Source organism: Phyllobates terribilis, unplaced genomic scaffold (assembly GCF_046119375.1).
Source record: "Phyllobates terribilis strain yellow unplaced genomic scaffold, ASM4611937v1 Scaffold_2__4_contigs__length_985480577, whole genome shotgun sequence".
Lineage (NCBI taxonomy): Eukaryota > Metazoa > Chordata > Amphibia > Anura > Dendrobatidae > Phyllobates > Phyllobates terribilis.
This window is the reverse complement of record NW_027362762.1, coordinates 339,064,834-339,136,922: the sequence shown is the minus strand read 5'-3', so window position 1 is coordinate 339,136,922 and position 72,089 is coordinate 339,064,834.

The window sequence follows — 72,089 nt, the reverse complement described above, 5'->3', positions numbered from 1 at the left end:
AAACTTATCAGCAAACAAACTATTGCATACCTAAAAATAAAGTTAAAAAACCTAGGCCTCCTCCATATCCCCTCAAAGCCTCCTTTCCATCGCCAATACAGGTGTGTTTTCTACCATTTTGTTAGAAAAAAAACAGCGATTTGGTAGTAATTTAGGAAAAGTAGAAGAATATTGTACACAGCTCTGCAATGTCTACTTCAGACATCTGTCTAGCATATGTATCTTTAAAAGTAATCTTTTAAACCACTTATATGTAAAAGGTCGGAGAAATACATAATGCAAATTACAGTGTAGTCGGATCTTATCCACATTTACAGAATTGGCAAAGTTTCTTCTATTGTGTGTAAAGCATATTACAGACAAAAAAAAACATATTATCACACATTCCACATCTTTAAAATAAACAATTGTGATAGTTTCATTGATTTTTAGCCACTTTTCCAAAACTATTGCACACCTAAAAATAAAGTTAAAAAATATAGGCCTCCTCCATTTCCCTCAAAGCCTCCTTTCCATCGCCAATATAGGTGTGTTTTCTACCATTTTGGTAGAAAAAAAACAGTGATTTGGTAGTAATTTAGGAAAAGCAGAAGAATGTTGTACACAGCTCTGCAATGTCTACTTCAGACATCTGTCTAGCATATGTATCTTTGAAAGTAATCTTTTAAATGACTTAGACCTAAAAGGTCGGAGAAATACAGTACACACCAAAAGTTTGGACACACATTCTCATTTAAAGATTTTTCTGTATTTTCATGACTATGAAAATTGTACATTCACACTGAAGGCATCAAAACTATGAATTAACACATGTGGAATTATATACTTAACAAAAAAGTGTGAAACAACTGAAAATATGTCTTATATTCTAGGTTCTTCAAAGTAGCCACCTTTTGCTTTGATGACTGCTTTGCACACTCTTGGCATTCTCTTCATGAGCTTCAAGAGGTAGTCACTGAAAATGGTATTCCAACAATCTTGAAGGAGTTCCCAGAGATGCTTAGCACTTGTTGGCCCTTTTGTCTTCACTCTGCGATCCAGCTCACACCAACCATCTCGATTGGGTTCAGGTCTGGTGACTGTGGAGACCAGGTCATCTGGCGTAGCACCCCATCACTCTCCCTCTTGATCAAATAGCCCTTATACAGCCTGGAGATGTGTTTGGGGTCATTGTCCTGTTGAAAAAGAAATGATGGTCCAACTAAACGCAAACCGGATGGAATAGCATGCCGCTGCAAGATGCTGTGGAAGCCATGCTGGTTCAGTATGCCTTCAATTTTGAATAAATCCCCAACAGTGTCACCAGCAAAGCACCCCCACACCATCACACCTCCTCTTCCATGTTTGACGGTGGGAACCAGGCATGTAGAGTCCATCCGTTCACCTTTTCTGCGTCGCACAAAGACACGGTTGTTGGAACCAAAGATCTCAATTTTGGACTCATCAGACCAAAGCACAGATTTCCACTGGTCAAATGTCCATTACTTGTGTTCTTTAGCCCAAATTTGTCTCTTCTGCTTGTTGCCTGTCCTTAGCAGTGGTTTCCTATCAGCTATTTTACCATGAAGGCCTGCTGCACAATGTTTCCTCTTAACAGTTGTTGTAGAGATGTGTCTGCTGCTAGAACTCTGTGTGGCATTGACCTGGTCTCTAATCTGAGATGCTGTTAACCTGCGATTTCTGAGGCTGGTGGCTCGGATAAACTTATCCTCAGAAGCAGAGGTGATTCTTTGTCTTCCTTTCCTGTGCCGGTCCTCATGTGAGCCAGATTCTTTGTAGCGCTTGTTGGTTTTTGCAACTGCACTTGGGGACACTTTCAAAGTTTGCCCAATTTTTTGGACTGACTGACCTTCATTTCTTAAAGTAATGATGGCCACTCGTTTTTCTTTACTTAGCTGCTTTTTCTTGCCATAATACAAATTCTAACAGTCTATTCAGTAGGACTATCACTTGTGTATCCACCTGACTTCCGCACAACACAACTGATGGTCCCAACCCCTTTTATAAGGCAAGAAATCCCACTTATTAAACCTGACAGGGCACACCTGTCAAGTGAAAACCATATCCGGTGACTACCTCTTGAAGATCATCAAGAGAATGCCAAGAGTGTGCAAAGCAGTCATCAAAGCAAAAGGTGGCTACTTTGAAGAACCTAGAATATAAGACATATTTTCAGTTGTTTCACACTTTTTTGTTAACTATATAATTCCACATGTGTTAATTAATAGTTTTGATGCCTTCAGTGTGAATGTACAATTTTCATAGTCATGAAAATACAGAAAAATCTTTAAATGAGAAGGTGTGTCCAAACTTTTGGTCTGTACTGTACATAATGCAAATTACAGTGTAGTCGGATCTTATCCACACTTACAGAATCTGCAAAATTCCTTCTATTGTGTATAAAGCATATTACAGACAAAAAAACATATTTTCACACATTCCACATCTTTAAAATTAACAATTATGATAGTTTCATTGATTTGTAGCTACTTTTCCAAAGTTATCAGCAAACAAACTATTGCACACCAAAAAATAAGTTTAAAAAACATAGGCCTCCTCCATATCCCCTCAAAGCCTCCTTTCCATAACCAATATAGGTGTGTTTTCTACCATTTTGTTAGAAAAAAAACAGTGATTTTTTAGTAATTTAGGAAAAGTAGAAGAATGTTGTACACAGCTCTGCAATGTCTACTTCAGACATCTGTCTAGCATATGTATCTTTGAAAGTAATCTTTTAGACCACTTAAATGTAAAAGGTCGGAGAAATACATAATGCAAATTACAGCGTAGTCGGATCTTATTCACATTTACAGAATCAGCAAACTTTCTTCTATTGTGTATAAAGCATATTGCAGACAAAAAAAACATATTTTCACACATTCTACATCTTTAAAATTAACAATTATGATAGTTTCATTGATTTGTAACTACTTTTCCAAAATTGCCAGCAAACAGATTATTGCAGACCTAAAAATTAAGTTAAAAAACATAGGCCTCCTCCATATCCCCTCAAAGCCTCCTTTCCATCACAAATATAGGTGTGTTTTCTACCATTTTGGTAGAAAAAAAACTGTGATTTTATAGTAATTTAGGAACAGTAGAAAAATGTTGTACACAGCTTTGCAATGTCTACTTCAGACATCTGTCTAGCATATGTATCTTTTAAAGTAATCTTTTAAACCACTTAGACGTAAAAGGTCGGAGAAATACATAATGGAAATTTCAGTGTAGTCGGATCTTATCCACATTTACAGAAGCTGCAAAATTTCTTCTATTGTGTATAAAGCATATTACAGAGAAAAAAAACATATTTTCACACATTCCACATCTTTAAAATTAACAATTGTGATAGTTTCATTGATTTGTAGCCACTTTTCCAAAGTTAAAAGCAAACAAACTATTTCACACCTAAAAATAAAATTAAAAAACATAGGCCTTCTCCATATCCCATCAAAGCCTCCTTTCCATCGCCAATATAGGTGTGTTTTCTACCATTTTGGTAGAAAAAAAACAGTGATTTGGTAGTAATTTAGGAAAAGTAGAAAAATGTTGTACACAGCTCTGCAATGTCTACTTCAGACATCTGTCTAGCATATGTATCTTTGAAAGTAATCTTTAAAAGACTTAGACGTAAAAGGTCGGAGAAATACATAATGCAAATCACAGTGTAGTCGGATCTTATCCACATTTACAGAATTGGCAAAATTTCTTCTATTGTGTATAAAGCATATTACAGACAAAAAAACATATTTTCACACATTCCACATCTTTAAAATTAACAATTATGATAGTTTCTTTGATTAGTAGCTACTTTTCCAGAGTTATCAGCAAACAAACTATTGCACACCTAAACTAAAGTTAAAAAACATAGGCCTCCTCCATATCCCCTCAAAGCCTCATTTCCATCGCCAATATAGGTGTGTTTTCTACCATTTTGGCAGAAAAAAAACAGTGATTTGGTAGTAATTTAGGAAAAGTAGAAGAATGTTGTACACAGCTCTGCAATGTCTACTTCAGACATCTGTCTAGCATATGTATCTTTGAAAGAAATCTTTTAGACGACTTAGACGTAAAAGGTCGGAGAAATACATGATGCAAATTACAGTGTAGTCGGATCTTATCCACATTTACAGAAACGGCAAAATTTGTTATATTGTGTATAAAGCATATTACAGACAAAAAAAACATATTTTCACACATTCCACATCTTTAAAATTAACAATTATGATAGTTTCATTGATTTGTAACTACTTTTCCAAAATTGCCAGCAAACAGATTATTGCACACCTAAAAATAAACTTAAAAAACATAGGCCTCCTCCATATCCCCTCAAAGCCTCCTTTCCATCGCCAATATAGGTGTGTTTTCTTCCATTTTGATAGAAAAAAATCAGTGATTTGGTAGTAATTTAGGAAAAGTAGAAGAATGTTGTACACAGCTCTGCAACGTCTACTTCAGAAAGCTGTCTAGCATATGTATCTTTGAAAGTAATCTTTTAGACCACTTAGACTTAAAAGGTCGGAGAAATACATAATGCAAATTACAGTGTAGTCGGATCTTATCCACATTTATAGAATCGGCAAAATTTCTTCTATTGTGTATAAAGCATATTACAGACAAAAAAACATATTTTCACACATCCCACATCTTTAAAATTAACAATTATGATAGTTTCTTTGATTTGTAGCTACTTTTCCAGAGTTATCAGCAAACAAACTATTGCACACATAAAAATAAAGTTTGAAAAACATAGGCCTCCTCCATATCTCCTCAAAGCCTCCTTTCCATCTCCAATATAGGTGTGTTTTCTACCTTTTTGGCAGAAAAAAAACTGTGATTTGGTAGTAATTTAGGAAAAGTAGAAGAATGTTGTACACAGTTCTGCAATGTCTACTTCAGACATCTGTCTAGCATATGTATCTTTGAAAGTAATCTTTTAGACCACTTAGACGTAAAAGGTCGGAGAAATACATGATGCAAATTACAGTGTAGTCGGATCTTATCCACATTTACAGAATCAGCAAACTTTCTTCTATTGTGTATAAAGCATATTACAGACAAAAAAAACATATTTTCACACATTCCACATCTTTAAAATTAACAATTATGATAGTTTCATTGATTTGTAACTACTTTTCCAAAATTGCCAGCAAACAGATTATTGCACACCTAAAAATAAAGTTAAAAAACATAGGCCTCCTCCATATCCCCTCCATGCCTCCTTTCCATCGCCAATATAGGTGTGTTTTCTTCCATTTTGGTAGAAAAAAAACAGTGATTTGGTAGTAATTTAGGAAAAGTAGAAGAATTTTGTATAAAGCTCTGCAATGTCTACTTCAGACATCTGTCTAGCATATGTGGCTTTAAAAGTAATCTTTGAAACCACCTAGACGTAAAAGGTAGGAGTAATACATAATGCAAATTACAGTTTAGTCGGATCTTAACCACATTTACAAAATCGGCAAAATTTCTTCTATTGTGTATAAAGCATATTATAGACAAAAAAACATATTTTTACACATTCCACATCTTTAAAATTAACAATTATGATAGTTTCTTTGATTAGTATCTACTTTTCCAGAGTTATCAGCAAACAAACTATTGCACACCTAAAAATAAAGTTAAAAAACATAGGCCTCCTCCATATCTCCTCAAAGCCTCCTTTCCATCGCCAATATCAGTGTGTTTTCTACCATTTTGGCAGAAAAAAAACTGTGATTTTGTAGTAATTTAGGAAAAGTAGAAGAATGTTGTACACAACTCTGCAATGTCTACTTCAGACATCTGTCGAGCATATGTATCTTTGAAAGTAATCTTTTAGACCACTTAGATGTAAAAGGTTGGAGAAATACATGATGCAAATTACAGTGTAGTCGGATCTTATCAACATTTACAGCATCAGCAAAATTTCTTCTATTGTGTGTAAGGCATATAACAGACAAAAAAAAACATTTTCACACATTCCACATCTTTAAAATTAACAATTATGATAGTTTCATTGATTTGTAGCTACTTTTCCAAAGTTATCAGCAAACAAACTATTGCACACCTAAAAATAAAGTTAAAAAACATAGGCCTCCTCCATATCCCGTCAAAGCCTCCTTTCCATCGCCAATATAGGTGTGTTTTCTACTATTTTGGTAGAAAAAAAACTGTGATTTGGTAGTAATTTAGGAAAAGTAGAAGAATGTTGTACACAGCTCTGCAATGTCTACTTCAGACATCTGTCTAGAATATGTATCTTTGAAAGTAATCTTTTAAACCACTTAGACGCAAAAGGTCGGAGAAATACATAATGCAAATTACAGTGTAGTCGGATCTTATCCACATTTACAGAAACGGCAAAATTTCTTCTATTGTGTATAAAGCGTATTACACACAAAAAAAACATATTTTCATAAATTCCACATCTTTAAAATTAACAATTATGATAGTTTCATTGATTTGTAGCCACTTTTCCAAAGTTATCTGCAAACAAACTATTGCACACCTAAAAATAAAGTTAAAAAATATAGGCCTCCTCCATATCCCCTCAAAGCCCCCTTTCCATCGCCAATATAGGTGTGTTTTCTACCATTTTGGTAGAAAAAAATCAGTGATTTGGTAGTAATTTAGGAAAAGTGGAAGAATGTTGTACACAGCTCTGCAATGTCTACTTCAGAAAGCTGTCTAGCATATGTATCTTTGAAAGTAATCTTTTAGACCACTTAGACTTAAAAGGTCGGAGAAATACATAATGCAAATTACAGTGTAGTCGGATCTTATCCACATTTACAGAATCGGCAAACTTTCTTCTATTGTGTATAAAGCATATTACTGACAAAAAAGACAAATTTTCACACATTCCACATCTTTAAAATTAACAATTATGATAGTTTCATTGATTTGTAACTACTTTTCCAAAATTGCCAGCAAACAGATTATTGCACACCTAAAAATAAAGTTAAAAACATCGGTCTCCTCCATATCCCGTCAAAGCCTCCTTTCAATCGCCAATATAGGTGTGTTTTCTACCATTTTGGTAGAAAAAAAACTGTGATTTGGTAGTAATTTAGGAAAAGTAGAAGAATTTTGTATACAGCTCTGCAATGTCTACTTCAGACATCTGTCTAGCATATGTATCTTTGAAAGTAATCTTTTAAACCACTTAGACGTAAAAGGTCGGAGAATTACATAATGCAAATTACAATGTAGTCGGATCTTATCAACATTTACAGAATCAGCAAAATTTCTTCTATTGTGTATAAAGCATATTACAGACAAAAAAACATATTTTCACATATTCCACATCTTTAAAATTAACAATTATGATAGTTTCATTGATTTGTAGCTACTTTTCCAAAGTTATCAGCAAACAAACTATTGCACACTTAAAAATAAAGTTAAAAAACATAGGCCTCCTCCATATCCCCTTAAAAGCCTCTTTTCCATCGCCAATATAGGTGTGTTTTCTACCATTTTGGTAGAAAAAAAACAGTGATTTGGTAGTAATTTAAGAAAAGGAGAAGAATGTTGTGCACATCTCTGCAATGTCTACTTCAGACATCTGTCTAGCATATGTATCTTTGAAAGTAATCTTTTAGACCTCTTAAACGTAAAAGGTCGGAGAAATACATAATGCAAATTACAGTGTAGTCGGATCTTATCCACATTTACAGAATCGGCAAACTTTCTTCTATTGTGTATAAAGCATGCTACAGAGAAAAAAAACATATTTTCCCACATTCCACATCTTTAAAATTAACAATTATGACATTTTCATTGATTTGTAACTACTTTTCCAAAGTTGTCAGCAAACAAACTATTGCACACCTAAAAATAAAGTTAAAAAACATAGGCCTCCTCCATATCCCCTCAAAGCCTCCTTTCCATCGCCAATATAGGTGTGTTTTCTACCATTTTGGTAGAAAAAAAACAGAGATTTGGTAGTAATTTAGGAACAGTAGAACAATGTTGTACACAGCTCTGCAATGTCTATTTCAGACATCCGTCTAGCATATGTATCTTTGAAAGAAATCTTTTAAACGATTTAGACGTAAAAGGTCGGAGAAATACATAATGCAAATTACAGTGTAGTTGGATCTTATCCACATTTACAGAATCGGCAAAAATTCTTCTATTGTGTATAAAGCATATTACAGACAAAAAAAACATATTTTCACACATTCCACATCTTTAAAATTAACAATTATGATAGTTTCATTGATTTGTAGCTACTTTTCCAGAGTTATCAGCAAACAAACTATTGCACACCTAAAAATAAAGTTAAAAACATAGGCCTCCTCCATATCCCCTCAAAGCCTCCTTTACATCGCCAATATAGGTGTGTTTTCTACCATTTTGGTAGAAAAGAAACAGTGATTTCATAGTAATTTAGGAAAAGTAGAAGAATTTTGTATACAGCTCTGCAATGTCTACTTCAGACATCTGTCTAGCATATGTATCTTTGAAACTAATATTTTAGACCACTTAGACGTAAAAGGTCGGAGAAATACATAATGCAAATTACAGTGTAGTCGGATCTTATCCACATTTACAGAATCTGCAAAATTTCTTCTATAGTGTATAAGTCAGATTACAGACAAAAAAAACATATTTTCACACATTCCACATCTTTAAAATTAACAATTATGATAGTTTCATTGATTTGTAACTAGTTTTCCAAAATTGCCAGCAAACAGATTATTGCACACCTAAAAATAAAGTTAAAAAACATAGGCCTCCTCCATATCCCCTCAAAGCCTCCTTTCCATCGCCAATATAGATGTGTTTTCTACCATTTTGGTAGAAAAAAAACAGTGATTTGGTGAGCTGCATATCCTGCTACATGTTCACAGACTTGCCAGTGGAAAAACCAAACTTCACATGCCAGAAATGCAAGCTTGTGTCCCTGTTGGAGGAAAAGTTGCGAAATCTAGAAGAGAGGTTAACTACCTTGAAAATCATTAAGAAAGTTGCTCTTAGACAGAGCAGAATTATCTCTTCATGATACAGAAAGAGAAGAAATTCTCACTGCACCTGACGAAACAGAGGAATGGAAGCATGTGACCCAGAGAAGCAGGAGGATTGAGAGGCAGTCAGCACCTATACTGTTCAGGAACCAGTACCAGGCTCTCTCGCAGGAGAACCATGAAGAAATACAGCAAGATAAGACTGTGCCAGCAATGAATAACCTTGTAAGCCCTCAGAATCCTCCTGGATGGAGAAAGAAGAATGTTGTGAAGAAAAAACGGAGAGTGGTGGTCATGGGGGATTCCCTGTTAAGAGGAACAGAGGCCGCTATCTGCAGACCAGACATAACCTCAAGAGAAATGTGCTGTCTTCCAGGAGCAAAAATTAAAGATGTGTCTGACAGGATATCAAGACTCTTCAGACCTACAGATCACTACCCATTCCTGCTAATACATGTGGGGACAAATGACACCGCAAGAAAGGACCTGGAAACTATCTGCAGTGACTTTGAAGACTTAGGCAAGAAAGTGAAAGAATTGGGAGCGCAGGTGGTCTTCTCATCCATCCTCCCAGTGGATGGCCATGGAACAATGAGGTGGAATAAGATTCTACAGGTGAACAAGTGGCTACGTCGATGGTGCCGTCAACAAGGATTTGGATTTCTGGATCACGGAATGAATTACCTATACGATGGACTACTTGCTAGAGATGGGGTGCACCTTACGAAGACTGGAAAACATGTATTTGGAAGTCGCCTTGCTACACTCATCAGGAGAGCTTTAAACTAGAACAATGTGGGAAGGGAAGCAAAAGGCCAGAAAAAGCCATACAGCTGACAAATACTATTGAGATCTCTGCTACGGGAAGTGGAAAGGAAGAACAAAGACAAAACAATTTAAATAATAAAAATATGGGAGGAAGAGAAACCAATCACAAACTAAAATGTTTTTATACAAATGCACAAAGCATGGGCAACAAACAAGGAGAATTGGAACTACTAACGCAGGAAAAGAAATATGATGTCATTGGAATCACTGAAACTTGGTGGGACGATACACATGATTGGAAAAAAAGGCTAAAAGGATACAACTTATTTGCAAGAAACAGACTTGATAAACGAGGAGGAGGTGTCGCATTGTATGTTAGAAAAGCGTATATCTGCACAGAGATTGAAGCTTCAGAGACTGGGAGTTCTGTGGAAACTGTTTGGGTAAGAATACAAGGAGAGAACAACGGAAAGGACAACATTATAAGCATTTACTACAGGCCACCTGGGCAAGCTGAAGATATGGATGAACTCTTTATGTATCAAATGACCAAGTTCTCAAAAAAATATGACATAGTGGTCATGGGAGATTTCAACTATCCAGACATTTGTTGGGAATCTCTCTCAAGTAAAACTAACAGGTCAAGCAAATTCTTATCCTCTCTTGCTGACAACTTTATCTTCCAAAAGGTAGGGGAGAAAACAAGGGGATCTGCTACTTTGGATCTAATCCTTATAAACAGGGAGGAAATGGTTGAGGAGGTAAAGGTGGCTGGGACCCTAGGAGGCAGTGATCATGCTATTATAGAATTTTGGATAACTAGAGGAGGAAGACATGTGAAGACTCAAACTTCAAGGTTAGATTTTAGAAAGGTAGATTTTAAGAGACTCAGAAGGAGAATAGGAGGGATCCAATGGCTGGATGTGCTTAAGGACAAAAATGTCCAGGAAGGATGGGAAATTTTTAAAAATGAGATTCTCAAAGCACAATCGTTAACAATCCCGAAAAGTAGGAAGATTGGGAAGCATTTAAGGAAACCAGGATGGATGAACACAGAACTTAAACACATGCTAAAAAGAAAGAAAGAAATGTTTATTAAATGGAAAGAGGGAGGCATATCTAAAGAAGATTATAATGCAGTCTGCAGATCCTGCAGGGCACGTATCAGGTTAGCTAAAGCTGACAATGAATTAAGGCTTGCAAGAGATGTCAAAAGCTATAAAAAAGGATTTTGGGGGTATGTCAAAAGCAAAAGAAAAGTCAAAGATGCTATAGGATTTTTACAGGATGAAAATGGAGAAATGGTAAGAGAGGATGTTGAGAAGGCCGAACTTTTTAATTCCTATTTTGCATCTGTTTTCTCTCAGAAAGAAAATGTAACATCAACTGATCTTCACTGTCCTTTTAAAGGAATAGAAGAATCCAAGTTATCTGTAAACAGAAATATTGTGAGGGAATATTTAGCTAACATAAATGAGTTCAAGTCTCCAGGTCCAGATGAATTACACCCCAGAGTACTGAAGGAGATCGTAGAAGAAATTTTAGAACCACTCTCCATAATCTTTGAAAATTCTTGGAGAACAGGAGAAGTCCCAGAAGACTGGAGAAGAGCAAATGTTGTTCCTATCTTCAAAAATGGGAAGAAGGTGGACCCAGGGAACTATAGGCCGGTGAGTCTGACTTCTATACCAGGAAAGATCTTTGAACAAATTATTAAACAACATGTATGTAAGTACATGGATAGGAATGAAGTGATTAACCAGAGTCAGCATGGGTTTGTAACTAACAAGTCATGTCAGACTAACTTAATTTCCTTCTATGACAGAATCACTGACTGGGTGGATCAGGGAAATGCTGTAGATATAGTATATCTTGACTTCAGCAAAGCATTTGACAAAGTATCTCACACCATCCTTATTGAAAAAATGACCAAGTATGCAATGGACCAGGCAACTGTTAGGTGGATTCATAACTGGCTTAGTGATCGGACTCAAAGGGTGGTTGTAAATGGCTTCACATCCAGCTGGATGAATGTCTCAAGTGGGGTACCACAGGGCTCCGTCCTGGGACCTGTATTGTTCAACATCTTTATCAATGATTTAGATGAAGGAATTGAGGGTAAACTGATTAAATTTGCTGATGACTAGTGTTGAGCGATACCTTCCGATATCAGGAAATATCGTATCGGATTGGATCGGGCCGATACCCAAAAAGTATCGGATATCGCCGATTCCGATACCGGAAACCAATGCAAGTCAATGGGACACAAATATCGGAATGAAAATAAACCCTTTCTTTCCTTGTAGGTTAATTCTACATGAAGGAAAACAACTAAGAATAATGTAGAATGACATGAAAAGCCGGCAATTCATCAGCGGCATACACCGGTACCCGACAATTTACAACAGAAAGAATAGAGCTTCACACATAGATTAGATAGATAGAAACATGTCAGTCACATTTATAATAAGTACAGCGACAGTGTTGCTTACTGTACTTGTCATTTAGTGTAAAGGATTTATTAAAAAAAATATTAGTGTTTTCGTGCACCGTCTCTTTAAAAAAGCCGGCCGGCAATTCAGCAGCGGTACCCGACAATTTATAACAGACAGAATAGAGCTTCACACATAGATTAGATAGATAGAAACATGTCAGCCACATATATAGGAAGTACAGTGACAGTGTTGCTTACTGTACTTGTCATTTAGTGTAAAGGATTTATTTAAAAAAATAATAGTGTTTTCATGCACCGTCTCTTTAAGAAAGCCGGCCGGCAATTCAGCATCTGTACCCGACAATTTAGAATAGAAAGAATAGAGAATCACACATAGATTAGATAGATAGAAACATGTCAGTCACATATATATGAAGTACAGTGACAGTGTTGCTTACTGTACTTGTCATTTAGTGTAAAGGATTTATTAAAAAAAATATTAGTGTTTTCGTGCACCGTCTCTTTAAAAAAGCCGGCCGGCAATTCAGCAGCGGTACCCGACAATTTATAACAGACAGAATAGAGCTTCACACATAGATTAGATAGATAGAAACATGTCAGTCACATATATATGAAGTACAGTGACAGTGTTGCTTACTGTACTTGTCATTTAGTGTAAAGGATTTATTTAAAAAAATAATAGTGTTTTCATGCACCGTCTCTTTAAGAAAGCCGGCCGGCAATTCAGCATCTGTACCCGACAATTTAGAATAGAAAGAATAGAGAATCACACATAGATTAGATAGATAGAAACATGTCAGTCACATATATATGAAGTACAGTGACAGTGTTGATTACTGTACTTGTCATTTAGTGTTAAAATAAAGGATTTATTTAAAAAAAAATTGGCGTGGGGTTCCCCTTAATTTTAGGCTCTAGCGGAGGTTAAGCAGACAGCTGGGGCAAATGTTTGAAGCCTGGGAAGGGGGTAATACCCACGGAGCTTCCCAGCCTACTAATATCAGCCCCCAGCTGAATACCTAGCCTTTACTAGCTATTAAAATGGGGGAACCCCCCCAAAAAAATAACGTGGGGTCCCCCCTAATTTAATAGCTAGCACAGGCTAGGCAGACAGCTGGGGGCTGATATTAATAGCCCAGGAAGGGTGCCATGAATATTGGCCCCCTCCCAGGCTAGAAACACCAGCCGTCAGCCGCCCCAGAAATGGCGCATCCATAGGAGGCGCCAATTCTGGCACTTAGCCTCGCTCTTCCACGCTGCCCTGGTGCGGTGGCAGGGGGTAATAGGGTTGGGGTTGATGTCAGCTTATAATGCCAGCTGACATCAAGCCCAGGTTAGTAATGGAGAGGCGTCTATAAGACACCCCCATTACTAACCCCATAGTCAAAGTTAAAAGAAAACACAAACACCCAGAATAAAGTCCTTTAATTGAAATAAAGACACAATTCTTTATTGTTCTAAATTAAACCATACTTACCATCACGCCCATTCCAGCTGAAGCCAACGATCTCCTGCAATAAAAGTAAAATAATAAAGCAACCTCATCCTTACCTTTCCATGGTTCCCACGACAGCTTCAGCTCTGCTACATCGAGATGACAGGCTGGACCGCAGCAGAACGCTGCCATCCAGCCTGTCATCCCGCAGACACTGAGAAGCGCAGGCATGCTTGCGCTCCTCAGTGTCTCTCTGTGACGTCATCCAGATGAGCCGAGTTCATGTCCAATGAACTCAGCTCACCTCATGCACGTCACTGACAGCGTGGGAAAATTCTCCTGCACTCAGCGCTTCAGCGTGAGAATTCTCCCACGCTGTCAGTGACATACATGAGGTGAGGTCATGTCCAATGAACTCAGCTCACCTCATGCACGTCACTGACAGCGTGGGAAAATTCTCACGCTGAAGTGCTGAGTGCAGGAGAATTTTCCCACGCTGTCAGTGACGTACATGAGGTGAGCTGAGTTCATTGGACATGACCTCGGCTCATCTGGATGCCGTCACAGCCAGACACTGAGGAGTGGAAGTATGCCTGCGCTTCTCAGTGTCTGCGGGATGACAGGATGGATGGCAGCGTTCTGCTGCGGTCCAGCCTGTCATCTCGATGTAGCAGAGCTGAAGCTGTCGTGGGAGCCATGGAAAGGTAAGGATGATGTTGCTTTATTATTTTACTTCTATTGCAGGAGATCGTTGGCTTCAGCTGGAATGGGCGTGATGGTAAGTATGGTTTAATTTAGAACAATAAAGAATTGTGTGTTTATTTCAATTAAAGGACTTTTTTCTGGGTGTTGTGTTTTTTTAAATACTTTACTAGAAATTCATGGTGGTCATGTCTAATATTGGCGTGACCCCATGAATTTCGGGCTTAGGGCCAGCTGATAATGCCAAGCTGGCCTTAACCCCTTTATTACCCAGTGAGCCACCGCACCAGGGCCCTGGATGAGTTGGGTACAGCGCCAGAAGATGGCGCTTCTATGAACGCGCCATTTTCTGGGGCGGCTGCGGACTGCAATTTGCAGCGGGGGTGGCCCAGAAAGCTTGGGTCTCCCTGCGCTGCGGATTCCAGCCCCCAGCTGCCTAGTTGTATCTGGCTGGGCACAAAAATAGGGCGAAGCCCCACGCATTTTTTTTTTAAATTATTTCATGAAATTCATGGAATAATTAAGAAAAAAAGGGCTTCCCTATATTGTTGTGTCCAACCAGGTACAAATAGGCAGCTGGTGGTTGGGGGCAGCCCATTCCTGCCTGCTGTACCTGGCTGGACACAAATATAGTGCGAAGCCCCACGTCAATTTTTTTTTAATTATTTCATGAAATAATTTTTTTAAAAAAGGGCTTCCCTATATTGTTGTGTCCGGCCAGGTACAAATAGGCAGCTGGTGGTTGGGGGCAGCCTGTTCCTGCCTGCTGTACCTGGCTGGACACAAATATAGGGCGAAGCCCCACGTCAATTTTTTTTTAAATAAATCCTTTATTTTAACACTAAATGACATTTGAGGAGTTAATAAAGATGCAGTCCCTAAATTATTATTTATTTTTTAATTAATTTTTCCCAAAACTTTTGACGTGGGCTTCGCCATATTTTTGTATGCCAGCCAGGTACAGCATCCAGCTTCTATGAACGCGCCATTTTCCGGGGTGGCTGCGGACTTCAATTTTCAGCGGGGGGGGGGCAGAAAGCTTGGGCCTCCCTGCGCTGCAGATTCCATCCCCCAGCTGCCTAGTTGTACCTGGCTGGACACAAAAATAGGGAGAAGCTTCACGTATTTTTTTTTTTTTATTATTTCATGAAATTCATGAAATAATTAAGAAAAAAAGGGCTTCCCTATATTGTTGTGTCCAACCAGGTACAAATAGGCAGCTGGTGGTTGGGGGCAGCCCGTTCCTGCCTGCTGTACCTGGCTGGACACAAATATAGTGCGAAGCCCCACGTCAATTTTTTTTAAATCATTTCAGGAAATTCATGAAATAATTAAAAAAAATTGATGTGGGGCTTCGCCCTATATTTGTGTCCAGTCAGGTACAGCAGGCAGGAACGGGCTGCCCCCAACCACCAGCTGCCTATTTGTACCTAGCCGGACACAACAATATAGGGAAGCCCTTTTTTTCTTAATTATTCCATGAATTTCATGAATTTAAAAAAAAAAAATGTGGAGCTTCGCCCTATTTTTGTGTCCAGCCAGGTACAACTAGGCAGCTGGGGGCTGGAATCTGCAGCGCAGGGAGGCCCAAGCTTTCTGGGCCCCACCCGCTGCAAATTGCAGTCCGCAGCCGCCCCGGAAAATGGCGCGTTCATAGAAGCGCCATCTTCTGGCGCTGTACCCAACTCATCCAGGGCCCTGGTGCGGTGGCTCACTGGGTAATAAAGGGGTTAAGGCCAGCTTGGCATTATCAGCTGGCCCTAAGCCCGAAATTCATGGGGTCACGCCAATATTAGACATGACCACCATGAATTTCTAGTAAAGTATTTAAAAAAAACACAAACACCCAGAAAAAAGTCCTTTAATTGAAATAAACACACAATTCTTTATTGTTCTAAATTAAACCATACTTACCATCACGCCCATTCCAGCTGAAGCCAACGATCTCCTGCAATAAAAGAAAAATAATAAAGCAACCTCATCCTTACCTTTCCATGGCTCCCACGACGGCTCCAGCTCTGCTACATCGAGATGACAGGCTGGACCGCAGCAGAACGCTGCCATCCAGCCTGTCATCCCGCAGACACTGAGAAGCGCAGGCATACTTCCACTCCTCAGTGTCTGGCTGTGACGGCATCCAGATGAGCCGACAATGAACTCGGCTCACCTCATGTACGTCACTGACAGCGTGGGAGAATTCTCCTGCACTCAGCGCTTCAGCGTGAGAATTTTCCCACGCTGTCAGTGACGTGCATGAGGTGAGGTCATGTCCAATGAACTCGGCGCACCTCATGCACGTCACTGACAGCGTGGGAAAATTCTCACGCTGAAGCGCTGAGTGCAGGAGAATTTTCCCACGCTGTCAGTGACGTGCATGAGGTGAGCTGAGTTCATTGGACATGACCTCGGCTCATCTGGATGCCGTCACAGCGAGACACTGAGGAGCGCAAGCATGCCTGCGCTTCTCAGTGTCTGCGGGATGACAGGATGGATGGCAGCGTTCTGCTGCGGTCCAGCCTGTCATCTCGATGTAGCAGAGCTGAAGCTGTCCTGGGAACCATGGAAAGGTAAGGATGAGGTTGCTTTATTATTTTACTTTTATTGCAGGAGATCGTTGGCTTCAGCTGGAATGGGCGTGACTGTAAGTATGGTTTAATTTAGAACAATAAAGAATTGTGTCTTTATTTCAATTAAAGGACTTTTTTCTGGGTGTTTGTGTTTTTTTTAAATACTTTACTAGAAATTCATGGTGGTCATGTCTAATATTGGCGTGACCCCATGAATTTCGGGCTTAGGGCCAGCTGATAATGCCAAGCTGGCCTTAACCCCTTTATTACCCAGTGAGCCACCGCACCAGGGCCCTGGATGAGTTGGGTACAGCGCCAGAAGATGGCGCTTCTATGAACGCGCCATTTTCCGGGGCGGCTGCGGACTGCAATTTGCAGCGGGTGGGGCCCAGAAAGCTTGGGCCTCCCTGCGCTGCGGATTCCAGCCCCCAGCTGCCTTGTTGTACCTGGCTGGACACAAAAATAGGGCGAAGCCCCACGTATTTTTTTTTTTAATTATTTCATGAAATTCATGGAATAATTAAGAAAAAAAGGGCTTCCCTATATTGTTGTGTCCAACCAGGTACAAATAGGCAGCTGGTGGTTGGGGGCAGCCCATTCCTGCCTGCTGTACCTGGCTGGACACAAATATAGTGCGAAGCCCCACGTCAATTTTTTTTTAATTATTTCATGAAATAATTTTTTTAAAAAAGGGCTTCCCTATATTGTTGTGTCCGGCCAGGTACAAATAGGCAGCTGGTGGTTGGGGGCAGCCTGTTCCTGCCTGCTGTACCTGGCTGGACACAAATATAGGGCGAAGCCCCACGTCAATTTTTTTTTAAATAAATCCTTTATTTTAACACTAAATGACATTTGAGGAGTTAATAAAGATGCAGTCCCTAAATTATTATTTATTTTTTAATTAATTTTTCCCAAAACTTTTGACGTGGGCTTCGCCATATTTTTGTATGCCAGCCAGGTACAGCATCCAGCTTCTATGAACGCGCCATTTTCCGGGGTGGCTGCGGACTTCAATTTTCAGCGGGGGGGGGGCAGAAAGCTTGGGCCTCCCTGCGCTGCAGATTCCATCCCCCAGCTGCCTAGTTGTACCTGGCTGGACACAAAAATAGGGAGAAGCTTCACGTATTTTTTTTTTTTAATTATTTCATGAAATTCATGAAATAATTAAGAAAAAAAGGGCTTCCCTATATTGTTGTGTCCAACCAGGTACAAATAGGCAGCTGGTGGTTGGGGGCAGCCCGTTCCTGCCTGCTGTACCTGGCTGGACACAAATATAGTGCGAAGCCCCACGTCAATTTTTTTTAAATCATTTCAGGAAATTCATGAAATAATTAAAAAAAATTGATGTGGGGCTTCGCCCTATATTTGTGTCCAGTCAGGTACAGCAGGCAGGAACGGGCTGCCCCCAACCACCAGCTGCCTATTTGTACCTAGCCGGACACAACAATATAGGGAAGCCCTTTTTTTCTTAATTATTCCATGAATTTCATGAATTTAAAAAAAAAAAATGTGGAGCTTCGCCCTATTTTTGTGTCCAGCCAGGTACAACTAGGCAGCTGGGGGCTGGAATCTGCAGCGCAGGGAGGCCCAAGCTTTCTGGGCCCCACCCGCTGCAAATTGCAGTCCGCAGCCGCCCCGGAAAATGGCGCGTTCATAGAAGCGCCATCTTCTGGCGCTGTACCCAACTCATCCAGGGCCCTGGTGCGGTGGCTCACTGGGTAATAAAGGGGTTAAGGCCAGCTTGGCATTATCAGCTGGCCCTAAGCCCGAAATTCATGGGGTCACGCCAATATTAGACATGACCACCATGAATTTCTAGTAAAGTATTTAAAAAAAACACAAACACCCAGAAAAAAGTCCTTTAATTGAAATAAACACACAATTCTTTATTGTTCTAAATTAAACAATACTTACCATCACGCCCATTCCAGCTGAAGCCAACGATCTCCTGCAATAAAAGAAAAATAATAAAGCAACCTCATCCTTACCTTTCCATGGCTCCCACGACGGCTCCAGCTCTGCTACATCGAGATGACAGGCTGGACCGCAGCAGAACGCTGCCATCCAGCCTGTCATCCCGCAGACACTGAGAAGCGCAGGCATACTTCCACTCCTCAGTGTCTGGCTGTGACGGCATCCAGATGAGCCGACAATGAACTCGGCTCACCTCATGTACGTCACTGACAGCGTGGGAGAATTCTCCTGCACTCAGCGCTTCAGCGTGAGAATTTTCCCACGCTGTCAGTGACGTGCATGAGGTGAGGTCATGTCCAATGAACTCGGCGCACCTCATGCACGTCACTGACAGCGTGGGAAAATTCTCACGCTGAAGCGCTGAGTGCAGGAGAATTTTCCCACGCTGTCAGTGACGTGCATGAGGTGAGCTGAGTTCATTGGACATGACCTCGGCTCATCTGGATGCCGTCACAGCGAGACACTGAGGAGCGCAAGCATGCCTGCGCTTCTCAGTGTCTGCGGGATGACAGGATGGATGGCAGCGTTCTGCTGCGGTCCAGCCTGTCATCTCGATGTAGCAGAGCTGAAGCTGTCCTGGGAACCATGGAAAGGTAAGGATGAGGTTGCTTTATTATTTTACTTTTATTGCAGGAGATCGTTGGCTTCAGCTGGAATGGGCGTGACTGTAAGTATGGTTTAATTTAGAACAATAAAGAATTGTGTCTTTATTTCAATTAAAGGACTTTTTTCTGGGTGTTTGTGTTTTTTTTAAATACTTTACTAGAAATTCATGGTGGTCATGTCTAATATTGGCGTGACCCCATGAATTTCGGGCTTAGGGCCAGCTGATAATGCCAAGCTGGCCTTAACCCCTTTATTACCCAGTGAGCCACCGCACCAGGGCCCTGGATGAGTTGGGTACAGCGCCAGAAGATGGCGCTTCTATGAACGCGCCATTTTCCGGGGCGGCTGCGGACTGCAATTTGCAGCGGGTGGGGCCCAGAAAGCTTGGGCCTCCCTGCGCTGCGGATTCCAGCCCCCAGCTGCCTTGTTGTACCTGGCTGGACACAAAAATAGGGCGAAGCCCCACGTATTTTTTTTTTTAATTATTTCATGAAATTCATGGAATAATTAAGAAAAAAAGGGCTTCCCTATATTGTTGTGTCCGGCTAGGTACAAATAGGCAGCTGGTGGTTGGGGGCAGCCCGTTCCTGCCTGCTGTACCTGACTAGACACAAATATAGGGCGAAGCCCCACATAATTTTTTTTTAATTATTTCATGAATTTCCTGAAATAATTTAAAAAAAATTGACGTGGGGCTTTGCACTATATTTGGGTCCAGCCAGGTACAGCAGGCAGGAACGGGCTGCCCCCAACCACCAGCTGCCTATTTGTACCTGGTTGGACACAACAATATAGGGAAGCCCTTTTTTTCTTAATTATTCCATGAATTTCATGAAATAATTAAAAAAAAAAAAACGTGGAGCTTCTCCCTATTTTTGTGTCCAGCCAGGTACAACTAGGCAGCTGGGGGATGGAATCTGCAGCGCAGGGAGGCCCAAGCTTTCTGCCCCCCGCTGAAAATTGCAGTCCGCAGCCGCCCCGGAAAATGGCGCGTTCATAGAAGCTGGATGCTGTACCTGGCTGGCATACAAAAATATGGCGAAGCCCACGTCAAAAGTTTTGGGAAAAATTAATTAAAAAATAAATAATAATTTAGGGACTGCATCTTTATTAACTCCTCAAATGTCATTTAGTGTTAAAATAATGGATTTATTTTAAAAAACAATGGCGTGGGATCCCCCATAATTTTAGTCTCTAGCGGAGGTTAAGCAGACGGCTGGGGCAGATGTTTGAAGCCTGGGAAGGGGGTAAAACCCACGGAGCTTCCCAGGCTACTAATATCAGCCCCCAGCTGAATACCTAGCCTTTACTAGCTATTAAAATGGGGGACCCCCCCAAAAAAATGACGTGGGGTCCCCCCTATTTTAATAGCTAGCAAAGGCTAGGCAGACAGCTGGGGGCTGATATTAATAGCCCAGGAAGGGTGCCATGAATATTGGCCCCCTCCCAGGCTAGAAACACCAGTCGTCAGCCTCCCCAGAAATGGCGCATCCATAGGATGCGCCAACTCTGGCACTTAGCCTCGCTCTTCCACGCTGCCCTGGTGCGGTGGCAGGGGGTAATAGTGGTGGGGTTCATGTCAGCGCCAGCTGCCATGAAGCCCAGGTTAGTAATGATGGGCGTCTATAAGACACCCCCATTACTAACCTACAAAGTGTTAAAAAGAAAAAACACACTACACCCAGAAAAAAATAATTTATTTGAAATAAAACACACAATTTTATTTAATTCTTAGTTTACTAAAAATAATAGTTACCTGTCCACGTTCCTGCGCTGATCTCCCATGCACAGCTGTCACATCTGGAGATGGTGACAGCTGTGCATGGCTGCTGTAAGCTCACGCTGCCGGGAACACGTCCGCTCCCGGCAGCGGGAGCCACTGACTGAGGTCACCGGAGTGCATTCAGGCAGCGCAGCTCCGGAGACCTCCTTTACGGCACTGCTGTACCGTGGGAATTTCTCACGATACAGCAGGGCCGTAAAGGAGCTAACCGGAGCAGCGCTGCATGAACTCCGGTGAACCCTTACGGCCCCGTCATTCTAGCGGCGGCAGCGGTTCAGAGCGGTCACATTCTATGTGGCTGCTCTGAACTGGAGATCTTCGTGGGACACTCGTGGACTGCTACGGAGGGGTAAGGATAAGGTTGTGGTTTATTATTTTATATTTTATTACAGGAGATCGATGGCTTCGGGGAATTAGGTGTCTTGGTGAGTATAGGTGTAGTTTTTTATTTTTTACTTTATTTTAGGTGGCGATCGGCGGGGACAGGTAATGTATGAACTAATTTCTTTTAGGTAACCACTGGCCACCAATGACATGTATTTAACATTTATTGGGGACACAGTAGGGCAATTTAAATAGCAGGATCAGTCTGATGGGAACTACTGCTCCCATCGAGCTGATCCTGCTGGCAGGAGTGGACGGGGGACAGACATAGGCCGATGGGAGTAGTAGTGTCACATCGGCCTATGTCTGCCTGCACGCACACACCCGCACACACACCGCACACACCCGCACACATCGCACAGACACCGCACACACCCGCACACATCGCACAGACACCGCGCACACCCGCACAAACATCGCGCACACACCCCGCACACACACTAATCATGACGGTCTGATCGTCTGGGAGGTGAGGCTGACCTGTGCGGCCGTGGGAAAGTTCATGTGAGTTCATGCAGTCAAGCATGAACTCACATGAACCCTCTGAGGGCACCGCGGCTAATTCAAATGAACAGCTGATCGGCATCAGCTGATACCTCAGCTGTTCATTTGAAATAACCGGCGGGAAAGCGCAGCACAGAACGGGAAAGCCGGCGGTGAAGTCTTTTCACTGCCGGCTTCCCCGCCCGGGTCCTTCGCTCCCCGCTCCTTGGAGCTGCGCTCCCCGCCCGGTCCTAACTTACTATCGGGATGGGAGGTGGCGAGGGGAGCGGAGGATCGGGGTGGGAGGCTGCGGGGAAGCAGTATGGGGCTGTGTGATTGTTTAAAAGCCGGCGGCTTTATACCGCCCGCCGGCTTTTAAACAATCAGGAGAATTCTCCCACGCTGGGATGGCATTCTGATGACAGGCTGGATCGCGCTGCCATCCAACTTGTCATCCTTCACAGACACTGCAGAGCGCAGGCATTATGGGAACTTCCGATTCCGGTATCCGATATTGTAAAAGTATCGGAATTAAGTATCGGAATTCCGATACCGCGAATATCGGCCGATACCCGATATTACAGTATCGGAATGCTCAACACTACTGATGACACAAAGATAGGAGGGATAGCTAATACTAGAGAAGAGAGAGAGAGGATTCAAAAAGACCTAAATAAACTGGAGCAGTGGGCAGCAACCAACAGAATGGTTTTTAACAGGGAAAAATGCAAAGTACTACATCTGGGCAATAAAAATAAAAAAAGCATATACAGAATGGGAGGAATAGAGCTAAGCAACAGTACATGTGAAAAAGACTTAGGTATACTAATAGATCATAGACTGAACATGAGTCAACAGTGTGATGCAGCAGCAAAAAAGGCAAATACAATTCTGGGATGTATTAACAGAAGCATACAGTCTAGATCACGTGAAGTCATTATCGGTCTTTACTCCTCTTTGGTCAGACCTCATCTGGAATACTGTGTACAGTTTTGGGCACCACATTTTAAAAAAGACATAGAAAAACTGGAGCAAGTTCAGAGAAGAGCGACCAGAATGGTGACTGGTCTGCAAACCATATCTTATGAGGAACGGTTACAGGATTTGGGAATGTTTAGCTTGCAAAAAAGAAGACTGAGAGGAGACTTAATAGCTGTCTACAAATATGTCAAGGGCTGTCACATTGTAGAAGGATCATCTTTATTCTCATTTGCACAAGGAAAGACTAGAAGCAATGGGATGAAACTAAATGGGAGGAGACACAGATTAGATATTAGAAAAAACTTTTTGACAGTTAGGGTGATTAATGAGTGGAACAGGCTGCCCCGAGAGGTGGTGAGTTCCCCTTCAATGGACGTCTTCAAACAGAGGCTGGACAGACATCTGTCTGAGATGATTTAGTGAATCCTGCTTTGAGCAGGGGGTTGGACCAGATGACCCAGGAGGTCCCTTCCAACTTTACCATTCTATGATTCTATGATTCTAGTAATTTAGGAAAAGAAGAAGAATGTTGTACACAGCTCTGCAATGTCTACTTCAGACATCTGTCTAGCATAAGTATCTTTGAAAGTAATCTTTTAGACCACTTAGACGTAAAAGGTCGGAGAAATACATAATGCAAATTACAGTGTAGTCGGATCTTATCCACATTTACAGAATCTGCAAAATTTCTTCTATTGTGTATAAAGCATATTAGAGACAAAAAAAACATATTTTCACGCATTCCACATCTTTAAAATTAACAATTATGATAGTTTCATTGATTTGTAACTACTTTTCCAAAATTGCAAGCAAACACATTATTGCACACCTAAAAATAAAGTTAAAAAACATAGGCCTCCTCCATTTCCCCTCAAAGCCTCCTTTCCATCGCCAATATAGGTGTATTTTCTACCGTTTTGGTAGAAAATAAACTGTGATTTGGAAGAAATTTAGGAAAAGTAGAAGAATTTTATATACAGCTCTGCAATGTCTACTTCAGACATCTGTCTAGCATACACTACAGACCAAAAGTTTGGACACACCTTCTCATTTAAAGATTTTTCTGTATTTTCATGACTTTGAAAATTGTACATTCACACTGAAGGCATCAAAACTATGAATTAACACATGTGGAATTATATACTTAATAAAAAAGTGTGAAACAACTGAAAATATGTCTTATATTCTAGGTTCTTCAAAGTAGCCACCTTTTGCTTTGATGACTGCTTTGCACACTCTTGGCATTCTCTTGATGAGCTTCAAGAGGTAGTCACCGGAAACGGTTTTCACTTCACAGGTGTGCCCTTTCAGGTTTAAGAAGTGGGATTTCTTGCCTTATAAATGGGGTTGGGTCCATCAGTTGTGTTGTGCAGAAGTCAGGTGGATACACAGCTGATAGTCCTACTGAATAGACTGTTAGAATTTGTATTATGGCAAGAAAAATGAGTGGCCATAATTACTTTAAGAAATGAAGGTCAGTCAGTGCGAAAAATTGGGTAAACTTTGAAAGTGTCCCCAAGTGCAGTTGCAAAAACCTTCAAGCACTACAAAGAAACTGGCTCACATGAGGACCGCCCCAGGAAAGGAAGACCAAGAGTCACCTCTGCTTCTGAGGATAAGTTTATCCGAGTCGCCAGCCTCAGAAATCGCAGGTTAACAGCAGCTCAGATTAGAGACCAGGTCAATGCCACACAGAGTTCTAGCAGCAGACACATCTCTTCAACAACTGTTAAGAGGAGACTTTGTGCAGCAGGCCTTCATGGTAAAATAGCTGCTAGGAAACCACTGCTAAAGACAGGCAAGAAGCAGAAAAGACTTGTTTGGGCTAAAGAACACAAGGAATGGACATTAGACCAGTGGAAATCTGTGCTTTGGTCTGATGAGTCCAAATTTGAGATCTTTGGTTCCAACCAACGTGTCTTTGTGCGACGCAGAAAAGGTGAACGGATGGACTCCACATGCCTGGTTTCCACCGTGAAGCATGGAGGAGGAGATGTGATGGTGTGGGGGTGCTTTGCTGCTGACACTGTTGGGGATTTATTCAAAATTGAAGGCATACTGAACCAGCATGGCTACCACAGCATCTTGCAGCGGCATGCTATTCTATCCGGTTTGCATTTAGTTGGTCCATCATTTATTTTTCAACAGGACAGTGACCCCAAACATCACCTCCAGGCTGTGTAAGGGCTATTTGACCAAGAAGGAGAGTGATGGGGTGCTACGCCAGATGACCTGGCTTCCACAGTCACCAGATCTGAACCCAATCGAGATTGTTTGGGGTGAGCTGGACCACAGAGTAAAGGCAAAAGGGCCAACAAGTGCTAAGCATCTCTGGGAACTCCTTCAAGATTGTTGGAAGACCATTTCCGGTGGCTACCTCTTGAAGCTCATCAAGAGAATGCCAAGAGTGTGCAAAGAAGTCATCAAAGCAAAAGGTGGCTACTTAGAAGAACCTACAATATAAGACATATTTTCAGTTGTTTCACATTTTGTTTGTTAAGTTTATAATCCCACATGTGTTAATTCATAGTTTTGATGCCTTCAATGTAAATGTACAATTTTCAAAGTCATGAAAATACAGAAAAATCTTTAAATGAGAAGGTGTGTCCAAACTTTTGGTCTGAACTGTATGTATCTTTAAAAGTAATCTTTTAAACTACTTAGACGTAAAAGGTCAGAGAAATGCATAATGCAAATTACAGTGTAGTCGGATCTTATCAACATTAACAGAATCAGCAAAATTTATTCTATTGTGTATAAGGCATATTACAGACAAAAAAAAAACATATTTTCACACATTCCACATCTTTAAAATTAACAATTATGACAGTTTCATTGATTTGTAGCTACTTTTCCAAAGTTATCAGCAAACAAACTATTGCACACCTAAAAATAAAGTTAAAAAACATAGGCCTCCTCCATATCCCCTCAAAGCCTCCTTTCCATCGCCAATATAGGTGTGTTTTCTAACATTTTGGTAGAAAAAAACTGTGATTTGGTAGTAATTTAGGAAAAGTAGAAGAATGTTGAACACAGCTCTGCAATGTCTACTTCAGATATCTGTCTAGCATATGTATCTTTGAAAGTAATCTTTTAGACCACTTACACGTAAAAGGTCGGAGATATACATAATGCAAATTACAGTGTAGTCGGATCTCATCCACATTTACAGAGTCGGCAAAATTTCTTCTATTGTATATAAAGCATATTACAGACAAAAATAAAATATTTTCACACATTCCACAACTTTAAAATTAACAATTATGATAGTTTCATTGATTTGTAACTACTTTTCCAAAATTGCCAGCAAACAGATTATTGCACACCTAAAAATAAACTTAAAAAACATAGGCCTCCTCCATATCCCCTCAAAGCCTCCTTTCCATCGCCAATATAGGTGTGTTTTCTACCATTTTGGTAGAAAAAAAACAGTGATTTGGTAGTAATTTAGGAAAAGTAGAAGAATGTTGTACACAGCTCTGCAATGTCTACTTCAGACATCTGTCTAGCATATGTATCTTTGAAAGTAATCTTTTAGACCACTTAGACGTAAAAGGTCGGAGATATACATAATGCAAATTACAGTGTAGTCGGATCTTATCCACATTTACAGAGTGGGCAAAATTTCTTCTATTGTGTATAAAGCATATTACAGACAAAAATAAAATATTTTCACACATTCCACATCTTTAAAATTAACAATTATGATAGTTTCATTGATTTGTAACTACTTTTCCAAATTTGCCATTAAACAGATTATTGCAAACCTAAAAATAAAGTTAAAAAACATAGGCCTCGTCCATATCCCCTCAAAGCCTCCTTTCCATCGCCAATATAGGTGTGTTTTCTACCATTTTGGTAGAAAAAAAACAGTGATTTGGTAGTAATTTAAGAAAAGTAGAAGAATGTTGTACACAGCTCTGCAATGTCTACTTCAGACATCTGTCTAGCATATGTATCTTTGAAAGTAATCTTTTAAACCACTTAGACGTAAAAGGTCGGAGAAATACATATTGCAAATTACAGTGTAGGGCGGATCTTATCAACATTTACAGAATCAGCAAAATTTCTTCTATTGTGTATAAGGCATATTACAGACAAAAAAAACATACAGTCATATGAAAAAGTTTGGGCACCCCTATTAATCTTAAGCTTAATGTTTTATAAAAATTGGTGTTTTTGCAACAGCTATTTCAGTTTGATATATGTAATAACTGTTGGACACAGTAATGTTTCTGCCTTGAAATGAGGTTTATTGTACTAACAGAAAATGTGCAATCTGCATTCAAACAAAATTTGAAAGGTGCATAAATATGGGCACCCTTATCATTTTCTTGTTTTAAATACTCCTACCTACTTTTTACTGACTTACTAAAGCACTTTTTTGGTTTTGTAACCTCATGGAGCTTTGAACTTTATAGCCAGGTGTATGCAATCATGAGAAAAGCTACTTAAAGTGGCCACTTGCAAGTTGTTCTCCTGTTTGAATCTCCTCTGAAGAGTGGCATCATGTGCTCCTCAAAACAACTGTCAAATGATCTGAAAACAAAGATTATTCAACATAGTTGTTCAGGGGAAGCATACAAAAAGCTGTCTCAGAGATTTAACCTGTCAGTTTCCACTGTGAGGAACATAGTAAGGAAATGGAAGAACACAGGGACAGTTCTTGTTAAGGCCAGAAGTGGCAGGCCAAGAAAAACATCAGAAAGGCAGAGAAGAAGAATGGTGAGATCAGTCAAGGACAATCCTCAGACCACCTCCAGAGAGCTGCAGCATCAACTTGCTGCAGATGGTGTCACTGTGCATCGGTCAACTATACAAGGCACTTTGCACAAGGAGAAGCTGTATGGGAGAGTGATGCGAAAGAAGCAGTTTCTGCAAGCACGCCACAAACAGAGTTGGCTGAGGTATGCAAAAGCACATTTGGAGAAGCCAATTTCTTTTTGGAAGAAGGTCCTGTGGACTGATGAAATCAAGATTGAGTTATTTGGTCATACAAAAAGGCGTTATGCGTGGCGGCAAAAAAACACAGCATTCCAAGAAAAACACTTGCTACCCACAGTAAAATTTGGTGGAGGTTCCATCATGCTTTGGGGCTGTGTGGTCAATGCTGGCACTGGGAATCTTGTTAAAGTTGAGGGACGCATGGATTCCACTCAGTATCAGCAGATTCTTGACAATAGTGTTCAAGAATCAGTGATAAATATGAAGTTACAAAGTGGATGGATCTTTCAGCAAGACAATGATCCAAAACACCGCTCCAAATCTACTCAGGCATTCATGCAGAGGAACAACTACAATGTTCTGGAATGGCCATCCCAGTCCCCAGACCTGAATATCATTGAACATCTGTGGGATCATTTGAAGAGGGCTGTCCATGCTCGACGACCATCAAACTTAACTGAACTGGAATTGTTTTGTAAAGAGGAATGGTCAAAAATACCTTCATCCAGGATCCAGGAACTCATTAAAAGCTACAGGAAGCGACTAGAGGCTGTTATTTTTGCAAAAGGAGGATCTACTAACTATTAATGTCACTTTTCTGGTGAGGTGCCCATACTTATGCACCTGTCAAATTTTGTTTGAATGCAGATTGCACATTTTCTGTTAGTACAATGAACCTCATTTCAAGGCAGAAACATTACTGTATCCAACAGTTATTACATATATCAAACTGAAATAGCTGTTGCAAAAACACCAATTTTTATAGAACATTAAGCTTAAGATTAATAGGGGTGCCCAAACTTTTTCATATGACTGTATTTTCACACATTCCACATCTTTAAAATTAACAATTATGACAGTTTCATTGATTTGTAGCTACTTTTCCAAAGTTATCAGCAAACAAACTATTGCACACCTAAAAATAAAGTTAAAAAAGATAGGCCTGCTCCATATCCCCTCAAAGCCTCCTTTCCATCGCCAATATAGATGTGTTTTCTACCATTTTGGTAGAAAAAAAACAGTGATTTGGTAGTAATTTAGGAAAAGTAGAAGAATGTTGTACACAGCTCTGCAATCTCTACGTCAGACATCTGTCTAGCATATGTATCTTTGAAAGTAATCTTTCGACCACTTAGACGTAAAAGGTCGGAGAAATACATAATGCAATTTACAGTGTAGTCGGATCTTATCCACATTTACAGAATCGGCAAAATATCTTCTATTGTGTATAAAGCATAGTACAGACAAACAATACATATTTTCACACATTCCACATCTTTAAAATTAACAATTATGATAGTTTCATTGATTTGTAACTACTTTTCCAAAATTGCGAGCAAACATATTATCCCACACCTAAAAATAAAGTTAAAAAACATAGGCCTCTCCATATCCCCTCAAAGCCTCCTTTCCATCGCCAATATCGGTGTTTTCTACCATTTTGGTAAAATAAAAACAGTAATTGTGTAGGAATTTAGGAAAAGTAAAAGAATGTTGTACACAGCTCTGCAATGTCTACTTCAGACATCTGTCTAGGATATGTATCTTTGAAAGTAATCTTTTAGACCACTTAGACGTAAAAGGTCGGAGAAATACATAATGCAAATTACAGTGTAGTCGGATCTTATCCACATTTACACAATCGGCAAACTTTTTTCTATTGTGTATAAAGCATATTACAGAGAAAAAAAAGTTATTTTCACACATTCCACATCTTTAAAATTAACAATTATGACAGTTTCATTGATTTTTAGCTACTTTTCCAAATTTATCAGCAAACAAACTATTGCACAACTAAAAATAAAGTTAAAAACATAGGCCTCCTCCATCTCCCCTCAAAGCCTCCTTTCCATCGCCAATATAGGTGTGTTTTCTACCATTTTGGTAGAAAAAAAACAGTGATTTGGTAGTAATTTAGGAAAAGTAGAAGAATGTTGTACACAGCTCTGCAATGTCTACTTCAGACATCTGTCTAGCATATGTATCTTTGAAAGTAATCTTTTAGACCACTTAGACGTAAAAGGTCGGAGAAATACATAATGCAAATTACAGTGTAGTCGGATCTTATCCAAATTTACAGAGTCGGCAAAATTTCTTCAATTGTGTATATAGCATATTACAGACAAAAAAAACATATTTTCACGCATTCCACATCTTTAAAATAAACAATTATGATAATTTCATTGATTTGTAACTACTTTTCCAAAATTGCCATCAAACAGATTATTGCACACCTAAAAATAACGCTAAAAAACATAGGCCTCCTCCATGTCCCCTCAAAGCCTCCTTTCCATCGCCAATATAGGTGTGTTTTCTACTATTTTGGTAGAAAAAAAACTGTGATTTGGTAGTAATTTAGGAAAAGTAGAAGAATTTTGTATACAGCTCTGCAATGTCTACTTCAGACATGTGTCTAGCATATGTATCTTTGAAAGTAATCTTTTAAATGACTTAGACGTAAAAGGTCGGGAAATACAAAATGCAAATTACAGTGTAGACGGATCTTATCCACACTTACAGAGTCGGCAAAATTTCTTCTATTGTGTATAAAGCATATTACAGACAAAAATAAAATATTTTCACACATTCCACATCTTTAAAATTAACAATTATGATAGTTTCATTGATTTGTAACTACTTTTCCAAAATTGCCATCAAACAGATTTTTGCACACCTAAAAATAAAGTTAAAAAACATAGGCCTCCTCCATATTCCCTCAAAGCCTCCTTTCCATCGCCAATATAGGTGTGTTTTCTCACATTTTGGTAGAAAAAAAACAGTGATTTGGCTGTAATTAAGGAAAAGTAGAAAAATGTTGTATACAGTTCTGCAATGTGTACTTCAGACATCTGTCTAGCATATGTATCTTTGAAAGTAATCTTTTAAACCACTTAGACGTAAAAGGTCGGAGAAACACATAATGCAATTTACAGTGTAGTCGGATCTTATCCACATTTACAGAATCGGCAAAATTTCTTCTATTGTGTATAAAGCATATTACAGACAAAAAAACATATTTTCACACTTTTTACATCTTTAAAATTAATATTTATGATAGATTCATTGATTTGCAGCTACTTTTCCAAAGTTATCAGCAAACAAATTATTGCACACCTAAAAATAAAGTTAAAAACATAGGTCTCCTCCATATCCCCTCAAAGCCTCCTTTCTATCCCCAATATAGGTGTGTTTTCTACCATTTTGGTAGAAAAAAAACAGTTATTTGGTAGTAATTTAGGAAAAGTAGAAGAATGTTGTACACAGCTCTGCAATCTCTACTTCAGACATCTGTCTAGCATATGTATCTTTGAAAGTAATCTTTTAGACCACTTAGACGTAAAAGGTCGGAGAAATACATAATGCAATTTACAGTGTAGTCGGATTTTATCCACATTTACAGAATAGGCAAAATTTCTTCTATTGTGTATAAAGCATAGTACAGACAAACAATACTTATTTTCACACATTCCACATCTTTAAAATTAACAATTATGATAGTTTCATTGATTTGTAACTACTTTTCCAAAATTGCGAGCAAACATATTATCCCACACCTAAAAATAAAGTTAAAAAACATAGGCCTCTTCCATATCACTTCAAAGCCTCCTTTCCATCGCCAATATAGGTGTGTTTTCTACCATTTTGGCAGAAAAAAAACAGTAATTGTGTAGTAAATTAGGAAAAGTAAAAGAATGTTGTACACAGCTCTGCAATGTCTACTTCAGACATCTGTCTAGCATATGTATCTTTGAAAGTAATCTTTTAGACCACTTAGACGTAAAAGGTCGGAGAAATACATAATGCAAATTACAGTGTAGTCGGATCTTATCCACATTTACAGAATCGGCAAAATTTCTTCTATTGTGTATAAAGCATATTACAGACAAAAAAAACATATTTTCACGCATTCCACATCTTTAAAATAAACAATTATGATAATTTCATTGATTTGTAACTACTTTTCCAAAATTGCCATCAAAGATTATTGCACACCTAAAAATAAAGTTAAAAAAACATAGGCCTCCTCCATATCCCCTCAAAGCCTCCTTTCCATCGCCAATATAGGTGTGTTTTCTACCATTTTGGTAGAAAAAAAACAGTGATTTGGTAGTAATTTAGGAAAAGTAGAAGAATGTTGTACTCAGCTCTGCAATGTCTGCTTCAGACATCTGTCTAGCATATGTATCTTTGAAAGTAATCTTTTAGACCACTTAGACGTAAAAGGTCGGAGAAATACATAATGCTAATTACAGTGTAGTGGGATCATATCCAAATTTACAGAGTCGGCAAAATTTCTTCTATTGAGTATAAAGCATTTTACAGACAAGAAAAAAAGATTTTCACACATTCCACATCTTTAAAATAAACAATTATGATAATTTAATTGATTTGTAACTACTTTTCCAAAGTTGCCATCAAACAGATTATTGCACACCTAAAAATAACGCTAAAAAACATAGGCCTCCTCCATATCCCCTCAAAGCCTCCTTTCCATCGCCAATATAGGTGTGTTTTCTACTATTTTGGTAGAAAAAAAACTGTGATTTGGTAGTAATTTAGGTAAAGTAGAAGAATTTTGTATACAGCTCTGCAATGTCTTCTTCAGACATCTGTCTAGCATATGTATCTTTAAAAGTAATCTTTTCAACCACTTAGACGTAAAAGGTCAGAGAAATACATAATGCAAATTACAGTGTAGTCGGATCTTATCCACATTTACAGAATTGGTAAAATTTCTTCTATTGTGTATAAAGCATATTACAGACAAAAAAACATATTTTCACACATTCCACATCTTTAAAATTAACAATTATGATAGTTTCATTGATTTGAAGCTCCTTTTCCAAAGTTATCAGCAAACAAACTATTGCACACCTAAAAATAAAGTTAAAAATCATAGGCCTCCTTCATATCCCCTCAAAGCCTCCTTTCCATCGTCAATATAGGTGTGTTTTCTACCATTTTGGTAGAAAAAAAACAGCGATTTGGTAGTGATTTAGGAAAAGTAGAAGAATGTTGTACACAGCTCTGCAATCTCTACTTCAGACATGTGTCTAGCATATGTATCTTTGAAAGTAATCTTTTAAATGACTTAGACGTAAAAGGTCGGAAAATACATAATGCAAATTACAGTGTAGACGGATCTTATCCACATTTACAGAGTCGGCAAAATTTCTTCTATTGTGTATAAAGCATATTACAGACAAAAATAAAATATTTTCACACATTCCACATCTTTAAAATTAACAATTATGATAGTTTCATTGATTTGTAACTACTTTTCCAAAATTGCCATCAAACAGACTATTGCACACCGAAAAATAAAGTTAAAGAACATAGGCCTCCTCCATATTTCCTCAAAGCCTCCTTTCCGTCGCCAATATAGGTGTGTTTTCTAACATTTTGGTAGAAAAAAAACAGTGATTTGGCTGTAATTTAGGAAAAGTAGAAAAATGTTGTATACAGTTCTGCAATGTATACTTCAGACATCTGTCTAGCATATGTATCTTTGAAAGTAATCTTTTAAACCACTTAGACATAAAAGGTCGGAGAAATACATAATGCAATTTACAGTGTAGTCGGATCTTATCCACATTTACAGAATCGGCAAAATTTCTTCTATTGTGTATAAAAGCATATTACAGACAAAAAAAATATTTTCAAACTTTTTACATCTTTAAAATTAACATTTATGATAGATTCATTGATTTGTAGCTAATTTTCCAAAGTTATCAGCAAACAAACTATTGCACACCTAAAAATAAAGTTAAAAACATAGGCCTCCTCCATATCCCCTCAAAGTCTCCTTTCCATCCATAATATAGGTGTGTTTTCTACCATTTTGGTAGAAAAAAAACAGTGATTTGGTAGTAATTTAGGAAAAGTAGAAGAATGTTGTACACAGCTCTGCAATCTCTACTTCAGACATCTGTCTAGCATATGTATCTTTGAAAGTAATCTTTTAGACCACTTAGACGTAAAAGGTCGGAGAAATACATAATGCAAATTACAGTGTAGTCAGATCTTATCCACATTTACAGAATCTGCAAAAATTCTTCTATTGTGTATAAAGCATATTACAGACAAAAAAAAACATATTTTCACACATTGCACATCTTTAAAATTAACAATTATGATAGTTTCATTGATTTGTAGCTACTTTTCCAAAGTTATCAGCAAACAAACTATTGCACACCTAAAAATAAGGTTAAAAAACATAGGCCTCCTTCATATCTCCTAAAAGCCACCTTTCCATCGCCAATATAGGTGTGTTTTCTACCATTTTGGTACAAAAAAACAATGATTTGGTAGTAATTTAGGAAAAGTAGAAGAATGTTGTACACAGCTCTGCAATCTCTACTTCAGACATCTGTCTAGCATATGTATCTTTGAAAGTAATCTTTTAAATGACTTAGACGTAAAAGGTCGGAGAAATACATATTGCAAATTACAGTGTAGTCGGATCTTATCCACATTTACAGAGTCGGCAAAATTTCTTCTATTGTGCATAAAGCATATTACAGACAAAAATAAAATATTTTCACACATTCCACATCTTTAAAATTAACAATTATGATAGTTTCATTGATTTGTAACTACTTTTCCAAAATTGCCATCAAACAGACTATTGCACACATAAAAATAAAGTTAAAAAACATAGGCCTCCTCCATGTTCCCTCAAAGCCTCCTTTCCATCGCCAATATAGGTGTGTTTTCTACCATTTTGGTAGAAAAAAAACAGTGATTTGGTTGTAATTTAGGAAAAGTAGAAAAATGTTATATACAGTTCTGCAATGTCTACTTCAGACATCTGTCTAGCATATGTATCTTTGAAACTAATCTTTTAAACCACTTAGACGTAAAAGGTCGGAGAAATACATAATGCAAATTACAGTGTAGTCGGATCTTATCCACATTTACAGAATCTGCAAAATTTCTTCTATTGTGTATAAAGCATATTACAGACAAAAAAAATATATTTTCACACATTCCACATCTTTAAAAGTAACAATTATGATAGTTTCATTGATTTGTAGCTACTTTTCCAAAGTTATCAGCAAACAAACTATTGCACACCTAAAATTAAAGTTAAAAAATATAGGCCTCCTCCATATCCCCTCAAAGCCTCCTTTCCATGGCCAATATATTTGTGTTTTCTACCATTTTCATAGAAAAAAAACAGTGATTTGGTATTAATTTAGGAAAAGTAGAAGAATGTTGTACACAGCTCTACAATGTCTACTTCAGACATCTGTCTAGCATATGTATCTTTGAAAGTAATCTTTTAGACCACTTAGACGTAAGAGGTCGGAGAAATACATAATGCAAATTACAGTGTAGTCGGATCTTATCCACATTTACAGAATCTGCAAAATTTCTTCTATTGTGTATAAAGCATATTACAGACAAAAAAAACATATTTTCACACATTCCACGTATTTAACCCCTAAAGCCCCGAGGGTGGTTTGCACGTTAATGACCAGGCCAATTTTTACAATTCTGACCACTGTCACTTTATGAGGTAATTACTCTGGAACGCTTCAACGGATTCTAGTTTCAAAAATGGGGTCACTTGTGTTGGAGCTCCAATGTTTGGGCACACAGGGACTCTCCAAATGCAACATGGTATTCGCTAACAAATTGAATGGAAAATTGGCTCAAATTGTTAGCGGACACCATGTTACGTTTGGAGAGCCCCTGTGTGCCCAAACATTGGAGCTCCCCCACAAGTGACCCCATTTTGGAAACTAGACCCCCCAAGGCACCTATCTAGATTCATAGTGAGCACTTGGAACCCCCAAGTGCATCACAAATTGATTCGTAAAAATGAAAAAGTGAAAAAAAAAAACACTTTTTCATGTTTATGAATCAATTTGTGAAGCACCTGGGTGTTTCTAGTGCTCACTATGCATCTAGATAGGTGCATTGGGGGGCCTAGTTTCCAAAATGGGGTCACTTGTGGAGGAGCTCCAATGTTTGGGCACACAGGGACTCTCCAAATGCAACATGATATCCGCTAACAAATTGTCGGCTCACATTGTTAGCGGACACCATGTTGCGTTTGGAAAGCCCCTGTGTGCCCAAACATTGGAGCTCCCCCACAAGTGACCCCATTTTGGAAAGTAGACCCCCCAAGGCACCTATCTAGATGCATAGTGAGCACTTGGAACCCCCTAGGTGCTTCACAAATTGATTCGTAAAAATGAAAAAGTGTTTTGTTTTTTTCATTTTTACGTATCAATTTGTGAAGCTCCTGGGGTTCCAAATGCTCACTATGCATCTAGATAGGTGCCTTGGGGGTCTAGTTTCCAAAATGGGGTCACTTGTGGGGGAGCTCCAATGTTTGGGCACACAGGGACTCTCCAAATGCAACATGGTATTCGCTAACAAATTGAATGGAAAATCGGCTCAAATTGTTAGCGGACACCATGTTGCGTTTGGAGAGCCCCTGTGTGCCCAAACTTTGGAGCTCCCCCACAAGTTACCCCATTTTGGAAACTAGACCCCCCAAGGCACCTATCTAGATGCATATTGAACACTTGGAACCCCCAGGTGCTTCACAAATTGATTCGTAAAAATGAAAAAGTGAAAAAAAAAACACTTTTTCATTTTTATGAATCAATTTGTGAAGCACCTGGGGTTCCTAGTGCTCACTATGCATCTAGATAGGTGCCTTGGGGGGTCTAGTTTCCAAAATGGGGTCACTTGTGGGGGAGCTCCAATGTTTGGGCACACAGGGGCTCTCCAAAAGCAACATGGTGTCCGCTAACAATTTGAGCCGACAATTTGTTAGCGGACACCATGTTGCATTTGAAGAGTCCCTGTGTGCCCAAACATTGGAGCTCCCCCACAAGTGACCCCATGTTGGAAATTAGCCCCCCAAGGCACCTATCTAGATGCATAGTGAGCACTTGGAACCCCCAGCCTTAACCCTAGCCCAATCCTAACCCAAGAGTTTATTTTTGAAGCCGTTCCTTGTGCGGTATAAGTGATTAGACGACTTTATTCTTCGGGTTGGTGTGATTACAGCAATACCAGAATCATATGGGGCTTTTATGACTGACAGCTGTCACACACTAAAAGACGCATTTTTTGTAAAATCTAGTTTTTGCATCTCCATATTTTGAGAGCTATAATTTTTCCAGATTTTGGCAGACAGTCATGTGATGGCTCGTTTTTTGCGGGATGACTTGACGTTGTTATTGGTGCTATTTTCAGGCACGTGACATTTTTTGATCGCTTTCTATTCCGATTTTTGGGAGGCAGAATAAACAAAAACCAACAATTCAGGAATTGTTTTTTTTGTTTTTTTTATTCTGTTCCGCGTGTGGTAAAATTGATAAGGTAGCTTTATTCTTTGGGTCAGTACGTTTACAGCGGTACCACATTTATATAGTTTTTCTATGTTTTGCACTTTTACATAATAAAAGCAATTTTATAGAAAAAAATATTTTTTAGCATTGCTTTATTCTGAGAGCTATAACTTTTTGATTTTTCGGATGATGGAGCAGTATGGCAGCTTGTTTTTTGCGGGACGAGATGAAGTTTTCAGCGGTACTATTTTTATTTATATTTGTCTTTCTGATCGCGTGTTATTCCATTTTTTGTTTGGCGGTATGGTGATAAAGCATTGTTTTTTGCTTGTTTTTTTTTTTTTTTACCGTGTTCACTGAAGGGGTTAACTAGTGGGACAGTTTTATAGGTCAGGTTGTTCCGGACGCGGCGATACCAAATACGTGTACTTTTATTGTTTTTTTTTTTTTTTTATAATAATATTTATTGATGGGTACATCATATTTTTATTTTTGGTGGATTATTTTTTTTATTTTTTTTTTATATTTTTGCAATTTTTTATTTTAGTTTTTTTTTCACTTTCTGGAAGCTTGTATAGTTTATTACTTTGTCCCACTCTGGGACTTTCACTTTTTTTTCTCTGATCGCCTGCATGGCACAGGAATGCAGCACCATCCCTGTGCCATGCAGGCTGTCAGCGCCGGACAGGGAGAAGATTGTTTGGAGATGCACTGCGCATGTCCAAACAATCTTCCTGCTGTCTGGTGACCCGGATGTTGTCATGACGACATCGGGTCATCATGGCAACACCCGGGAAGCCTTTGCAGACAGCGCTGGAAGCCGAAAGAGGAGGTGAGTATCTGCGATCACTTCCCCTTGCCCCCGCAATGCTGCGATCGAATTCGATCGACTTCGATCGCAGCATCGCGGGGGTTAACGTGCTGGGAGCGGTGCAGGACCGCTCCCTGCACATAGTATCGGGTGTCAGCTGTGACAATCAGCTGACACCCGGAGGCGATCGCGCGCGCACAGCCTGTGTGCGCGCGCGATCGCCATGACGTACTAATACGGGTCTGGCTCTTAAGTCCCAGGGCTCAGACGCGTATTAGTATGTCAGATGTTGTTAAGGGGTTAAAATAAACAATTATGATAATTTCATTGATTTGTAGCTACTTTTCCAAAATTGCCAGCAAACAGATTATTGCACACCTAAAAATAAAGTTAAAAAACAAAGGCCTCCTCCATATCCCCTCAAAGCCTCCTTTCCAACGCCAATATAGGTGTGTTTTCTACCATTTTGGTAGAAAAAAAACAGTAATTTGGTAGTAATTTAGGAAAAGTAGAAGAATGTTGTACACAGCTCGGCAATGTCTACTTCAGACATCTGTCTAGCATATCTATCTTTGAAAGTAATCTTTTAGACCACTTAGACGTAAAAGGTCGGAGAAAAACATAATGCAAATTACAGTGTAGTCGGATCTAATCCACATTTACAGAATCGGCAAAATTTCTTCTATTGTGTATAAAGCATATTACAGACAAAAAACATATTTTCACACATTCCACATCTTTAAAATTAACAATTATGATTGTTTCATTGATTTGTAACTACTTTTCCAAAATTGCCATCAAATAGATTATTGCACACCTAAAAATAAAGTTAAAAAACATAGGCCTCCTCCATATCCCCTCAAATCCTCCTTTCCATCGCCAATATAGGTGTGTTTTCTACCATTTTGGTAGAAAAAAAACAGCGATTTGGTAGTAATTTAGGAAAAGTAGAAGAATGTTGTACACAGCTCGGCAATGTCTACTTCAGAAATCTGTCTAGCATATGTATCTTTGAAAGTAATCTTTTAAACCACTTAGACGTAAAAGGTCGGAGAAATACATAATGCAAATTACAGTGTAGTCGCAACTTATCAATATTTACAGAATCAGCAAAATGTCTTCTATTGTGTATAAGGCATATTACAGAGAAAAAAAACATATTTTCACACATTCCACATCTTTAAAATTAACAATTAAGACAGTTTCATTGATTTGTAGCTACTTTTCCAAAGTTATCAGCAAACAAACTATTGCACACCTAAAAATAAAATTAAAAAACATAGGCCTCCTCCATATCCCCTCAAAGCCTCCTTTCCATCGCCAATATAGGTGTGTTTTCTACCATTTTGGTAGAAAAAAACAGTGATTTGGTAGTAATATAGGAAAAGTAGAAGAATGTTGTACACAGCTCTGCAATGTCTACTTCAGACATCTGTCTAGCATATGTATCTTTGAAAGTAATCTTTTAGACCACTTAGACGTAAAAGGTCGGAGAAAAACATAATGCAAATTACAGTGTAGTCGGATCTTATTCAAATTTACAGAATCGGCAAAATTTCTTGTATTGTGTATAAAGCATATTACAGACAAAAAACATATTTTCACACATTCCACATCTTTAAAATTAACAATTATGATAATTTCATTGATTTGTAACTACTTTTCCAAAATTGCCAGCAAACAGATTATTGCACACCTAAAAATAAAGTTAAAAAACATAGGCCTCCTCCATATCCCCTCAAAGCCTCCTTTCCATCGCCAAGATAGGTGTGTTTTCTACCATTTTGGTAAAAAAAAAAACAGCGATTTGGTAGTAATTTAGGAAAAGTAGAAGAATGTTGTACACAGCTTGGCAATGTCTACTTCAGACATCTGTCTAGCATATGTATCTTTGAAAGTAATTTTTTAGACCACTTAGACGTAAAAGGTCGGAGAAAAACATAATGCAAATTAGAGTGTAGTCGGATCTTAGCCAAATTTACAGAATCGGCAAAATTTCTTCTATTGTGTATAAAGCATATCACAGACAAGAAACATATTTTCACACATTCCACATCTTTAAAATTAACAATTATGATAATTTCTTTGATTTGTAACTACTTTTCCAAAATTGCCAGCAAACAGATTATTGCACACCTAAAAATAAAGTTAAAAAACATAGGCCTCCTCGATATCCTCTCAAAACCTCCTTTCCATCGCCAATATAGGTGTGTTTTCTACCATTTTGGTAGAAAAAAAACAGCGATTTGGTAGTAATTTAGGAAAAGTAGAAGAATGTTGTACACAGCTCTGCAATGTCTACTTCAGACATCTGTCTAGCATATGTATCTTTGAAAGTAATCTTTTAGACCACTTAGACGTAAAAGGTCGGAGAAATACATAATGCAAATTACAGTGTAGTCGGGTCTTATCCACATTTACAGAATCGGCAAACTTTTTTCTATTGTGTATAAAGCATATTACAGACAAAAAAACATATTTTCACACATTTCACATCTTTAAAATTAACAATTATGATAGTTCCATTGATTTGTAACTACTTTTCCAAAATTGCCAGCAAACAGATTTTTGCACACCTAAAAAGAAAGTTAAAAAACATAGGCCTCCTCCATATCCCCTCAAAGCCTCCTTTCCATCGCCAATATAGGTGTGTTTTCTACCATTTTGGTAGAAAAAAAACAGCGATTTGGTAGTAATTTCGGAAAAGTAGAAGAATGTTGTACACAGCTCTGCAATGTCTACTTCAGACATCTGTCTAGCATATGTATCTTTGAAAGTAATCTTTTAGACCACTTAGACGTAAAAGGTCGGAGAAAAACATAATGCAAATTATAGTGTAGTCGGATCTTATCCAAATTTACAGAATCGGCAAAATTTCTTCTATTGTGTATAAAGCATATTACAGACAAAAAACATATTTTCACACATTCCACATCTTTAAAATTAACAATTATGATAATTTCTTTGATTTGTAACTACTTTTCCAAAATTGCCAGCAAACAGATTATTGCACACCTAAAAATAAAGTTAAAAAACATAGGCCTCCTCCATATCCAATCAAAGCCTCGATTCCATCGCCAATATAGGTGTGTTTTCTACCATTTTGGTAGAAAAAAAACAGCGATTTGGTAGTAATTTAGGAAAAGTAGAAGAATGTTGTACACAGCTCGGCAATGTCTACTTCAGACATTTGTCTAGCATATGTATCTTTGAAAGTAATCTTTTAGACCACTTTGACGTAAAAGGTCGGAGAAATACATAATGCAAATTACAGTGTAGTCGGATCTTATCAACATTTACAGAATCAGCAAAATTTCTTCTATTGTGTATAAGGCATATTACAGACAAAAAAAACATATTTTCACACATTCCACATCTTTAAAATTAACAATTATGACAGTTTCATTGATTTGTAGCTACTTTTACAAAGTTATCAGCAAACAAACTATTGCACACCTAAAAATAAAGTTAAAAAACATAGGCCTCCTCCATATCCCCTCAAAGCCTCCTTTCCATCGCCAATATAGGTGTGTTTTCTACCATTTTGGTAGAAAAAAAACAGTAATTGTGTAATAATTTAGGAAAAGTAAAAGAATGTTGTACACAGCTCTGCAATGTCTTCTTCAGACATCTGTCTAGCATATGTATCTTTGAAAGTAATCTTTTAGACCACTTAGACGTAAAAGGTCGGAGAAATACATAATGCAAATTACAGTGTAGTCGGATCTTATCCACATTTACAGAATCTGCAAACTTTTTTCTATTGTGTATAAAGCATATTACAGACAAAAAAACATATTTTGACACTTTTTACATCTTGAAAATTAATATTTATGATAGATTCATTGATTTGTAGCTACTTTTCCAAAGTTATCAGCAAACAAACTATTGCACACCTAAAAATAAAGTTAAAAACATAGGCCTCCTCCATATCCCCTCAAAGTCTCCTTTCCATCCATAATATAGGTGTGTTTTCTACCATTTTGGTAGAAAAAAAACAGTGATTTGGTAGTAATTTAGGAAAAGTAGAAGAATGTTGTACACAGCTCTGCAATCTCTACTTCAGACATCTGTCTAGCATATGTATCTTTGAAAGTAATCTTTTAGACCACTTAGACGTAAAAGGTCGGAGAAATACATAATGCAAATTACAGTGTAGTCAGATCTTATCCACATTTACAGAATCTGCAAAAATTCTTCTATTGTGTATAAAGCATATTACAGACAAAAAAAAACATATTTTCACACATTGCACATCTTTAAAATTAACAATTATGATAGTTTCATTGATTTGTAGCTACTTTTCCAAAGTTATCAGCAAACAAACTATTGCACACCTAAAAATAAGGTTAAAAAACATAGGCCTCCTTCATATCTCCTAAAAGCCACCTTTCCATCGCCAATATAGGTGTGTTTTCTACCATTTTGGTACAAAAAAACAATGATTTGGTAGTAATTTAGGAAAAGTAGAAGAATGTTGTACACAGCTCTGCAATCTCTACTTCAGACATCTGTCTAGCATATGTATCTTTGAAAGTAATCTTTTAAATGACTTAGACGTAAAAGGTCGGAGAAATACATATTGCAAATTACAGTGTAGTCGGATCTTATCCACATTTACAGAGTCGGCAAAATTTCTTCTATTGTGCATAAAGCATATTACAGACAAAAATAAAATATTTTCACACATTCCACATCTTTAAAATTAACAATTATGATAGTTTCATTGATTTGTAACTACTTTTCCAAAATTGCCATCAAACAGACTATTGCACACATAAAAATAAAGTTAAAAAACATAGGCCTCCTCCATGTTCCCTCAAAGCCTCCTTTCCATCGCCAATATAGGTGTGTTTTCTACCATTTTGGTAGAAAAAAAACAGTGATTTGGTTGTAATTTAGGAAAAGTAGAAAAATGTTATATACAGTTCTGCAATGTCTACTTCAGACATCTGTCTAGCATATGTATCTTTGAAACTAATCTTTTAAACCACTTAGACGTAAAAGGTCGGAGAAATACATAATGCAAATTACAGTGTAGTCGGATCTTATCCACATTTACAGAATCTGCAAAATTTCTTCTATTGTGTATAAAGCATATTACAGACAAAAAAAATATATTTTCACACATTCCACATCTTTAAAAGTAACAATTATGATAGTTTCATTGATTTGTAGCTACTTTTCCAAAGTTATCAGCAAACAAACTATTGCACACCTAAAATTAAAGTTAAAAAATATAGGCCTCCTCCATATCCCCTCAAAGCCTCCTTTCCATGGCCAATATATTTGTGTTTTCTACCATTTTCATAGAAAAAAAACAGTGATTTGGTATTAATTTAGGAAAAGTAGAAGAATGTTGTACACAGCTCTACAATGTCTACTTCAGACATCTGTCTAGCATATGTATCTTTGAAAGTAATCTTTTAGACCACTTAGACGTAAGAGGTCGGAGAAATACATAATGCAAATTACAGTGTAGTCGGATCTTATCCACATTTACAGAATCTGCAAAATTTCTTCTATTGTGTATAAAGCATATTACAGACAAAAAAAACATATTTTCACACATTCCACGTATTTAACCCCTAAAGCCCCGAGGGTGGTTTGCACGTTAATGACCAGGCCAATTTTTACAATTCTGACCACTGTCACTTTATGAGGTAATTACTCTGGAACGCTTCAACGGATTCTAGTTTCAAAAATGGGGTCACTTGTGTTGGAGCTCCAATGTTTGGGCACACAGGGACTCTCCAAATGCAACATGGTATTCGCTAACAAATTGAATGGAAAATTGGCTCAAATTGTTAGCGGACACCATGTTACGTTTGGAGAGCCCCTGTGTGCCCAAACATTGGAGCTCCCCCACAAGTGACCCCATTTTGGAAACTAGACCCCCCAAGGCACCTATCTAGATTCATAGTGAGCACTTGGAACCCCCAAGTGCATCACAAATTGATTCGTAAAAATGAAAAAGTGAAAAAAAAAAACACTTTTTCATGTTTATGAATCAATTTGTGAAGCACCTGGGTGTTTCTAGTGCTCACTATGCATCTAGATAGGTGCATTGGGGGGCCTAGTTTCCAAAATGGGGTCACTTGTGGAGGAGCTCCAATGTTTGGGCACACAGGGACTCTCCAAATGCAACATGATATCCGCTAACAAATTGTCGGCTCACATTGTTAGCGGACACCATGTTGCGTTTGGAAAGCCCCTGTGTGCCCAAACATTGGAGCTCCCCCACAAGTGACCCCATTTTGGAAAGTAGACCCCCCAAGGCACCTATCTAGATGCATAGTGAGCACTTGGAACCCCCTAGGTGCTTCACAAATTGATTCGTAAAAATGAAAAAGTGTTTTGTTTTTTTCATTTTTACGTATCAATTTGTGAAGCTCCTGGGGTTCCAAATGCTCACTATGCATCTAGATAGGTGCCTTGGGGGTCTAGTTTCCAAAATGGGGTCACTTGTGGGGGAGCTCCAATGTTTGGGCACACAGGGACTCTCCAAATGCAACATGGTATTCGCTAACAAATTGAATGGAAAATCGGCTCAAATTGTTAGCGGACACCATGTTGCGTTTGGAGAGCCCCTGTGTGCCCAAACTTTGGAGCTCCCCCACAAGTTACCCCATTTTGGAAACTAGACCCCCCAAGGCACCTATCTAGATGCATATTGAACACTTGGAACCCCCAGGTGCTTCACAAATTGATTCGTAAAAATGAAAAAGTGAAAAAAAAAACACTTTTTCATTTTTATGAATCAATTTGTGAAGCACCTGGGGTTCCTAGTGCTCACTATGCATCTAGATAGGTGCCTTGGGGGGTCTAGTTTCCAAAATGGGGTCACTTGTGGGGGAGCTCCAATGTTTGGGCACACAGGGGCTCTCCAAAAGCAACATGGTGTCCGCTAACAATTTGAGCCGACAATTTGTTAGCGGACACCATGTTGCATTTGAAGAGTCCCTGTGTGCCCAAACATTGGAGCTCCCCCACAAGTGACCCCATGTTGGAAATTAGCCCCCCAAGGCACCTATCTAGATGCATAGTGAGCACTTGGAACCCCCAGCCTTAACCCTAGCCCAATCCTAACCCAAGAGTTTATTTTTGAAGCCGTTCCTTGTGCGGTATAAGTGATTAGACGACTTTATTCTTCGGGTTGGTGTGATTACAGCAATACCAGAATCATATGGGGCTTTTATGACTGACAGCTGTCACACACTAAAAGACGCATTTTTTGTAAAATCTAGTTTTTGCATCTCCATATTTTGAGAGCTATAATTTTTCCAGATTTTGGCAGACAGTCATGTGATGGCTCGTTTTTTGCGGGATGACTTGACGTTGTTATTGGTGCTATTTTCAGGCACGTGACATTTTTTGATCGCTTTCTATTCCGATTTTTGGGAGGCAGAATAAACAAAAACCAACAATTCAGGAATTGTTTTTTTTGTTTTTTTTATTCTGTTCCGCGTGTGGTAAAATTGATAAGGTAGCTTTATTCTTTGGGTCAGTACGTTTACAGCGGTACCACATTTATATAGTTTTTCTATGTTTTGCACTTTTACATAATAAAAGCAATTTTATAGAAAAAAATATTTTTTAGCATTGCTTTATTCTGAGAGCTATAACTTTTTGATTTTTCGGATGATGGAGCAGTATGGCAGCTTGTTTTTTGCGGGACGAGATGAAGTTTTCAGCGGTACTATTTTTATTTATATTTGTCTTTCTGATCGCGTGTTATTCCATTTTTTGTTTGGCGGTATGGTGATAAAGCATTGTTTTTTGCTTGTTTTTTTTTTTTTTTACCGTGTTCACTGAAGGGGTTAACTAGTGGGACAGTTTTATAGGTCAGGTTGTTCCGGACGCGGCGATACCAAATACGTGTACTTTTATTGTTTTTTTTTTTTTTTTATAATAATATTTATTGATGGGTACATCATATTTTTATTTTTGGTGGATTATTTTTTTTATTTTTTTTTTATATTTTTGCAATTTTTTATTTTAGTTTTTTTTTCACTTTCTGGAAGCTTGTATAGTTTATTACTTTGTCCCACTCTGGGACTTTCACTTTTTTTTCTCTGATCGCCTGCATGGCACAGGAATGCAGCACCATCCCTGTGCCATGCAGGCTGTCAGCGCCGGACAGGGAGAAGATTGTTTGGAGATGCACTGCGCATGTCCAAACAATCTTCCTGCTGTCTGGTGACCCGGATGTTGTCATGACGACATCGGGTCATCATGGCAACACCCGGGAAGCCTTTGCAGACAGCGCTGGAAGCCGAAAGAGGAGGTGAGTATCTGCGATCACTTCCCCTTGCCCCCGCAATGCTGCGATCGAATTCGATCGACTTCGATCGCAGCATCGCGGGGGTTAACGTGCTGGGAGCGGTGCAGGACCGCTCCCTGCACATAGTATCGGGTGTCAGCTGTGACAATCAGCTGACACCCGGAGGCGATCGCGCGCGCACAGCCTGTGTGCGCGCGCGATCGCCATGACGTACTAATACGGGTCTGGCTCTTAAGTCCCAGGGCTCAGACGCGTATTAGTATGTCAGATGTTGTTAAGGGGTTAAAATAAACAATTATGATAATTTCATTGATTTGTAGCTACTTTTCCAAAATTGCCAGCAAACAGATTATTGCACACCTAAAAATAAAGTTAAAAAACAAAGGCCTCCTCCATATCCCCTCAAAGCCTCCTTTCCAACGCCAATATAGGTGTGTTTTCTACCATTTTGGTAGAAAAAAAACAGTAATTTGGTAGTAATTTAGGAAAAGTAGAAGAATGTTGTACACAGCTCGGCAATGTCTACTTCAGACATCTGTCTAGCATATCTATCTTTGAAAGTAATCTTTTAGACCACTTAGACGTAAAAGGTCGGAGAAAAACATAATGCAAATTACAGTGTAGTCGGATCTAATCCACATTTACAGAATCGGCAAAATTTCTTCTATTGTGTATAAAGCATATTACAGACAAAAAACATATTTTCACACATTCCACATCTTTAAAATTAACAATTATGATTGTTTCATTGATTTGTAACTACTTTTCCAAAATTGCCATCAAATAGATTATTGCACACCTAAAAATAAAGTTAAAAAACATAGGCCTCCTCCATATCCCCTCAAATCCTCCTTTCCATCGCCAATATAGGTGTGTTTTCTACCATTTTGGTAGAAAAAAAACAGCGATTTGGTAGTAATTTAGGAAAAGTAGAAGAATGTTGTACACAGCTCGGCAATGTCTACTTCAGAAATCTGTCTAGCATATGTATCTTTGAAAGTAATCTTTTAAACCACTTAGACGTAAAAGGTCGGAGAAATACATAATGCAAATTACAGTGTAGTCGCAACTTATCAATATTTACAGAATCAGCAAAATGTCTTCTATTGTGTATAAGGCATATTACAGAGAAAAAAAACATATTTTCACACATTCCACATCTTTAAAATTAACAATTAAGACAGTTTCATTGATTTGTAGCTACTTTTCCAAAGTTATCAGCAAACAAACTATTGCACACCTAAAAATAAAATTAAAAAACATAGGCCTCCTCCATATCCCCTCAAAGCCTCCTTTCCATCGCCAATATAGGTGTGTTTTCTACCATTTTGGTAGAAAAAAACAGTGATTTGGTAGTAATATAGGAAAAGTAGAAGAATGTTGTACACAGCTCTGCAATGTCTACTTCAGACATCTGTCTAGCATATGTATCTTTGAAAGTAATCTTTTAGACCACTTAGACGTAAAAGGTCGGAGAAAAACATAATGCAAATTACAGTGTAGTCGGATCTTATTCAAATTTACAGAATCGGCAAAATTTCTTGTATTGTGTATAAAGCATATTACAGACAAAAAACATATTTTCACACATTCCACATCTTTAAAATTAACAATTATGATAATTTCATTGATTTGTAACTACTTTTCCAAAATTGCCAGCAAACAGATTATTGCACACCTAAAAATAAAGTTAAAAAACATAGGCCTCCTCCATATCCCCTCAAAGCCTCCTTTCCATCGCCAAGATAGGTGTGTTTTCTACCATTTTGGTAAAAAAAAAAACAGCGATTTGGTAGTAATTTAGGAAAAGTAGAAGAATGTTGTACACAGCTTGGCAATGTCTACTTCAGACATCTGTCTAGCATATGTATCTTTGAAAGTAATTTTTTAGACCACTTAGACGTAAAAGGTCGGAGAAAAACATAATGCAAATTAGAGTGTAGTCGGATCTTAGCCAAATTTACAGAATCGGCAAAATTTCTTCTATTGTGTATAAAGCATATCACAGACAAGAAACATATTTTCACACATTCCACATCTTTAAAATTAACAATTATGATAATTTCTTTGATTTGTAACTACTTTTCCAAAATTGCCAGCAAACAGATTATTGCACACCTAAAAATAAAGTTAAAAAACATAGGCCTCCTCGATATCCTCTCAAAACCTCCTTTCCATCGCCAATATAGGTGTGTTTTCTACCATTTTGGTAGAAAAAAAACAGCGATTTGGTAGTAATTTAGGAAAAGTAGAAGAATGTTGTACACAGCTCTGCAATGTCTACTTCAGACATCTGTCTAGCATATGTATCTTTGAAAGTAATCTTTTAGACCACTTAGACGTAAAAGGTCGGAGAAATACATAATGCAAATTACAGTGTAGTCGGGTCTTATCCACATTTACAGAATCGGCAAACTTTTTTCTATTGTGTATAAAGCATATTACAGACAAAAAAACATATTTTCACACATTTCACATCTTTAAAATTAACAATTATGATAGTTCCATTGATTTGTAACTACTTTTCCAAAATTGCCAGCAAACAGATTTTTGCACACCTAAAAAGAAAGTTAAAAAACATAGGCCTCCTCCATATCCCCTCAAAGCCTCCTTTCCATCGCCAATATAGGTGTGTTTTCTACCATTTTGGTAGAAAAAAAACAGCGATTTGGTAGTAATTTAGGAAAAGTAGAAGAATGTTGTACACAGCTCTGCAATGTCTACTTCAGACATCTGTCTAGCATATGTATCTTTGAAAGTAATCTTTTAGACCACTTAGACGTAAAAGGTCGGAGAAAAACATAATGCAAATTATAGTGTAGTCGGATCTTATCCAAATTTACAGAATCGGCAAAATTTCTTCTATTGTGTATAAAGCATATTACAGACAAAAAACATATTTTCACACATTCCACATCTTTAAAATTAACAATTATGATAATTTCTTTGATTTGTAACTACTTTTCCAAAATTGCCAGCAAACAGATTATTGCACACCTAAAAATAAAGTTAAAAAACATAGGCCTCCTCCATATCCAATCAAAGCCTCGATTCCATCGCCAATATAGGTGTGTTTTCTACCATTTTGGTAGAAAAAAAACAGCGATTTGGTAGTAATTTAGGAAAAGTAGAAGAATGTTGTACACAGCTCGGCAATGTCTACTTCAGACATTTGTCTAGCATATGTATCTTTGAAAGTAATCTTTTAGACCACTTTGACGTAAAAGGTCGGAGAAATACATAATGCAAATTACAGTGTAGTCGGATCTTATCAACATTTACAGAATCAGCAAAATTTCTTCTATTGTGTATAAGGCATATTACAGACAAAAAAAACATATTTTCACACATTCCACATCTTTAAAATTAACAATTATGACAGTTTCATTGATTTGTAGCTACTTTTACAAAGTTATCAGCAAACAAACTATTGCACACCTAAAAATAAAGTTAAAAAACATAGGCCTCCTCCATATCCCCTCAAAGCCTCCTTTCCATCGCCAATATAGGTGTGTTTTCTACCATTTTGGTAGAAAAAAAACAGTAATTGTGTAATAATTTAGGAAAAGTAAAAGAATGTTGTACACAGCTCTGCAATGTCTTCTTCAGACATCTGTCTAGCATATGTATCTTTGAAAGTAATCTTTTAGACCACTTAGACGTAAAAGGTCGGAGAAATACATAATGCAAATTACAGTGTAGTCGGATCTTATCCACATTTACAGAATCTGCAAACTTTTTTCTATTGTGTATAAAGCATATTACAGACAAAAAAACATATTTCCACACATTCCACATCTTTAAAATTAACAAGTATGATAGTTTCATTGATTTCTAACTACTTTTCCAAAATTTCCAGCAAACAGATTATTGCACACCTAAAAATAAAGTTAAAAAACATAGGCCTCCTCCATATCCCCTCAAAGCCTCCTTTCCATCGCCAAGATAGGTGTGTTTTCTACCATTTTGGTAGAATAAAAACAGCGATTTGGTAGTAATTTAGGAAAAGTAGAAGAATGTTGTACACAGCTCGGCTATGTCTACTTCAGACATCTGTCTAGCATATGTATCTTTGAAAGTAATTTTTTAGACCACTTAGACGTAAAAGGTCGGAGAAAAACATAATGCAAATTACAGTGTAGTCGGATCTTATCCAAATTTACAGAATCGGCAAAATTTCTTCTATTGTGTATAAAGCATATTACAGACAAAAAACATATTTTCACACATTCCACATCTTTAAAATTAACAATTATGATAATTTCTTTGATTTGTAACTACTTTTCCAAAATTGCCAGCAAACAGATTATTGCACACCTAAAAATAAAGTTAAAAAACATAAGCCTCCTCCATATCCCCTCAAAGCCTCCTTTCCATCACCAATATAGGTGTGTTTTCTACCATTTTGGTAGAAAAAAAACAGCGATTTGGTAGTAATTTAGGAAAAGTAGAAGAATGTTGTACACAGCTCTGCAATGTCTACTTCAGACATCTGTCTAGCATATGTATCTTTGAAAGTAATCTTTTAGACCACTTAGACGTAAAAGGTCGGAGAAATACATAATGCAAATTACAGTGTAGTCGGGTCTTATCCACATTTACAGAATCGGCAAACTTTTTTCTATTGTGTATAAAGCATTTTACAGACAAAAAAACATATTTTCACACATTTCACATCTTTAAAATTAACAATTATGATAGTTTCATTGATTTGTAACTACTTTTCCAAAATTGCCAGCAAACAGATTTTTGCACACCTAAAAATAAAGTTAAAAAACATAGGCCTCCTCCATATCCCCTCAAAGCCTCCTTTCCATCGCCAATATAGGTGTGTTTTCTACCATTTTGGTAGAAAAAAAACAGCGATTTGGTAGTAATTTCGGAAAAGTAGAAGAATGTTGTACACAGCTCTGCAATGTCTACTTCAGACATCTGTCTAGCATATGTATCTTTGAAAGTAATCTTTTAGACCACTTAGACGTAAAAGGTCGGAGAAAAACATAATGCAAATTATAGTGTAGTCGGATCTTATCCAAATTTACAGAATCGGCAAAATTTCTTCTATTGTGTATAAAGCATATTACAGACAAAAAACATATTTTCACACATTCCACATCTTTAAAATTAACAATTATGATAACTTCTTTGATTTGTAACTACTTTTCCAAAATTGCCAGCAAACAGATTATTGCACACCTAAAAATAAAGTTAAAAAACATAGGCCTCCTCCATATCCAATCAAAGCCTCCTTTCCATCGCCAATATAGGTGTGTTTTCTACCATTTTGGTAGAAAAAAAACAGCGATTTGGTAGTAATTTAGGAAAAGTAGAAGAATGTTGTACACAGCTCGGCAATGTCTACTTCAGACATCTGTCTAGCATATGTATCTTTGAAAGTAATCTTTTAGACCACTTTGACGTAAAAGGTCGGAGAAATACATAATGCAAATTACAGTGTAGTCGGATCTTATCAACATTTACAGAATCAGCAAAATTTCTTCTATTGTGTATAAGGCATATTACAGACAAAAAAAAACATATTTTCACACATTCCACATCTTTAAAATTAACAATTATGACAGTTTCATTGATTTGTAGCTACTTTTACAAAGTTATCAGCAAACAAACTATTGCACACCTAAAATTAAAGTTAAAAAACATAGGCCTCCTCCATATCCCCTCAAAGCCTCCTTTCCATCGCCAATATAGGTGTGTTTTCTACCATTTTGGTAGAAAAAAAACAGTAATTGTGTAATAATTTAGGAAAAGTAAAAGAATGTTGTACACAGCTCTGCAATGTCTTCTTCAGACATCTGTCTAGCATATGTATCTTTGAAAGTAATCTTTTAGACCACTTAGACGTAAAAGGTCGGAGAAATACATAATGCAAATTACAGTGTAGTCGGATCTTATCCACATTTACAGAATCTGCAAACTTTTTTCTATTGTGTATAAAGCATATTACAGACAAAAAAACATATTTTCACACATTCCACATCTTTAAAATTAACAAGTATGATAGTTTCATTGATTTCTAACTACTTTTCCAAAATTTCCAGCAAACAGATTATTGCACACCTAAAAATAAAGTTAAAAAACATAGGCCTCCTCCATATCCCCTCAAAGCCTCCTTTCCATCGCCAAGATAGGTGTGTTTTCTACCATTTTGGTAGAATAAAAACAGCGATTTGGTAGTAATTTACGAAAAGTAGAAGAATGTTGTACACAGCTCGGCTATGTCTACTTCAGACATCTGTCTAGCATATGTATCTTTGAAAGTAATTTTTAGACCACTTAGACGTAAAAGGTCGGAGAAAAACATAATGGAAATTACAGTGTAGTCGGATCTTATCCAAATTTACAGAATCGGCAAAATTTCTTCTATTGTGTATAAAGCATATTACAGACAAAAAACATATTTTCACACATTCCACATCTTTAAAATTAACAATTATGATAATTTCTTTGATTTGTAACTACTTTTCCAAAATTGCCAGCAAACAGATTATTGCACACCTAAAAATAAAGTTAAAAAACATAAGCCTCCTCCATATCCCCTCAAAGCCTCCTTTCCATCGCCAATATAGGTGTGTTTTCTACCATTTTGGTAGAAAAAAAACAGCGATTTGGTAGGAATTTAGGAAAAGTAAAAGAATGTTGTACACAGCTCGGCAATGTCTACTTCAGACATCTGTCTAGCATATGTATCTTTGAAAGTAAACTTTTAGACCACTTAGACGTAAAAGGTCGGAGAAATACATAATGCAAATTACAGTGTAGTCGGTTCTTCTCAACATTTACAGAATCAGCAAAATTTCTTCTATTGTGTATAAGGCATATTACAGACAAAAAAAACATATTTTCACACATTCCACATCTTTAAAATTAACTATTATGACAGTTTCATTGATTTGTAGCTACTTTTCCAAAGTTATCAGCAAACAAACTATTGCACACCTAAAAATAAAGTTAAAAAACATAGGCCTCCTCCATATCCCCTCAAAGCCTCCTTTCCATCGCCAATATAGGTGTGTTTTCTACCATTTTGGTAGAAAAAAAACAGCGATTTGGTAGTAATTTAGGAAAAGTAGAAGAATGTTGTACACAGCTCTCCAATGTCTACTTCAGACATCTGTCTAGCATATGTATCTTTGAAAGTAATCTTTTAGACCACTTAGACGTAAAAGGTCGGAGAAAAAGATAATGCAAATTACAGTGTAGTCGGATCTTATCAACATTTACAGAATCAGCAAAATTTCTTCTATTGTGTATAAGGCATATTACAGGCAAAAAAAACATATTTTCACACATTCCACATCTTTAAAATTAACAATTATGACAGTTTCATTGATTTGTAACTACTTTTCCAAAATTGCCAGCAAACAGATTATTGTACACCTAAAAATAAAGTTAAAAAACATAGGCCTCCTCCATATCCCCTCAAAGCCTCCTTTCCATCGCCAATATAGGTGTGTTTTCTAACATTTTGGTAGAAAAAAAACAGCGATTTGGTTGTAATTTAGGAAAAGTAGAAGAATGTTGTACACAGCTCGGCAGTGTCTACTTCAGACATCTGTCTAGCATATGTATCTTTGAAAGTAAACTTTTAGACCACTTAGACGTAAAAGGTCGGAGAAATACATAATGCAAATTACAGTGTAGTCGGTTCTTCTCAACATTTACAGAATCAGCAAAATTTCTTCTATTGTGTATAAGGCATATTACAGACAAAAAAAACATATTTTCACACATTCCACATCTTTAAAATTAACTATTATGACAGTTTCATTGATTTGTAGCTACTTTTCCAAAGTTATCAGCAAACAAACTATTGCACACCTAAAAATAAAGTTAAAAAACATAGGCCTCCTCCATATCCCCTCAAAGCCTCCTTTCCATCGCCAATATAGGTGTGTTTTCTACCATTTTGGTAGAAAAAAAACAGTGATTTGGTAGTAATTTAGGAAAAGTAGAAGAATGTTGTACACAGCTCTGCAATGTCTACTTCAGACATCTGTCTAGCATATGTATCTTTGAAAGTAATCTTTTAGACCACTTAGACGTAAAAGGTCGGAGAAATACATAATGTAAATTACAGTGTAGTCGGATCTTATCCACATTTACAGAATCGGCAAACTTTTTTCTATTGTGTATAAAGCATATTACAGACAAAAAAACATATTTTCACACATTTCACATCTTTAAAATAAACAATTATGACAGTTTCATTGATTTGTAGCTACTTTTCCAAAGTTATCAGCAAACAAACTATTGCACACCTAAAAATAAAGTTAAAAAACATAGGCCTCCTCCATATCCCCTCAAAGCCTCCTTTCCATCGCCAATATAGGTGTGTTTTCTACCATTTTGTTAGAAAAAAAACAGTGATTTGGTAGTAATTTAGGAAAAGTAGAAGAATGTTGAACACAGCTCGGCAATGTCTTTTTCAGACATGTGTCTAGCATATGTATCTTTGAAAGTAATCTTTTAGACCACTTAGACGTAAAAGGTCGGAGAAATACATAATGCAAATTACAGTGTAGTCGGATCTTATCAACATTTACAGAATCAGTAAAATTTCTTCTATTGTGTATAAGGCATATTACAGGCAAAAAAAACATATTTTCACACATTTTACATCTTTAAAATTAACAATTATGACAGTTTCATTGATTTGTAACTACTTTTCCAAAATTGCCAGCAAACAGATTATTGTACACCTAAAAATAAAGTTAAAAAACATAGGCCTCCTCCATATCCCCTCAAAGCCTCCTTTCCATCGCCAATATAGGTGTGTTTTCTAACATTTTGGTAGAAAAAAAACAGCGATTTGGTTGTAATTTAGGAAAAGTAGAAGAATGTTGTACACAGCTCGGCAATGTCTACTTCAGACATGTGTCTAGCATATGTATCTTTGAAAGTAAACTTTTAGACCACTTAGACGTAAAAGGTCGGAGAAATACATAATGCAAATTACAGTGTAGTCGGATCTTATCAACATTTACAGAATCAGCAAAATTTCTTCTATTGTGTATAAGGCATATTACAGACAAAAAAAAACATATTTTCACACATTCCACATCTTTAAAATTAACAATTATGACAGTTTCATTGATTTGTAGCTACTTTTCCAAAGTTATCAGCAAACAAACTATTGCACACCTAAAAATAAAGATAAAAAACATAGGCCTCCTCCATATCCCCTCAAAGCCTGCTTTCCATCGCCAATATAGGTGTGTTTTCTACCATTTTGGTAGAAAAAAAACAGCGATTTGGTAGTAATTTAGGAAAAGTAGAAGAATGTTGTACACAGCTCTGCAATGTCTACTTCAGACATCTGTCTAGCATATGTATCTTTGAAAGTAATCTTTTAGACCACTTAGACGTAAAAGGTCGGAGAAAAACATAATGCAAATTACAGTGTAGTCGGATCTTATCAACATTTACAGAATCAGTAAAATTTCTTCTACTGTGTATAAGGCATATTACAGGCAAAAAAAACATATTTTCACACATTTTACATCTTTAAAATTAACAATTATGACAGTTTCATTGATTTGTAACTACTTTTCCAAAATTGCCAGCAAACAGATTATTGTACACCTAAAAATAAAGTTAAAAAACATAGGCCTCCTCCATATCCCCTCAAAGCCTCCTTTCCATCGCCAATATAGGTGTGTTTTCTAACATTTTGGTAGAAAAAAAACAGCGATTTGGTTGTAATTTTGGAAAAGTAGAAGAATGTTGTACACAGCTCGGCAATGTCTACTTCAGACATCTGTCTAGCATATTTATCTTTGAAAGTAAACTTTTAGACCACTTAGACGTAAAAGGTCGGAGAAATACATAATGCAAATTACAGTGTAGTCGGATCTTATCAACATTTACAGAATCAGCAAAATTTCTTCTATTGTGTATAAGGCATATTACAGACAAAAAAAACATATTTTCACACATTCCACATCTTTAAAATTAACAATTATGACAGTTTCATTGATTTGTAGCTACTTTTCCAAAGTTATCAGCAAACAAACTATTGCAAACCTAAAAATAAAGTTAAAAAACATAGGCCTCCTCCATATCCCCTCAAAGCCTCCTTTCCGTCGCCAATATAGGTGTGTTTTCTACCATTTTGGTAGAAAAAAAACAGCGATTTGGTAGTAATTTAGGAAAAGTAGAAGAATGTTGTACACAGCTCTGCAATGTCTACTTCAGACATCTGTCTAGCATATGTATCTTTGAAAGTAATCTTTTAGACCACTTAGACGTAAAAGGTCGGAGAAAAACATAATGCAAATTACAGTGTAGTCGGATCTTATCCAAATTTACAGAATCGGCAAAATTTCTTCTATTGGGTATAAAGCATATTACAGACAAAAAACATATTTTCACACATTCCACATCTTTAAAATTAACAATTATGATAATTTCATTGATTTGTAACTACTTTTCCAAAACTGCCAGCAAACAGATTATTGCACACCTAAAAATAAAGTCAAAAAACATAAGCCTCCTCCATATCCCCTCAAAGCCTCCTTTCCATCGCCAATATAGGTGTGTTTTCTACCAATTTGGTAGAAAAAAAACAGCGATTTGGTAGTAATTTAGGAAAAATAGAAGAATGTTGTACACAGCTCGGCAATGTCTACTTCAGACATCTGTCTAGCATATGTATCTTTGAAAGTAATCTTTTAGACCACTTAGACGTAAAAGGTCGGAGAAATACATAATGCAAATTACAGTGTAGTCAGATCTTATCAACACTTACAGAATCAGCAAAATGTCTTCTATTGTGTATAAGGCATATTACAGTAAAAAAAAATATGTTTTCACACATTCCACATCTTTAAAATTAACAATTATGACAGTTTCATTGATTTGTAGCTACTTTTCCAAAGTTATCAGCAAACAAACTATTACACACCTAAAAATAAAGTTAAAAAACATAGGCCTCCTCCATATCCCCTCAAAGCCTCCTTTCCATCGCCAATATAGGTGTGTTTTCTACCATTTTGATAGAAAAAAAACAGTGATTTGGTAGTAATTTAGGAAAAGTAGAAGAATGTTGTACACAGCTCGGCAATGTCTTCTTCAGACATGTGTCTAGCATATGTATCTTTGAAAGTAATCTTTTAGACCACTTAGACGTAAAAGGTCGGAGAAAATCATAATGCAAATTACAGTGTAGTCGGATCTTATCCAAATTTACAGAATCGGAAAAATTTCTTCTATTGTGTATAAAGCATATTACAGACAAAAAACATATTTTCACACATTCCACATCTTTAAAATTAACAATTATGACAGTTTCATTGATTTGTAGCTACTTTTCCAAAGTTATCAGCAAACAAACTATTTCACACCTAAAAATAAAGTTAAAAAACATAGGCCTCCTCCATATCCCCTCAAAGCCTCCTTTCTATCGCCAATATAGGTGTGTTTTCTACCATTTTGGTAGAAAAAAAACAGCGATTTGGTTGTAATTTAGGAAAAGTAGAAGAATGTTGTACACAGCTCGGCAATGTCTACTTCAGACATCTGTCTAGCATATGTATCTTTGAAAGTAATCTTTTAGACCACTTTGACGTAAAAAGTTGGAGAAATATATAATGCAAATTACAGTGTAGTCGGATCTTATCAACATTTACAGAATCAGCAAAATTTCTTGTATTGTGTATAAGGCATATTACAGACAAAAAAAACATATTTTCACTCATTCCACATCTTTAAAATTAACAATTATGACAGTTTCATTGATTTGTAGCTACTTTTCCAAAGTTATCAACAAACAAACTATTGCACACCTAAAAATAAAGTTAAAAAACATAGGCCTCCTCCATATCCCCTCAAAAACTCCTTTCCATCGCCAATATAGGTGTGTTTTCTACCATTTTGGTAGAAAAAAAACAGTGATTTGGTAGTAATTTAGGAAAAGTAGAAACATGTTGTACACAGCTCTGCAATGTCTACTTCAGACATCTGTCTAGCATATGAATCTTTGAATGTAATCTTTTAGACCGCTTAGACGTAAAAGGTCGGAGAAATACATAATGCAAATTACAGTGTAGTCGGACCTTATCCACATTTACAGAATCGGCAAACTTTTTTCATATTGTGTATAAAGCATATTACAGACAAAAAAACATATTTTCACAAATTCCACATCCTTAAAATTAACAATTATGATTGTTTAATTGATTTGTAACTACTTTTCCAAAATTGCCAGCAAACAGATTATTGCACACCTAAAAATAAAGTTAAAAAACATAGGCCTCCTCCATATCCCCTCAAAGCCTCCTTTAAATCGCCAATATAGGTGTGTTTTCTACCATTTTGGTAGAAAAAAACAGCGATTTGGTAGTAATTTAGGAAAAGTAGAAGAATGTTGTACACAGCTCTGCAATGTCTACTTCAGACATCAGTCTAGCATATGTATCTTTGAAAGTAATCTTTTAGACCACTTAGACGTAAAAGGTCGGAGAAATACATAATGCAAATAACAGCGTAGTCGGATCTTATCCACATTTACAGAATCGGCAAAATTTCTTCTATTGTGTATAAAGCATATTACAGACAAAAAACATATTTTCACACATTCCACATCTTTTAAATTAACAATTATGATAATTTCTTTGATTTGTAACTACTTTTCCAAAATTGCCAGCAAACAGATTATTGCACACCTAAAAATAAAGTTAAAAAGCATAAGCCTCCTCCATATCCCCTCAAAGCCTCCTTTCCATTGCCAATATAAGTGTGTTTTCTACCATTTTGGTAGAAAAAAAACAGCGATTTGGTAGTAATTTAGGAAAAGTAGAAGAATGTTGTACACAGCTCGGCAGTGTCTACTTCAGACATCTGTCTAGCTTATGTATTTTTGAAAGTAATCTTTTAGACCACTTTGACGTAAAAGGTCGGAGAAATACATAATGCAAATTACTGTGTAGTCGGATCTTATCAACATTTATAGAATCAGCAAAATTTCTTCTATTGTGTAAAAGGCATATTACAGACAAAAAAAACATATTTTCACACATTCCACATCTTTAAAATTAACAATTATGACAGTTTCATTGATTTGTAGCTACTTTTAAAAGTTATCAGCAAACAAACTATTGCACACCTAAAAATAAAGTTAAAAATCATAGGCCTCCTCCATATCCCCTCAAAGCCTCCTTTCCATCGCCAATATAGGTGTGTTTTCTACCATTTTGGTAGAAAAAAAACAGTGATTTGGTAGTAATATAGGAAAAGTAGAAGAATGTTGTACACAGCTCTGCAATGTTAACTTCAGACATCTGTCTAGCATATGTATCTTTGAAAGTAATCTTTTAGACCACTTAGACGTAAAAGGTCGGAGAAATACATAATGCAAATTACAGTGTAGTCGGATCTTATCCACATTTACAGAATCGGCAAACTTTTTTCTATTGTGTATAAAGCATATTACAGACAAAAAACATATTTTAACACATTTCACATCTTTAAAATTAACAATTATGATAGTTTCATTGATTTGTAACTACTTTTCCAAAATTGACAGCAAATAGATTATTGCACACCTAAAAATAAAGTTAAAAAACATAGGCATCCTCCAAATCCCCTCAAAGCCTCCTTTCCATCGCCAATATAGGTGTGTTTTCTACCATTTTGGTAGAAAAAAAACAGCGATTTGGTAGTAATTTAGGAAAAGTAGAAGAATGTTGTACACAGCTCTGCAATGTCTACTTCAGACATTTGTCTAGCATACGTATCTTTGAAAGTAATCTTTTAGACCACTTAGACGTAAAAGGTCGGAGAAAAACAAAATGCAAATAACAGTGTAGTAGGATCTTATCAACATTTACAGAATCAGCAAAATTTCTTCTGTTGTGTATAAGGCATATTACAGGCAAAAAAACATATTTTCACACATTCCACATCTTTAAAATTAACAATTATGACAGTTTCATTGATTTGTAACTACTTTTCCAAAATTGCCAGCAAACAGATTATTGTACACCTAAAAATAAAGTTAAAAAACATAGGCCTCCTCCATATCCCTTCAAAGCCTCCTTTAAATCGCCAATATAGGTGTGTTTTCTACCATTTTGGTAGAAAAAAACAGCGATTTGGTAGTAATTTAGGAAAAGTAGAAGAATGTTGTACACAGCTCTGCAATGTCTACTTCAGACATCAGTCTAGCATATGTATCTTTGAAAGTAATCTTTTAGACCACTTAGACGTAAAAGGTCGGAGAAATACATAATGCAAATAACAGCGTAGTCAGATCTTATCCACATTTACAGAATCGGCAAAATTTCTTCTATTGTGTATAAAGCATATTACAGACAAAAAACATATTTTCACACATTCCACATCTTTAAAATTAACAATTATGATAATTTCTTTGATTTGTAACTACTTTTCCAAAATTGCCAGCAAACAGATTATTGCACACCTAAAAATAAAGTTAAAAAGCATAAGCCTCCTCCATATCCCCTCAAAGCCTCCTTTCCATTGCCAATATAAGTGTGTTTTCTACCATTTTGGTAGAAAAAAAACAGCGATTTGGTAGTAATTTAGGAAAAGTAGAAGAATGTTGTACACAGCTCGGCAGTGTCTACTTCAGACATCTGTCTAGCTTATGTATTTTTGAAAGTAATCTTTTAGACCACTTTGACGTAAAAGGTCGGAGAAATACATAATGCAAATTACTGTGTAGTCGGATCTTATCAACATTTATAGAATCAGCAAAATTTCTTCTATTGTGTAAAAGGCATATTACAGACAAAAAAAACATATTTTCACACATTCCACATCTTTAAAATTAACAATTATGACAGTTTCATTGATTTGTAGCTACTTTTAAAAGTTATCAGCAAACAAACTATTGCACACCTAAAAATAAAGTTAAAAATCATAGGCCTCCTCCATATCCCCTCAAAGCCTCCTTTCCATCACCAATATAGGTGTGTTTTCTACCATTTTGGTAGAAAAAAAACAGTGATTTGGTAGTAATATAGGAAAAGTAGAAGAATGTTGTACACAGCTCTGCAATGTTAACTTCAGACATCTGTCTAGCATATGTATCTTTGAAAGTAATCTTTTAGACCACTTAGACGTAAAAGGTCGGAGAAATACATAATGCAAATTACAGTGTAGTCGGATCTTATCCACATTTACAGAATCGGCAAACTTTTTTCTATTGTGTATAAAGCATATTACAGACAAAAAACATATTTTAACACATTTCACATCTTTAAAATTAACAATTATGATAGTTTCATTGATTTGTAACTACTTTTCCAAAATTGCCAGCAAATAGATTATTGCACACCTAAAAATAAAGTTAAAAAACATAGGCATCTTCCAAATCCCCTCAAAGCCTCCTTTCCATCGCCAATATAGGTGTGTTTTCTACCATTTTGGTAGAAAAAAAACAGCGATTTGGTAGTAATTTAGGAAAAGTAGAAGAATGTTGTACACAGCTCTGCAATGTCTACTTCAGACATCTGTCTAGCATACGTATCTTTGAAAGTAATCTTTTAGACCACTTAGACGTAAAAGGTCGGAGAAAAACAAAATGCAAATAACAGTGTAGTAGGATCTTATCAACATTTACAGAATCAGCAAAATTTCTTCTGTTGTGTATAAGGCATATTACAGGCAAAAAAAACATATTTTCACACATTCCACATCTTTAAAATTAACAATTATGACAGTTTCATTGATTTGTAACTACTTTTCCAAAATTGCCAGCAAACAGATTATTGTACACCTAAAAATAAAGTTAAAAAACATAGGCCTCCTCCATATCCCCTCAAAGCCTCCTTTCCATCGCCAATATAGGTGTGTTTTCTACCATTTTGGTAGAAAAAAAACAGTGATTTGGTAGTAATTTAGGAAAAGTAGAAGAATGTTGAACACAGCTCGGCAATGTCTTTTTCAGACATGTGTCTAGCATATGTATCTTTGAAAGCAATCTTTTAGACCACTTAGACGTAAAAGGTCGGAGAAATACATAATGCAAATTACAGTGTAGTCGGACCTTATCCACATTTACAGAATCGGCAAACTTTTTTCATATTGTGTATACAGCATATTACAGACAAAAAAACATATTTTCACAAATTCCACATCTTTAAAATTAACAATTATGATTGTTTAATTGATTTGTAACTACTTTTCCAAAATTGCCAGCAAACAGATTATTGCACACCTAAAAATAAAGTTAAAAAACATAGGCCTCCTCCATATCCCCTCAAAGCCTCCTTTAAATCGCAAATATAGGTGTGTTTTCTACCATTTTGGTAGAAAAAAACAGCGATTTGGTAGTAATTTAGGAAAAGTAGAAGAATGTTGTACACAGCTCTGCAATGTCTACTTCAGACATCAGTCTAGCATATGTATCTTTGAAAGTAATCTTTTAGACCACTTAGACGTAAAAGGTCGGAGAAATACATAATGCAAATAACAGTGTAGTCGGATCTTATCCACATTTACAGAATCGGCAAAATTTCTTCTATTGTGTATAAAGCATATTACAGACAAAAAACATATTTTCACACATTCCACATCTTTAAAATTAACAATTATGATAATTTCTTTGATTTGTAACTACTTTTCCAAAATTGCCAGCAAACAGTTTATTGCACACCTAAAAATAAAGTTAAAAAAATAAGCCTCCTCCATATCCCCTCAAAGCCTCCTTTCCATCGCCAATATAGGTGTGTTTTCCACCATTTTGATAGAAAAAAAACAGCGATTTGGTAGTAATTTAGGAAAAGTAGAAGAATGTTGTACACAGCTCGGCAATGTCTACTTCAGACATCTGTCTAGCTTATGTATCTTTGAAAGTAATCTTTTAGACCACTTTGACGTAAAAGGTCGGAGAAATACATAATGCAAATTACTGTGTAGTCGGATCTTATCAACATTTACAGAATCAGCAAAATTTCTTCTATTGTGTATAAGGCATATTACAGACAAAAAAAAAACATATTTTCACACATTCCACATCTTTAAAATTAACAATTATGACAGTTTCATTGATTTGTAGCTACTTTTCCAAAGTTATCAGCAAACAAACTATTGCACACCTAAAAATAAAGTTAAAAATCATAGGCCTCCTCCATATCCCCTCAAAGCCTCCTTTCCATCGCCAATATAGGTGTGTTTCTACCATTTTGGTAGAAAAAAAACAGTGATTTGGTAGTAATATATGAAAAGTAGAAGAATGTTGTACACAGCTCTGCAATGTTTACTTCAGACATCTGTCTAGCATATGTATCTTTGAAAGTAATCTTTTAGACCACTTAGACGTAAAAGGTCGGAGAAATACATAATGCAAATTACAGTGTAGTCGGATCTTATCCACATTTACAGAATCGGCAAACTTTTTTCTATTGTGTATAAAGCATATTACAGACAAAAAACATATTTTCACACATATCACATCTTTAAAATTAACAATTATGATAGTTTCATTGATTTGTAACTACTTTTCCAAAATTGCCAGCAAATAGATTATTGCACACCTAAAAATAAAGTTAAAAAACATAGGCCTCCTCCATATCCCCTCAAAGCCTCCTTTCCATCGCCAATATAGGTGTGTTTTCTACCATTTTGGTAGAAAAAAAACAGCGATTTGGTAGTAATTTAGGAAAAGTAGAAGAATGTTGTACACAGCTCTGCAATGTCTCCTTCAGACATCTGTCTAGCATATATATCTTTGAAAGTAATCTTTTAGACCAATTAGACGTAAAAGGTCGGAGAAAAACATAATGCAAATAACAGTGTAGTCGGATCTTATCAACATTTACAGAATCAGCAAAATTTCTTCTATTGTGTATAAGGCATATTACAGGCAAAAAAAACATATTTTCACACATTCCACATCTTTAAAATTAACAATTATGACAGTTTCATTGATTTGTAGCTACTTTTCCAAAGTTATCAGCAAACAAACTATTGCACACCTAAAAATAAAGTTAAAAAACATAGGCCTCCTTTATATCCCCTCAAAGCCTCCTTTCCATCGCCAATATAGGTGTGTTTTCTACCATTTTGGTAGAAAAAAAACAGTGATTTGGTAGTAATTTAGGAAAAGTAGAAGAATGTTGTACACAGCTCTGCAATGTCTGCTTCAGACATCTGTCTAGCATATGAATCTTTGAAAGTAATCTTTTAGACCACTTAGACGTAAAAGGTCAGAGAAATACATAATGCAAATTACAGTGTAGTCGGATCTTATCCACATTTACAGAATCGGCAAACTTTTTTCATATTGTGTATAAAGCATATTACAGACAAAAAAACATATTTTCACACATTCCACATCTTTAAAATTAACAATTATCATAGTTTCATTGATTTGTAACTACTTTTCCAAAATTGCCAGCAAACAGATTATTACACACCTAAAAATAAAGTTAAAAAACATAGGCCTCCTGCATATCCCCTCAAAGCCTCCTTTCCATCGCCAATATAGGTGTGTTTTCTTCCATTTTGGTAGAAAAAAAACAGCGATTTGGTAGTAATTTAGGAAAAGTAGAAGAATGTTGTACACAGCTCGGCAATGTCTACTTCAGACTTCTGTCTAGCATATGTATCTTTGAAAGTAATCTTTTAGACCACTTTGACGTAAAAGGTCGGAGAAATACATAATGCAAATTACAGTGTAGTCGGATCAAATCAACATTTACAGAATCAGCAAAATTTCTTCTATTGTGCATAAGGCATATTACAGACAAAAAAAACATATTTTCACACATTCCACATCTTTAAAATTAACAATTATGACAGTTTCATTGATTTGTAGCTACTTTTCCAAAGTTATCAGCAAACAAACTATTCCACACCTAAAAATAAAGTTAAAAAACATAGGCCTCCTCCATATCCCCTCAAAGCCTCCTTTCCATCGCCAATATAGGTGTGTTTTCTACCATTTTGGTAGAAAAAAAACAGCGATTTGTTTGTAATTTAGGAAAAGTACAAGAATGTTGTACACAGCTCGGCAATGTCTACTTCAGACATCTGTCTAGCATATGTATCTTTGAAAGTAAACTTTTAGACAACTTAGACGTAAAAGCTCGGAGAAATATATAATGCAAATTACAGTGTAGTTGGATCTTATCAACATTTACAGAATCAGCAAAATTTCTTCTATTGTGTATAAGGCATATTACAGACAAAAAAAACATATTTTCACACATTCCACATCTTTAAAATTAACTATTATGACAGTTTCATTGATTTGTAGCTACTTTTCCAAAGTTATCAGCAAACAAACTATTGCACACCTAAAAATAAAGTTAAAAAACATAGGCCTCCTCCATATCCCCTCAAAGCCTCCTTTCCATCGCCAATATAGGTGTGTTTTCTACCATTTTGGTAGAAAAAAAACAGCGATTTGGTAGTAATTTAGGAAAAGTAGAAGAATGTTGTACACAGCTCTGCTATGTCTACTTCAGACATCTGTCTAGCATATGTATCTTTGAAAGTAATCTTTTAGACCACTTAGACGTAAAAGGTCGGAGAAATACATAATGCAAATTACAGTGTAGTCGGATCTTATCCACATTTACAGAATCGGCAAACTTTTTTCTATTGTGTATAAAGCATATTACAGACAAAAAAACATATTTTCACACATTTCACATCTTTAAAATTAACAATTATGATAGTTTCATTGATTTGTAGCTACTTTTCCAAAGTTATCAGCAAACAAACTATTGCACACCTAAAAATAAAGTTAAAAAACATAGGCCTCCTCCATATCCCCTCAAAGCCTCCTTTCCATCGCCAATATAGGTGTGTTTTCTACCATTTTGGTAGAAAAAAAACAGCGATTTGGTAGTAATTTAGGAAAAGTAGAAGAATATTGTACACAGCTCTGCAATGTCTACTTCAGAAATCTGTCTAGCATATGTATCTTTGAAAGTAATCTTTTAGACCACTTAGACGTAAAAGGTCGGAGAAATACATAATGCAAATTACAGTGTAGTCGGATCTTATCCAAATTTACAGAATCGGCAAAATTTCTTCTATTGGGTATGAAGCATATTACAGACAAAAAACATATTTTCACACATTCCACATCTTTAAAATTAACAATTATGATAACTTCATTGATTTGTAGCTACTTTTCCAAAATTGCCAGCAAACAGATTATTGCACACCTAAAAATAAAGTAAAAAAACATAGGCCTCCTCCATATCCCCTCAAAGCCTCCTTTCCATCGCCAATATCGGTGTGTTTTCTACCATTTTGGTAGAAAAAAAACAGCGATTTGGTTGTAATTTAGGAAAAGTAGAAGAATGTTGTACACAGCTCGACAATATCTTACTTCAGACATCTGTCTAGCATATGTATCTTTGAAAGTAATCTTTTAGACCACTTTGACGTAAAAGGTTGGAGAAATACATAATGCAAATTACAGTGTAGTCGGATCTTATCAACGTTTACAGAATCAGCAAAATTTCTTCTATTGTGTATAAGGCATATTACAGACAGAAAAAACATATTTCACACATTCCACATCTTTAAAATTAACAATTATGACAGTTTAATTGATTTGTAACTACTTTTCCAAAATTGCCAGCAAACAGATTATTGCACACCTAAAAATAAAGTTAAAAAACATAGGCCTCCTCCATATCCCCTCAAAGCCTCCTTTAAATTGCCAATATAGGTGTGTTTTCTACCATTTTGGTAGAAAAAAAACAGCGATTTGGTAGTAATTTAGGAAAAGTAGAAGAATGTTGTACACAGCTCTGCAATGTCTACTTCAGACATCAGTCTAGCATATGTATCTTTGAAAGTAATCTTTTAGACCACTTAGACTTAAAAGTTCGGAGAAAAACATAATGCAATTTACAGTGTAGTCGGATCTTATCAACTTTTACAGAAACAGCAAAATTTCTTCTATTGTGTATAAGGCATATTACAGACAGAAAAAACATATTTCACACATTCCACATCTTTAAAATTAACAATTATGACAGTTTCATTGATTTGTAGCTACTTTTCCAAAGTTATCAGCAAACAAACTATTGCACACCTAAAAATAAAGTTAAAAATCATAGGCCTCCTCCATATGCCCTCAAAGCCTCCTTTCCATCGCCAATATAGGTGTGTTTTCTACCATTTTGGTAGAAAAAAAACAGCGATTTGGTAGTAATTTAGGAAAAATAGAAGAATGTTGTACACAGCTCGGCAATGTCTACTTCAGACATCTGTCTAGCATATGTATCTTTGAAAGTAATCTTTTAGACCACTTAGACGTAAAAGGTCGGAGAAATACATAATGCAAATTACAGTGTAGTCAGATCTTATCAACATTTACAGAATCAGCAAAATTTCTTCTATTGTGTATAAGGCATATTACAGTCAAAAAAAACATATTTTCACACATTCCACATCTTTAAAATTAACAATTATGACATTTTCATTGATTTGTAGCTACTTTTCCAAAGTTATCAGCAAACAAACTATTGCACACCTAAAAATAAAGTTAAAAAACATAGGCCTCCTCCATATCCCCTCAAAGCCTCCTTTCCATCGCCAATATAGGTGTGTTTTCTACCATTTTGGTAGAAAAGAAAACAGTGATTTGGTAGTAATTTAGGAAAAGTAGAAGAATGTTGTAAACAGCTCGGCAATGTCTTCTTCAGACATGTGTCTAGCATATGTATCTTTGAAAGTAATCTTTTAGACCACTTAGACGTAAAATGTTGGAGAAATACATAATGCAAATTACAGTGTAGTCGGATCTTATCCACATTTACAGAATCGGCAAACTTTTTTCTATTGTGTATAAAGCATATTACAGACGAAAAAACATATTTTCACACATTCCACATCTTTAAAATTAACAATTATGATAGTTTCATTGATTTGCAACTACTTTTCCAAAATTGCCAGCAAACAGATTATTGCACACCTAAAAATAAAGTTAAAAAACATAGGCCTCCTCCATATCCCCTCAAAGCCTCCTCTCCATCGCCAATATCGGTGTGGTTTCTACCATTTTGGTAGAAAAAAAACAGCGATTTGGTAGTAATTTAGGAAAAGTAGAAGAATGTTGTACACAGCTCTGCAATGTCTACTTCAGACATCTGTCTAGCATATGTATCTTTGAAAGTAATCTTTTAGACCACTTAGACGTAAAAGGTCGGAGAAAAACATAATGCAAATTACAGTGTAGTCGGATCTTATCCAAATTTACAGAATCGAAAAAATTTCTTCTATTGTGTATAAAGCATATTACAGACAAAAAACATATTTTCACACATTCCACATCTTTAAAATTAACAATTATGACAGTTTCATTGATTTGTAGCTACTTTTCCAAAGTTATCAGCAAACAAACTATTGCACACCTAAAAATAAAGTTAAAACACATAGGCCTCCTCCATATCCCCTCAAAGCCTCCTTTCTATCGCCAATATAGGTGTGTTTTCTACCATTTTGGTAGAAAAAAAACAGCGATTTGGTTGTAATTTAGGAAAAGTAGAAGAATGTTGTACACAGCTCGACAATATCTTACTTCAGACATCTGTCTAGCATATGTATCTTTGAAAGTAATCTTTTAGACCACTTTGACGTAAAAGGTTGGAGAAATACATAATGCAAATTACAGTGTAGTCGGATCTTATCAACGTTTACAGAATCAGCAAAATTTCTTCTATTGTGTATAAGGCATATTACAGACAGAAAAAACATATTTCACACATTCCACATCTTTAAAATTAACAATTATGACAGTTTAATTGATTTGTAACTACTTTTCCAAAATTGCCAGCAAACAGATTATTGCACACCTAAAAATAAAGTTAAAAAACATAGGCCTCCTCCATATCCCCTCAAAGCCTCCTTTAAATTGCCAATATAGGTGTGTTTTCTACCATTTTGGTAGAAAAAAAACAGCGATTTGGTAGTAATTTAGGAAAAGTAGAAGAATGTTGTACACAGCTCTGCAATGTCTACTTCAGACATCAGTCTAGCATATGTATCTTTGAAAGTAATCTTTTAGACCACTTAGACTTAAAAGTTCGGAGAAAAACATAATGCAATTTACAGTGTAGTCGGATCTTATCAACATTTACAGAAACAGCAAAATTTCTTCTATTGTGTATAAGGCATATTACAGACAGAAAAAACATATTTCACACATTCCACATCTTTAAAATTAACAATTATGACAGTTTCATTGATTTGTAGCTACTTTTCCAAAGTTATCAGCAAACAAACTATTGCACACCTAAAAATAAAGTTAAAAATCATAGGCCTCCTCCATATCCCCTCAAAGCCTACTTTCCATCGCCAATATAGGTGTGTTTTCTACCATTTTGGTAGAAAAAAAACAGTGATTTGGTAGTAATATAGAAAAAGTAGAAGAATGTTGTACACAGCTCTGCAATGTTAACTTCAGACATCTGTCTAGCATATGTATCTTTGAAAGTAATCTTTTAGACCACTTAGACGTAAAAGGTCGGAGAAATACATAATGCAAATTACAGTGTAGTCGGATCTTATCCACATTTACAGAATCGGCAAACTTTTTTCTATTGTGTATAAAGCATATTACAGACAAAAAACATATTTTAACACATTTCACATCTTTAAAATTAACAATTATGATAGTTTCATTGATTTGTAACTACTTTTCCAAAATTGCCAGCAAATAGATTATTGCACACCTAAAAATAAAGTTAAAAAACATAGGCATCCTCCAAATCCCCTCAAAGCCTCCTTTCCATCGCCAATATAGGTGTGTTTTCTACCATTTTGGTAGAAAAAAAACAGCGATTTGGTAGTAATTTAGGAAAAGTAGAAGAATGTTGTACACAGCTCTGCAATGTCTACTTCAGACATCTGTCTAGCATACGTATCTTTGAAAGTAATCTTTTAGACCACTTAGACGTAAAAGGTCGGAGAAAAACAAAATGCAAATAACAGTGTAGTAGGATCTTATCAACATTTACAGAATCAGCAAAATTTCTTCTGTTGTGTATAAGGCATATTACAGGCAAAAAAAACATATTTTCACACATTCCACATCTTTAAAATTAACAATTATGACAGTTTCATTGATTTGTAACTACTTTTCCAAAATTGCCAGCAAACAGATTATTGTACACCTAAAAATAAAGTTAAAAAACATAGGCCTCCTCCATATCCCCTCAAAGCCTCCTTTCCATCGCCAATATAGGTGTGTTTTCTAACATTTTGGTAGAAAAAAAACAGCGATTTGGTAGTAATTTAGGAAAAGTAGAAGAATGTTGTACACAGCTCTGCAATGTCTACTTCAGACATCTGTCTAGCATATGTATCTTTGAAAGTAATCTTTTAGACCACTTAGACGTAAAAGGTCGGAGAAATACATAATGCAAATTACAGTGTAGTCGGATCTTATCCACATTTACAGAATCGGCAAACTTTTTTCTATTGTGTATAAAGCATATTACAGACAAAAAAACATATTTTCACAAATTTCACATCTTTAAAATTAACAATTATGACAGTTTCATTGATTTGTAGCTACTTTTCCAAAGTTATCAGCAAACAATCTATTGCACACCTAAAAATAAAGTTAAAAAACATAGGCCTCCTCCATATCCCCTCAAAGCCTCCTTTCCATCGCCAATATAGGTGTGTTTTCTACCATTTTGGTAGAAAAAAAACAGTGATTTGGTAGTAATTTAGGAAAAGTAGAAGAATGTTGAACACAGCTCGGCAATGTCTTTTTCAGACATGTGTCTAGCATATGTATCTTTGAAAGCAATCTTTTAGACCACTTAGACGTAAAAGGTCGGAGAAATACATAATGCAAATTACAGTGTAGTCGGACCTTATCCACATTTACAGAATCGGCAAACTTTTTTCATATTGTGTATACAGCATATTACAGACAAAAAAACATATTTTCACAAATTCCACATCTTTAAAATTAACAATTATGATTGTTTAATTGATTTGTAACTACTTTTCCAAAATTGCCAGCAAACAGATTATTGCACACCTAAAAATAAAGTTAAAAAACATAGGCCTCCTCCATATCCCCTCAAAGCCTCCTTTAAATCGCAAATATAGGTGTGTTTTCTACCATTTTGGTAGAAAAAAACAGCGATTTGGTAGTAATTTAGGAAAAGTAGAAGAATGTTGTACACAGCTCTGCAATGTCTACTTCAGACATCAGTCTAGCATATGTATCTTTGAAAGTAATCTTTTAGACCACTTAGACGTAAAAGGTCGGAGAAATACATAATGCAAATAACAGTGTAGTCGGATCTTATCCACATTTACAGAATCGACAAAATTTCTTCTATTGTGTATAAAGCATATTACAGACAAAAAACATATTTTCACACATTCCACATCTTTAAAATTAACAATTATGATAATTTCTTTGATTTGTAACTACTTTTCCAAAATTGCCAGCAAACAGTTTATTGCACACCTAAAAATAAAGTTAAAAAACATAAGCCTCCTCCATATCCCCTCAAAGCCTCCTTTCCATCGCCAATATAGGTGTGTTTTCCACCATTTTGGTAGAAAAAAAACAGCGATTTGGTAGTAATTTAGGAAAAGTAGAAGAATGTTGTACACAGCTCGGCAATGTCTACTTCAGACATCTGTCTAGCTTATGTATCTTTGAAAGTA